Raw genomic sequence first — 72,089 nt, forward strand, 5'->3', positions numbered from 1 at the left:
GTACAGGCTATGCACAGGTCTATAGTGAATGTGAATTATAGTTGTGAATTATAATCTTATTGATGTCAAATTGATCTATAAAGTTTAACTTGTACAGTAAAAGCTCAAGGCACTATCTGTGGGATGATATGTTGCAATCTGTGTGATGACACCAGATGCATGAAGTAAGAGTGGAGAGAAAGAGATATGGATGGATAAACTTGCAAAAGTATATTTATTTATTTCTATGTAGCAACAAGCAGTCAGATGTGCGCGTGTACTCCACCACTATATGGTTCACCAGTGTCTATTAGTGCGGTGTCTTTATACTTACTCCTTACAGACTCATTCAAGCCATCTACTAGACACCCACACAACACCAGGAAATGTTAGTTAACATATTGTGAACAGAACTTCCTGTCCAACTAGTTTTGCGTATACTGTATGTCATAATAGGACTCTTAACTCTAATGGTAGGGTAGGTACTTGGCAGGATCCCAAGGACACACCTGTGATGACTCACAAGGACACAATTGTGATGACAAATACATAGGAGGACTGCAAGACAAATACATAATATGTATGATCACTATCGGGAAAAACAACAAGGGACTTCACATACATTTTGTCAAGTGCAGTGTAAATAGATAGAGTGCACAAAAGTTATCCTTACACATATGCACACACATGTACACGACAATGTGGATAGTGTCTTTAAGACCTAACAAGAAACCTTTCAAGCCTTATATTTGCATTTTCCAGGAGTGGCATGCTCAAACAGGTCCATAACCCTCCTCTTAAATTCTTCTTTTCTGCTACACACTCGCACATTTTTGTTCATGAACATGTTTCTTTAGTTTTTAAATGTATCTGCTTAAATTGGAGTTGTGACAACTCCCTGCCAGCCATAAATTTGAACTGATTATTGAGGCTTTATCCACTTAACACTGATAACCAACTCACGTCCTCTATCTACACTTTCCAACAGACCACTATTTCACAGCTAGTATCAATATGTATCCTGCTTTTAGCACGTGATTTGTCACTGCAAAATACATCTACAAATCTTCAGTGGTACAACAATGTTAATTTTGTTTGTGACCAGGTTGACCAAACGTTATGCATATCAGGTTACAAATAATCTTGTCTGATTTTAACTTAACTAGGAAGTTAAAAGAGACCACAAACTCAGTCAACAAAGAACTCTGACCAACATAATAATTTAGTTAGTAAAGACCATGAAGATGAAAGTTAGATATTTATTAGTAAAATAAATTGCATTATCTTAAAGTGGCTGTAAAGCAGAACTGAAAATAAGTTTTAAGTTCATCACACCACAGAAGAATGTGTTGTTAACAACCTGTACTGGTAGAAACAGGTTAAGTTTTCAGGTTTCTTGTGTTGTTTAAGTCCATTAAACTTTCCCTATCTCTGTTCACTTCCTTGGAGTAGCAGGTGCTGTAGTCTGACGCGTGCATAATGAAGACAATGAATCAGGTTATTCTTTCCTCTTGATGAGTGGATTTATTTATCAAATGATCAAAAATGAAACAAACGTAAAACTGCCTCTCTGTCTTGGCGTGGTGTGCCCTGTCCGCACGTTGGCCCGATGACTCGGTCAAAGATTGTTTCCGCACACACCTGCCACACCCCCGGCCTGGGTCACTGCACCGCCTTAAGTTGGTTCCCTCATTGGACAGGGAGTGTCCTGCAGAGGGACACTCATGCAGTGGTAAACACACTAAACATGACGTAATTAATAATAAGCTCCTTATATGCGCACTTAAATCTATACCATTGTTTGGAGCCCTTAGTATTCAGTCAAAATAAATGAATGGCTCCTACACTACCCATCCAAATTAGAATGGAAAAAAACACAGACAAGTATGTTAAATTAGACTTTGAAATTGTGAGATTTCTCTTCTTGATACTGGGGGGGCGTGTCGCCTGAAGGACCTGAAGCTCCGCACCCTCAAATTAAGCAACAACAGCAACAAATAGCTAAATACAGTTCAGATATTAGAGCAGATCAACCTGCAGTCTCTGAGTGTTTGTGTTAATTACTTTGGCTTTGGATCATACCAGCTGAGTAATAGAATGCAAATAATATAAACCGTCTGTGATCTGACATAGATAGGTAGCTGTGACGTAGATAGGTTGGGTTTTGCCCCGCCTACACAAAACTTGAGCTGAAAACAGGTGAGAAACCTTTCAACGGTCTCCACATTTCAGTGCGACAAAGTTTTCACGCTTTGCACATGCTTTCAGCAACTCATTTCAAACGTATATGAGCAAATCATGGAATTTATCTAACCAACTGTCAAACTTTCTCTCTCAGAATAACCTGCTTGACACCAACCAATCGGGCTTCAAGACTCCACAGAGACTGCCCTTCTTTCAGTCACCACTGCCCTCCAGTCTGCCAGAGCAGCTTCAAGGTCATCCGTCATCATTCTGCTGGACCTTTCTGCAGCGTTTGATATGGCCACCAGATCCTGCTCTCCATATTTTGTGACATGGGCATCACTGGCACTGTACTCCAGTGGATCTCATCCTACCTGTCGGGAAGATCCTACCAGGTCTCCTGGGGAGGCAAACTGTCAGACCCTCGCCAGCTCTCCACTGGTGTCCCACAGGTAGTGTTGTTTTTGGCGGCCTGTTTTAATTTTAGTTTTAGTGTAGTCTTTGTGTCAAGCTGTCATTTTAGCTTTTATTAGTTTTAGTCACGTTCATACTCTTTTTAGTCTCGTCAAGTTTCAGTCGACTAAAAGTCTGAGCATTTTAGTCTTATTTTAGTCAGACTTATCCATTACTATTTTCATCTAGTTTTAGTCAACAAAAAATGATGACATTTAGTCTAGTTTAAGTCAATGAAAATTGTATTTTAGTCTCTTTTTAGTCAAAACAGAAGTAGTCTAAGCAGTAGTCTCAAGAAGCATGTCAATGCCAAAACCATTTGTTTAATTTAGGCCTATTAGTCTTGAATAAGGTATTCAAAGTAATGTTGTTGATGCCAAATTCAGTTCACTGTGATTGCTATGTGAATGACAAAACTAGCTACAGTATTTGGCCAACAAGAGATGCTTAGTAGACATGCAGTCAGTCAGGTAGGAAGAACCCACTTTAGACTCTCATACAAACAAATACCCCTGCACACACACAGTAGCTACACACATTAGTCACACATGGTAACCCACTTTAAACTCTCTCACAAACACACATGCTACTCACACACGTTTGTCTCAGACTCGTCGGTTTCAGCTCCAGTGGCTAACTTTAAAGCTAGCGTCTAAAGCTAACGTTAAAATTAGAAACATTAAGCACAGCCTCATGAGTTAGCTAAAAATAATAACGCAACTAAACGAGATGAAATAACATTATAACATTTCATCTCGTTTTTATTTTGTAAACTAAATTTCGTCTCGTTTTTATAAGTCAACGATATTGCATTATACATTAAATTATAGTCATCGTCACATCACCAGCATTTACGTTGCGTCTCGTTTTCGTCACTTGATAAAGGGTTGTTGACGAGGATATTTAGTCATAATTTTCAAGCAACACTACCCACAGGGCTCCGTCCTTGGACCCCTCCTCTTCTCTCTGTACACCACCTCACTTGGACCAATCATCACCTCCCATGGCTTCTCCTACCACTGCTACACTGACGACACGCAGCTGTGCCTGATGTTACCCCCGACGATCCGGGGATCTCAGCTAGGATTGAGGCCTGCCTCACAGACATCTCCGCCTGGATGACCAAGCACCACCTCCAGCTGAACCTCGCCAAAACAGAACTTCTCATCATCCCGGCCAAACCCCCCATCTCCCATGATCTCTCAATCACCCCGGGATCTGCGACAGTGACCCCTTCATCCTCTGCCAGGAACTATGGATGACGAGCTCTCCCTCACGGCCCACATTGCTGCAGTCTCCCGGTTGTGTAGATTCACTCTCTACAACATCCGGAAGATCACGAGATACCTGTCTGAGCACTCCACCCAGCTGCTAGTCCAAGCACTTGTCCTCCCCAAGTTGGACTACTGCAACTCGTTGCTCCCAGCATGCGCAACCCGCCCTCTTCAGAGGATTCAGAATGCAACGGCCTGTCTGGTCTACAATCTACCCAGACGCTCCCATGTCCCATGACGCTCCTCATCTCCCTCCACTGGCTACCCATCACAGCCCGCATCAGATTCAAGGGCTGGGTGATATGGGTAAAAAATTATCGATATAGATATTTATATTTACATTCGATAACGATAATTAAATGATAGACCACAGATCTGTAGTAGCTAAATAAGTCTCCTCTTCAAATTTTCCCTACACCTCAGCATAAGGTTTAGGCAGAGCAGTGTGAGAGAAATGTTTGCGGCCAGGGAGCACGTACCTGGGGTCAAGTAACTTAAGCTTTTTAAAACCTTGCTTTTTATCAATAGCCTACTTATCAATACCTTGGCGCAAACTCACACTTTCTGCATGTTCCAACGAGTGATTTTGCTTCAGGTGGTAAAAAACGTTTCATATATATATTAGTATTATAATTGGACCAAAACGCTGTTCTTATATGGCCAGAGACGTTATAAGAAATCCGAAAAACCTAGCAAGCGATTGCCTTGGAGATGTTGACAACATGACGTCTGCACCAGATTCGTCATGTTTGATTTGGGATTTTCCTACGTGTTGTTATATTATATAAAAAAACGAATATGGACTTTCGACAGATCTACCAACACCTTTGTAAGCAGAGATTTGTTAAAACGTTTGTTAACCGAGACCGTTGGTCGAGGTTAAGAAGTCCACATTTGCAGTTTGTCGTATTACCAGACTTGGTAACCACCTGTTTGTTTACTACACCAATTTGCACCGAACATTGCTCTGCTCTTTGTCAGATTTCAAAAAGCCAAACAACTTCCAAATAACTAAACAAGACTAACCCTTTTTCTCAACAATTTCTTCATTGGAAATTGCTCCCTCGCCATGGCTATCGCTGCCACTGTTTTCGGCAATAGGACTAATTTTCCCGCGGTTGACATTAGCTACGTACTCCACTCGACGTGCTCAGAATATTTTAGTGAGCGTAGGCTACCATTTCTCCGCAACTTCCTGCTGCATCACAGAAATTAAATGGACTGCTGTTCCTAATTATTCTCTATCGACATTATCATAATTATTGAAAATGAATTAATGCTACGATATCTTTATCGAGGGAAGTCATTACTTCGATAGTTATTTTTATCGATTTATCGCCCAGCCCTACCTGGTACTGATCTTCCGAGCAGTAAACGGGACTGCACCCGACTACATCAAGTCTCTCCTGCAGCCTTACACCCCCACCCGCCACCTACAGTCTTCTTCAGACAACTGCCAGGTGGTCCCACAGCTCAAGACTGCCCGGTCCCAAAACAAGCTCTTCTCCTGCCTGGCCCCCCAGTGGTGGAATCAACTCCCCACCTCCATCAGAGACACTGTCTCTCCACCTTCAAGAAAAGGCTCAAGACCAGGGTTCTAAATTAACACCTGCCAAATGCGGGTTAAAATTCATTTTGGCGGGTGTCAATAAAAACTCACTAGCCAGTTTGGCCGGTGATACATGAGGCATTACATGAATGAAACATGAGGCTCTGTTCTCGGCATGGTTCTCGGTCATTTATCCCCCTGGCAGTACTTCCTGAGTTTTCTATGAACACTGTGCCGTAATGCTACGTGATGACGTTTTATACGCCCATTGGCTGCGCGCAGTTGAAGTGAAACCGGCGCGATAAACCGTGGAAACGAACGGAGCGTCCACCGGAAAACACAAGAAAGGAGTCAAACGAAGCATAGCGGATCATAGGAGGTAATAAGAGCTTGCTAGAGTAGTAAAGTAAAAAGTTAACTTAATGCGCCGGTGGTTAGGACAAAGTTCTGGGGGCGAGAAGAGGAACGGGGCAGGGGATGTAGATGACCCTGTCTATCCAGTGTAAAATTGTATATTTTGTATGTTAAATTTGGTATAAAGGACCTCTTATTTTTTAATACTAAGAATTGTATTTTGTTAAAACGAAAGACTTTTATTTTGATAATGTGACCTGTGACCAGGATGTTGAGAGGCGAAAAGGTTGCCCACCCAAAAAGCATTGTGAGTTAGTTCTCGATTAACAGTTTAAGGTTTTCTACTCTACTAAAAGAGATGACAAGCTCTTACGGTTTATAACACCTGTCGTCGAACCATCACTTAGTAGAGATAGCTACAGTAAGAGCTTACTCTTCATCGAGCCAACTGCCGCTGCCAAGACGTTCGAGTGAGGAAAACTGAGATTCTACGGTTCGAATTCACCCTGCAGTCTTCACATCGTCAAAGGACAGCGCTCCATCCCCTGCACGGACCAGACGGATGCAAGAGACTTCTCGACCTGACGCCAAGGGTTCTGCAGTCAACTGGGAGCACTACGACACACAAGCAGAATGTAGAGGGACTCAGTGGATGGTCAAGATAAGGCTAGAACCAACAGGTTGGAACGAACACAAGCGAACACAAGCTAACAGGTAGGAGTGGATGCTACATATACTGCTAAGCTAAGCGGCCACTGGAAATACTATTTCGGCGCTCAGCTAAACTGAGTAAACGTTTTTGTTGTTGAACTGAGCAAAGGCTAAAGGATTGTTTTTAGCGCTCAGTTAGATAATCAAAGAAACTGTTTTGGCTCTGAACTGAACAAAGACTAAGAAACCGTTTTGGCGCTCCGCTAAAGGAGACAGAGGAGAGACTTACTTCAACTGAACACTTTGCAAAAAAAGGGTTTGCATGCTTGCTTGTTCCGATTTCTCATGGATTCATATGTTGTCATACATCCTAATGGACTCATCCAATGCTACACCACAGTGATTCCCAAAGGTTAGCCTAACAGTTAACATGTCTGACATTGATGTTGGTATTTGATATTGATCCTATGAGTTTGAGTTTGAGACTGTGACACCATTTCATTTTTTATATTACTGAAGTAGCCTAACTAAATACTGAATATCCAACTGTTTTGATTGTTGTGCTAAATGAATGAAAATGTCCCACCTGTCAGATGATGAGTATTTAGTGGCCAATGGGTTAGAAGAATTGGAAGCTGAAAATCTAACAAAAATCAATGATTTAAAAGTCCCCTTAGAGAGTGAAACTGATGCAGGAGAAAGAAAAAAAATAGAGAGGGAAATTCAAAAAGGAGAGAAGGCACTAAATAGCCTTTCAGAGCAGCTACCAGATACTGAGAAAAATAACCAAAGCGTACGACACTCTCAACGCACTCGTATTCCAACTGAAAAAATGCTTGCTTATCAAAAGGAAGAGGCAAAGAAGAAGGAAAGCAAATTTCTTGCAGCGTATCATAGTTGGAAATCTGAAATCCGTAACACACGTGAACAACTCAAATCAAACATCACATCAACTCAGTTAGCCATTCTTGTTGATACACTAGAGGACTTAAAGAACAACGTGATAAAGCTGTACAATGAAGTAAGACAACTTGTCACACCTTCATCAGATATAAGGCGACGTGTAGACGCATGCGAGGCTGTGACAACAGACATTATCAAGATTGCTTATGAGAGGATAGCAGGCATTGATGAATTTGATGCTGAAAGGGAGAGACTGCCTCCGCATGCTACTTGATCATGAATATGCACCTTCCATCTTCGGATCAATTGTCTCCAAAGCGAGCCATGAACACAGTCAACACTCTTCTGTGTCCTGCTTAGCAACTAAACGTGTCGATGCAGCAGCAGAGGTTGCAGCTAAAGAAGCAGCATATGAAGTGCTGTTAAAAGAAAGAGAGTACAAAAATAAAATACAACAATTAGAAGAACAACACAAAATAGCTCGAGTCTCAAAGGGGAGAACTAGAAAGACTGCATGCAGAAAGGGACTTAAAGGCAGCTCAAGCTAAATTAAAGGTCTACACTCGAGAAACGGAAAGGGAAATAAACGCACTTCCCTTCGACCACACTGATGATTTCAAACCCAAAATACAACAAATCGCAGATTGGCGCAAACCTAGCATCGAAAGCACATTGTCAGACGGGGGTACAATCTCTCTCGCACAAGCCCTTCAGGATAGCATTGCTTTAAGCAGACTCCCAATACCAGAACCTTCAGTGTTCACTGGTGATCCTATCCAGTTTATAGAATGGAAAGCGTCATTTATGGCACTCATTCGTCTACTGACAAACTCTTTTACCTAAAGAAATATGTGAGTGGTCCAGCTCGTAAAACACTGGAAGGAGCCTTCTACAGAAATGATAAAGAAGCTTATAATGATGCCTGGAGCCGACTAAATAGCCGCTAAGGACAACCATTCATAACACAAAAGGCCTTCAGAGAGAAACTTGCTAACTGGCCAAGAATTAGTCCTAAGGATGCGATAGGTCTCATAGAATTTTCTGACTTTCTGAATGCCTGCCAGGATGCAATGTCACATGTAAAGGGCCTCCACATCTTAAATGACTGTCAAGAGAACCAAAAACTAGTACAGAAACTACCTGATTGGGCCATATCTCGGTGGAACCATCAGGTCACACAGGCATTAAGTCAAAACCAAGAATTCCCAACTTTTCTGGAATTCGCTACATTGGTAGCAACAGAAGCAGAAATCGTATGTAACCCGATAACCTCCTTCTACGCCCTTCACTCCTCAGACACAGTTATGGAGAAACGAAATATGAAAGAAAGCAATGGGGAAAAGGTCAGAGTATTCAACACGCAAACAAACAGCGAGGATCAAAGTGAAAGAGAGACAACCTGAAAGGCCGCCATGTGCATTCTGCCAAGATAATAACCACCAAATCTACAATTGTACCAAATTCACAGATACGGATTTTGAAGAGCGAAGGAAATTCGTTCAAGAAAGAAGACTTTTCTATGGCTGTCTGCAGCCAGGATATAGTGCGAGAGACTGTCGCCATCAACATACATGCAACATCTGCAAAGGCAAACACCCCACCAGTCTACATGACGGCAATTATGTAAAGCAGACAAAGGCTTCTCCATCAGTTGACCCACAAAGAGTGTCGAATGAAGCAAGGGCCACAGCTCTAAATGTAGCCACTGGTCAGGATACCAACACCTGTATGATTGTGCCCGTATGGGTATCCACAAAGAAAAACCCGAGCAATGAAAAATGTGTATATGCACTCATTGACTCAAAGTGATACCACGTTTATTGATGAAGCAGTGAGCCATGCCATTCAAGCTGACTCCTCTCCTGTGAAATTGAAGCTGACCACCATGTTAGACAAAGACACAGTTTTACCGACTAGAAAGGTAACAGGCTTGCAAGTGAGAAGCTATAGTTCAGCCAATCACATTGACCTCCCGTCTGCCTACACAAGAGATTGTATACTTTTACACCCATATCCCCACCTGTGAGACAGCCAAGCATTGGAGCCACCTTGTGACAATTGCAAAGGAAATTCCATCTCTCCAGGACTGCGAAATTGGTTTGCTGCCAGGGTTAGGGTTAGGCTACAACTGCTCAAGGGCAATGGCTCCCAGAAGGGTAATCTACGGCAGTGACGAGGAACCCTACGGCATACAGACAGATCTCGGATGGAGCATAGTAGGATATTCACCAGCACGCCTTGACATACCTCAATCCAACAGTATATGTCACCGCATAGCCGTTAAAGAGCTCCCTCCTATTACTCCAGCAGACGCCATTCACATCTTAGAACTTGACTTTAAAGACACCAGTGAAGACAGTAAAAGGGTGTCACAGGATGACATTCTGTTCCTTAACAAGATGGAAGAAAACATAAAGAAAAACAACCTTGGTCATTATGTGATGCCCTTGCCATTCAAAGAAAGACCCGCACTGCCTGACAACACGCAGCTTGCCATGACCAGACTCAACCACCTCAAACGAAGGCTATCCAAAGATCAGACTTTCCACAGGCATTATACTGACTTCATGAATGAGATCATAGACAGGGGAGATGCAGAGGAAGCTATGGAAGATGGCGATAAGGGAGGGACATGGTACTTACCTCATCATGGCGTATACCACCCGAAGAATCCAGGAAAGCTGCGTGTGGTCTTTGACTGTTCAGCAAGATACCATGGCATATGCCTAAATGATCATTTACTCCAAGGGCCATGTTTAATCAACAATTTGAATGGGATTCTCATCCGATTTCGACAGCACACAGTAGCACTGATGTGCGACATGGAAAAAATGTTCCAGCAATTCCACGTTGATAAACCTGACAGGAATTACCTACGCTTCCTTTGGTGGAAAAAGGGCGACTTAGACAGAACACCGGACGTGTTCCGTATGAAAGTTCATCTCTTTGGTGCGACGTCATCACCTGCATGTGCGAACTACGGATTGAAACACCTCGCTCAAGAGTACAGTAATGAATACCCTCTTGGTTCTCAATTTGTAATTAAGAATTTTTATGTTGATGATGGAGTTGTTAGTGTAGCTAACACACAAGATGCAATAAGACTAGCCTCAGAGGCAAGGATGCTATGCGCTAAAGGTGGCCTTCGGTTGCTTAAATTTGTTTTCAACAACGCAGTCGTTATGGAGAGTATCCCTACTTCTGAACATGCTGAAGTGAAGGATGTTGAATTCACATTTGATGATGTACCATTAGAAAGAACACTGGGCATCCAGTGGCACAGAAAATCTTGACTGCTTCAAGTTCAGAATCCAAGTCCAAGACCAGCCTGCCACGAGACGCAACATACTCTCCACAGTTGCTTCGGTGTATGATCCTCTTGGGTTCATTGCACCTTTGCTGCTAGAAGGGAAAAGGATCCTACAGGAAATGTGTAAACAAGGCACCAGCTGGGATGACCCCTTACCACCTGCACTCAAGCCACGGTGGGAGTGCTGGAAAAGGGATCTCACCAATCTGAAAGAACTGAGTATACCTCACTGTTATGCACCTCCTAGCTTCGGAGAAGTTGTCAAAGCCGAGTTACACCATTTCTCTGACGCAAGTACTGTGGGCTATGGCCAGTGCTCATATTTGAGACTTTCCAACCAAAAGGGCAACATCCACTGTTCTCTAGTAATGGCAAAATCAGGAGTGGCCCCCATGAAATTAACCACCATTCACAGATTAGAGCTAACAGCCGCTCTTACCGCCACTCTTGGTTACCTCTGTGAAGGCAAGTAGCATGCTTAAAGGTGAACTGGAATATGAACATACTGATGATTTTTTTTTTGACAGATTCCAAAGTCGTACTGGGATATGTGAATAATGAGGCTCGACGATTCCATGTGTTTGTTGCAAACAGAGTACAAAGAATACACCTGGGCTCAACACCTGACCAATGGAAATACGTCTCTATAGAAGAAAATCCAGCAGATCGTGCATCAAGGGCTGACTGTTAGCGAAATGCTTGACTCTAACTGGTTTACCGGACCCAAGTTTTTATGGAAAGAGAAAATTGATCTCTCCATGGAGGTCTCACCAGAGCTGTTAGTAGGAGACCCAGAAGTAAAAGTAGCTCGAGCTCTAAACACAGAAAGCACAGTTCAATCAGATCTAACATCCCGCCGTTTGCATCCCATGCTTCTCTTCATGCCCTTGCGCTGACAGAGACGTGGATCCGCCCAGAGAACACTGCAACTCCAGCTGCTCTCTCCGTCAACCACTCCTTCACTCACTCACCCCGCTCAACCAGGTAGGGTGGTGGGACAGGTTTACTTCTTTCCCCTCATATTAAATACACATCCACACCACTCTCCTTTACTGCCAAATCATTTGAACACCATTATGTGATGATAACTAATCCTATCAAAGCATGCTTAATTGTTCTTTATCGCCCACTAGGACCGCTTGCTGACTGTGGAGGAGCTGGACATGCTCCTCAGCGTCCTCCCGGATGATGGAACCCCCCTGATAGTCCTTGGGGACTTCAACATCCACCGCCAGGGAACGCAGGCTGTCGACTTCTTGTCCCTCCTGACCTCCTTTGACTTGATGCTGGTGAGCACACCGCCGACCCACAAAGCAGGCAAACAGCTAGACCTCATCCTGACACGTAACTGTGTCACTGACTTAACCTCTGTAACCCCACTGCACATTTCTGATCACTTCTTTATTAAATTCTCTGTCTCTCTCCCTCCAACCCCTCCTACCTCCCCTCCCCTCGTAACTTTCCGGCACAACCTCCGCTCCCTATCCCGCTCCCATTTCTCCTCTGTTGTAACATCCTCCCTCCCTCCCATTGACGAGTTCTCGTCCCACCCCACTAACACTGCCACTGACACCCTGTTAACCACTTTAACTGCATCACTTGACTCTCTCTGTCCCCTGTCAACCAGGCCTGCGCGATCTTCTCCCTCCTGCCCGTGGCTTACGGATGTTATTCGTGAAGAGCGGTCCACCCTTCGAGCAGCTGAGAGGAGATGGCGCAAGTCCAAAGACGGTCTGGACCTTGATAAGTATCACTCCCTCCTTAAATCATTCTCTTCTCACATAACTGGTGCTAAAACCCTCTACTTTCTTAACAAAATTAACTCTGCTTCAAACCCCCACAAACTTTTCTCTACCTTCTCCACCCTTCTTAACCCACCTCCCCCCCCCCTCCACCCTGACAGCAGACGACTTCTCCTCCTTCTTTGAGGAAAAAGTCTCCGACATTAGCAGTCGGTTCCCTAAACCCACCTTTCTTACCCACTCACCATTCATGACTGACCCAACTAAATGTCTAAACTCTTTCTCTCCCCTGTCCGAGTCAGTGCTCTCTGACCTTATTCTCTCTCATCGCCCCACCTCCTGCCCCCTTGATCCTGTCCCCTCCCTTCTCTTTCAAACCATCTCCCCCTCTATCATAACTTTTCTGCTCCATGTCCTAAACTCCTCTCTTACCTCTGGCACCTTCCCCTCTGCCTTCAAACAGGCCAAAGTTACCCCTCTACTCAAAAAACCCTCCCTTAACCCTGCTGTCCTCCAGAACTACAGACCGGTATCACTGCTACCCTTCTTTTCTAAAACAATTGAACATGCTGTATCTAACTAACTGTCTAACTTTCTCTCTCAGAACAACCTGCTTGACCCCAACCAATTGGGCTTCAAGACCGGCCACTCCACAGAGACTGCCCTCCTTTCAGTCACCACTGCCCTCCAGTCTGCCAGAGCGGCTTCGAGGTCATCCGTCATCGATCTGCTGGACCTTTCTGCAGCCTTTGACACGGTTAACCACCAGATCCTGCTCTACAGACTTTCGGAGATGGGCATCACTGGCACTGCACTCCAGTGGATCTCATCCTACCTCTCGGGAAGATCCTACCAGGTCTCCTGGGGAGGCAAACTGTCTGACCCTCACCAGCACTCCACCGGTGTCCCACAGGGTTCCGTCCTTGGACCCCTCCTCTTCTCTCTGTACACCACCTCACTTGGACCAATCATCACCTCCCATGGCTTCTCCTACCACTGCTACGCCGACGACACCCAGCTGTACCTGTCGTTCCCCCAGACCGATGCGGGGATCTCAGCTAGGATTGAAGCCTGCCTCGCAGACATCTCCGCCTGGATGACCGAGCACCACCTCCAGCTGAACCTCGCCAAAACAGAACTTCTCATCATCCCAGCTAAACCCTCCATCTCCCACATCTGTCAATCACCCTTGGATCTGCGACGGTGACCTCCTCATCCTCTGCCAGGAACCTTGGGGTTACCATGGATGACAAGCTCTCCCTCACGGCCCACATCGCCGCAGTCTCCCGGTCTTGTAGATTTACCCTCTACAACATCCGGAAGATCAGGAGATACCTGTCTGAGCACTCCACCCAGCTGCTAGTCCAAGCACTGGTCCTCTCCAAGTTGGACTACTGCAACTTGCTGCTCCCAGCATGTGCAACCCGCCCTCTTCAGAGGATTCAGAACGCAGCGGCCCGCCTGGTCTACAATCTACCCAGACGCTCCCATGTTACCCCGCTCCTCATCTCTCTCCACTGGCTACCCATCAACGCCCGTATCAGATTCAAGACCCTGGTACTGACCTTCCGAGCAGTGAACGGGACTGCACCCGTCTACATCAAGTCTCTCCTGCAACCTTACACCCCCACCCGTCACCTACAGTCTTCTTCAGACAACCGCCTGGTGGTCCCACCGCTCAAGACTGCCCGGTCTCAACACAAGCTCTTCTCCTGCCTGGCCCCCCAATGGTGGAACCAGCTCCCCACCTTTATCAGGGACACTGACTGTCTCCCCACCTTCAAGAAAAGGCTCAAGACGCACTTGTTCCGGGAGTACAACGGCACTTAAGAATGCTTGGCTGGACTTGTTAGTTAGTTTTCTCCAGGATCACAATGACTCTTATTAAGTGACTCGTTGCTCTTTTAGCTTAGATAAAACGAAGTTAAGTCTTGTACTCGCTGTGAAATATTTTACTGTTGATTGTTCTTCTACAGGCACAGTCCTGCACTTTTGTGGTTCATGTTGTTTTAATTTGTAACTTGTATAACTGCATGCTCTTATGGGTCTTCCCTTTTGGCACTTGTTTAGCTTTTTCACAATGTATGCTTCATGTTTTTGGCTACTTGCAATGTTTGGGACTATCTCGTTGTTATGATCAGTGACCTATGCTCTTTTGTAAAGCTCTCTCTTGGAAGTCGCTTTGGATAAAAGCGTCTGCTAAATGAATAAATGTAAATGTAACAGACCGTCTGTCAAACCTTCCTTCCTGGTCTCATGCCACCAAAGCCATTGCTCGCATCTCAAGGTGGATGAGGAAAGATAAATCAAACCACCTAGCAACTGTAACAGAAAAGAAGACAGCAGAATGTGTCATAGTTAAGGCTTTACAAAATGAAGTGTACAAAAAGGAGATAAACACAATAAAACAAGGGAAAGTCGTACCACAGAACAATGAATTGTATACTCTTGATCCCTTAATAGGAGAAGATGGTGTGCTCAAGGTGGGAGGGAGGCTCGGCAATTCATCGTCACCAGATGCCTTTAAACACCCTATGGTCATTCCAAAGGGACACCCCATAACAAAAAATGATCACAGCTGACTGTCAAGAGAAGGTTAAACACCAAGGCAAAGAATTCACAATGAACGAATTAATATGAAACGGATTTTGGATTCCAGGCATGAACAGGGTTGTGGCGTCTTACATTCAGCAGTGCGTCATCTGCAGGATGATCAGAAAGAGTAAACCCCTCCCCACCATTCAGTTATTGCGGCATGGACTGTTTTGGTCCATATCTTGTCAAACAAGGAAGGAACACTTATATAAGATATGGCCTGCTTTTCACATGCTTCTCCTCTCGCGCAGTGCACAGAGATGCTGACTGACTTGTCCACACACACCTTTATCAATGGATTGCGTTGTTTTATCTCCATACGTGGCACAGTCAAACAGATCAGATCAAGGAAGCAACTTTATCGGAACTCGAAACGAACTGAGTAAAGCATTAAAGGAAGTTGATTCAGAACGAATAGCCGCCTTTCTGTCAGACGAACAGTGCGACTTCATTATGAATGCACCACATTCGAGTCATGCTGGAGGCTTGTGGGAGCGACAAATCAGGACAATAAAGTCTGTTCTCAATACCACTCTCTCGCTCTCCCCAGGAAGGATAGATGACCCTTCCTTCTTTATGAAGCAATGGCAATGGTAAACAACAGGCCCCTCACTGTGACAAATTTAAGTGACCCGAACAGTCCAGAACCATCCATCCATCCATCCATCATCTACCGCTTGTCCGGGGATCGGGTCGCGGGGGCAGCGACCTAAGCAGGGAGGCCCAGACTTCCCTCTCCCCGGCCACTTCCACCAGCTCTTCCTGGGGGACCCCGAGGCGTTCCCAGGCCAGCCGAGAGACATAGTCCCTCCAGCGTGTCCTGGGTCTTCCCCGGGGCCTCTTCCCAGTGGGACGTGCCCGGAACACCTCACCAGGGAGGCGTCCAGGAGGCATCCTAATCAGATGCCCGAGCCACTTCAGCTGGCTCCTCTCGACGCGGAGGAGCAGCGGTTCTACTCTGAGCCCCTCCCGGATGACCGAGCTTCTCACCCTATCTCTAAGGGAGAGCCCAGACACCCTGCGGAGAAAGCTCATTTCGGCCGCTTCGTGATCAGTCCAGAACCCCTTACACCAAATCACTTGCTCACACTTAAGTGTACAGTAGCCCTTCCCCCACCAGGTCAGTTCACTAGAGAAGATCTGTACAGTTTCTAGCAGAGCAGTTTTGGAGTCGCTGGTGCAAAGAATATCTCCCAGAATGTTTACAAAATCTGGCTCTGTGCTTGATTAACATTCTGATCGTTATCAGTCTCAAATGTATCAATATAAATAATACTACGATCCCTTTCTGTAATCATGATACCCCAGAAAAAGTGGGCGGGGAGGGCACCAATACCAAATCTCACTCCAAGGTTTTTGCAAAAGTTGGCAGCCCTGTGCATGGGCTGGAGTCAATGTCAGTGCATGACGCAAATGGACGTTTTAGCCATTTACAATAAATCGTGTCCTTACTTAGTCACGTGTTGGTGATTTCACATACCCTTGCATCATACTTCTGTGCTTCATTTTCTGTGTTTTTCATGCCAACAATGTTGATAAAATGATCAAATGCATTCAGTGAAACTCAATTGTTCTTATTTTCACCGGAAAGAATGGAAATTGGGAAATTCTGATTGGCTGGTAACTTTAGAAAGTTACCAGCCAAATTGGCTGGTGATCAAAAAAGTTAATTTGGAACACTGCTCAAGACGCACTTGTTCCGGGAGTACAACGGTACTCCCGGAACAATGGTTTGCTGGACCCAATGTTAGTCTCCTCAAGAATCACAATGACTTTTGCTTGAAACCCGCAATGTTTTTGGGGCTATCTTGTTGTTATCATCAGTGACTTATGCACTTTGTAAAGCTCTCTTGGAAGTCGCTTTGGATAAAACCGTCTGCTAAATGAATACATGTAAATTTGCTTTACAGCACCTTTAAGCTTTTGCAAGTGAATGGATTAATAACTACTGTTATTGAATTTAAAACACAGATTTTATTAAAACAAAAATATCTTCTTACATGTCATTTTAAAGAATTTATCCAGAATGGCACCATGTATAGGCAGAATATTCGGCATTGTTGACAAGGAACAGCAAAAGTGGCATGAACACAATTCTCAAACTTGCTCAGATGTGCTTGTAAATTGTATGAGTATACCAAGACCCTGTTACATTCTTCTTTGCATACACTTTGACTGCATGATAAAAGCACAATCACAATCATTGGAATAATTGTACATGGACTGACAAACTGTCCCTCCCCTGTGGGATCATGCATCCTATGACCCTCAGCAGAAAAGGCTATGCCACTGTAAGCAGGTGATACAGCAAGCAGAAGTGGAGATGATGGGACCAATTTCCAGTGGGAGAAGAGGAGTAGACAGTGATGCCTGGTGGAGATGCAGGAGAGGTATCATTTTACTTGGAGACCTCTGCTGCTTTCTTTTCCTTTTCAATATCTGTTAGAGAAAGATTGAGAGAGAGAGAGATCAAGTCGAGTAGTAAGTAGTAAACACACAGCAACTTTCACAGTTAATGTATATGGTGAGATGCAGTCTCTGTTCACAGATACAAATGAAAACATTCACCGTAACAGTTCTACTGGCAGGTGTGATTTGAATGTCAAATCATTTTCTGCCAAGTATTCCTAAAAAAGTACCAGGCTGGGAAAGTACGCGTATTGGAAAGTAGCAGTGGATTTGCAATGGGAATAAAAGCAAGGCCTCCAAATAAATGAAGGGAAGGTTGTGTATTGCTCAGTCACAGTCATGTTTGTCTGCTCTGTTAGGTATAGAACCGTATGGACCAGACTGATAAGCATATCAAATCCTGACTAGTTTGACAAGAAAACCAGATGCAAGCTCAGGAGTCAGTATGGTTGATTACTCTCAGCATGGTCTAGTGTTCCCATTTAGAATTTCTGCTTAAATCATTAACCACTTAGAGTTTGATTACCCCATAAGGAGAGCCTATAATTGCAGTTAAAATCCATGTTCCCTACCCATCATCTTCAGTTATTATTAGGGGGGCAGGAAACAGAGTGTGATGCAGGCAGGATTGGAGCAGCTAGATGGTAGGAGTGGGAAGATCAATCCTGAAGTATCGATACTGATGTTGTATCAAAAGGATGAATCCTCATAAAATTATATAGATACCAGATGTTTATTTCAGTAATTACATTTATTTAGCATGAAATGTATCTTGTATGCACACGTTGCTCCTCCTTCCCCTGCTCAATTTTGCAGTATCGCCCACCCCTAGCAGATGGTGCTTCTCCTGTCTCAGTTAAAATCTGCCTGGTAAGACTTCAGCATAGCCAGTCAATTACCAAGAATCTTTCCTCTGCCCTGCCAGCAATAGTCTTGCTCCAGCAGTAGATCGACAGAGAACACAAGGAAATGCTGATTCAGTGAGTCTGTTCAGCCTTACAGTCCTGATATTTTTCTGGGGTTCCTAAATTAGAAATCAAATCAATTGGGAGCTTGAGAAGAAAAAGGAAGCAATTTACCAAAATGAAGTCATATACGCAAACTATATTTCCAGTGTACCGGTATAAAATTACAGCGAAGTCATGTCAATACCAGGGATATCAGGTATACATGTCAGTTAACTATTTAGACAAAACGTCTGTCTTCCATACCCCATTTTGTCTCTACATTGCAAATCAAGCTCAGTCTGACTCGGAGAGTGGGTGGGAGAGGGAAAAAAGGATGAAGGTAATTCGCCAGCCAACCTCCTCAAAAGCTTCCTCCTTGACTGGACTAATCTCTACTCCCTCCCTCATCTTGACAGTGAAGGGGTAGAGAACCGTCCAGTCCAGCAGGAACTGGACTGTGAATTGTGTGTGTATCATTATGAGAAAATGCTGTACATAGATGCATTTCTTAGTTTGTCATGATAAACAGAATTCACACAGGACAGAGGATTTGGTCACAACTCTATAAAGTCAATATAACTGCCATTCTGATACTGTCCAAAGAGATTGCGCTGCAAAGCAACTGGATAGTACATTTTGTCCAACTGTATTACTGATTTATACTTATTTACATTAGGGCTGTCCCCACTTAGTCGACTTGTCGATTTTCTGGTCAATATGCTCTTGGTCGACTTTTTTTTTTGTCAAGCTGCTATATGGCAGTGTGAGATCTGATTCCCGCTTGTGTCATCATTGCTGAATTAACGAAATGTTCAACAGAAATTGTAGATTATATTATTTAAAACAAATAAACCAACTCTAAAAAATATATAATTTAAAAGAAAAGGTGTTACTGTTTTCCCTTTCGTTAATCTGCGCCTTGTTTTGGTTTGGTATTTTGCACACGGCACAAGCACAATTGGCTGCAGAACTACAAACTCTGCCATAGCCTACTTTGTTGGTGTTATTAGTCAAAATGGCAAAGAAATCTGTGCAGGCATGAAAACGGGTCAGGGGTGAAAAAGGTGAGAAGGATATTACCCCTCTAAGGGGGTCCGGGTGCATGCTCCCCCATAAGAACATTTTAAATATTCCATATTTTAAAGCATCAATCTGATGCATTTTGAGATACTTTTTTGCCAACCTGGGGAGAGCTGGAGAAACGTAACTTAACCCATGAGTCAAAAATTATTATGGCCTCCTTACTAAGTATTATGCAAGCCATTTGATGCCAGCCTGTCACTGGGTCTAACATTTACAGTATATGAGGCACAATGTGGTAAGGGCACCACAAATGGCTTAATGCATAACCCCCACAAGAGATGGTGGACATGCTGTAACTTAACTTGTCTACTCTTCCATCATGATTGACAGCCAATACAAGTACCAGCATACTTTGAAGTCAAAATGCGTATCCGCTACACAAATTGCGTACAGGTTGGCAGGTCTGCTTATTGATAGAACGGCAGGGACGGACTGGGAGTAAAAATAGGCCTTGGACTTTGATCTAGACCGGGCCACCAGAACCGGTCCCGTATACGCCACCACAGCGAGCGCCCTGCTAATGCATGCAAATTCTGTGCCTGATGTGATGCTAGTTAGGGACTTCCATGGTTAATTATCTGGGCTGATTTGAGCAAAAAATAGTTTTTGGAGCTTGAAACAAACAAACATAGCAGTTTGTCAGATTTGTAAAACGTTGTCTCGTGAAGGTTATTACGTTTACGTTTCTTAGCCTGGTTTTCCATCTTTATATTGTCTCAAATTAGCTTTCGATCTGTCAGTGTCACTGTTGTGTGTAGGCGGCACATACGTTCATTTGGAATTTTCCACCGGAGCTTTAGCTAGCTGGCTAACGTTGCGTTCTCTCCTGCTGTGTTCAATGACTCAATTCATCAAGCTGTAGCCAACGTTAGCTAAATCTATGTCAACAGAGCTCCTGGGTAACTTAACTTGGATATACCAGAAAATATGAAAATGATTCACCGAGGCCAGGTGATTTCAGCTTCTGATGGTGGTTTGCACTGGTGATGCAAGGCCCTTCGCGTTAATATTTCCATGCACTCGCGCTCCCTTTCTGACAAGCACACCTGTTCGCAGTTCACTGAATATGAAGACCCACCCCCACCCACCCCAAAAAAATGTTCTCATCGAATCTACACGATTCACGTAGGTCACCTGTTTTGGTTTCAAAACGGCGAATTTCGCCAAAAGATGAGGGATTTTCATGTCTGTCTGTGGTATGGCAGCATTATCAAGTACATTGACAAAGTACCGGGTGACTCAATTTTCATAGTTCGACGTCAAATAGGATGTAGCCTACCACCTGAAAAACTTAAGTTGGTCTAGCCCTTGATAAGCGCGCTCTGATGATTTGCATGTTAAACAAACATTATTTTTAATTTGTAGTACATTGTAAGAGATACTAAATACCATCGACATTTGGTTACAACAGGACTGGTGATACGGGCCTTATTATTAGTAGGCTATTAGCGGCTGAATCTGCAATGTCCAGCAGCCATTGAGTCAGATCGCTGATTTTTTTTTTTTTTTTTTTTTCAAAGTTCAATTAGTCGATTTTCAGACGTTTTTGTCGAGTCTTGGTCGACCAAAGAAGATCTTAGTCGGGGACAGCCCTAATGAACATCCATATGGCAGCATGTTCTGCCAATGTGGTGAATGTTCATCTATAGCACCATGAGAACTCTGCTTTACACTTTCAAACAAGGGGACTCTCACAACTTTGAGACTCTCAAAACAAGGCACGCCCATATTTCTTTCTCACAAAAAGATACAGATAGAAAAAAATGGGTTGACCAAGGCCAAGTCCTTCTATTGTTGGCTGCCATGTCACACCACAAGGTGTGCTCCTGGAACAAATCAAAGCTTTATCTTTGAAATGTTTGCGTTCCTGGTATAACAGATACTCAGTCTCTGTAGACACAAAAGCATGGCTGGGGTTCAGCCAGACTAACCTTTAGATTAAACCACCTGTGTAGTGGTGATTTAAGAGATGTGTATAAAATAGGGACATATCACAGTTTATATCAATATGCATTTTATATTAGTGGCGGTGATGAAGTAATTTAAAGTGTAAAAAATAGTATAAAAACGAAGTCTGTGAAACTTTTTCAGGATTATTTTTGATTCAGGTAGATTTAATGGGTTTCCCCATGAGTTCTTCAGAGAGTTCTCCAAGAGAAAGAAACAAAAAAAAATAATCACGGTTTCCATCATTTTCAAAAGGTACATTGGAGTATGGATAAAAAAGGCTACTTTCCTGAACACATATTAAGCATACTTCTAATCTAGAATATCCACCGGTGTTGTGGTCTGTGTTGACAGATACAGAGTTTTAACCTAGTAGAAGAGCTTCTGGACTGATTGAGACACCTACCCTCCTTGGTAGGCAGAGTGTTTTTCTCTGCTGTGTTGGTCTTTTTTAGGCACTTCTTATCGAAGGTCTCCACACCCTGCTTCACTGGATTGTTGTCACTCATTGTGAATGATTGCTTGGAAAGAAGGGGAGAGGGAGAAGAGGTTAGGGAATGAAGTGTCAGGGTGTGAATTAGAGGAAAGTGAGTGTGTGTGAAAGAGAGATCATTTTAAAAAGTATTCTACTGATTTATTTGTATTTTTTTAGGGCTGTGAAAAATAACGCGTTATGATTAAATTACAGGATTAATTCGTTATTTTTGTCTGCAACTTCTGGATGAGAAGTTCGTGTTCCAAAAAAACTAAGATGGAACATCCAATAAAACCAAAGTGATATGCACACTCTGCGGCAAGGCTCCAGACTGCGACCAAATGGTCGCATTTTGCGACCAGTTTTTGAGACAGTGCGAGCATTGTTTACAAGCACTTGCGCATGTGCGACCTGCAAATTTTTAATTCATTGGGTGCACACGTTAGCAACAACGCATAGATACAACGTTCTAGTAAGACAGCGATATCAGTTTTCCTTCTGCATTAGTACTGTAGCTTAAAGTCTAGGAAAGTTGAGGCTATTTTTCGCTAGGTACCTATAAACCTAGCTAAAAGTCTTGGAAAGTTTAAGATATTTTTCGCTAGGTTCCTACGAACATGTCTTAGTCTGCCAGACAAGTGGGTGCCCCTTCGTTCTTTTGGTGAGCAGTTTCACGAGCCCTTCTTACCCAGCGTCATGGAGCCGAGCAGCTAAACACTTATTTAGCACTAGCGTTGCTACTGTATCCCTGCCTGTGTTTGAGCTGTTGCGCTGTTATACTCGGCAAGTATCGTGTTGTGGTGTCGGAGGACTGATCGAAAAGTGCATCATGCATTTAAGTCATTTAGCCAAGACTTGCATGTACAGTACGTAATGTCACATTAAATAATGTATTTAAACTCAAGCTTATATGGTGCGTCGCAGGGGCGATTCTAGGATCAGACCTTTAGGGGTGCTCAGCCCCCAATGAGAATGTGACATGAATACAGTGCCTTGCAAAAGTGCTAAATGTAAACCCCCTTGCTAATATAAATCCCTAATTTCACTGGATAACAATTAATACATGTATGTATTATTATGCAAAATATTGAATAAAAAAACTAAGGATGTCCCTTCATATACTACCAGCATCAAATGATAAAAAACAATATATTGTTTATAGAAAATTTTTATAGAAAATATTAAAAATATTTAAAAAAATATTAGGAGTGCTTGAGCACACGCAAAATCAAAGACGCACACTAATTACAAAAATTCGGAAAAAATAATATGTGATTAATCCACAGAAACCTGTGATTAATTTGATTTAAATTTTTAATCATTTCACAGCCCTATATTTTTTACAAGATGTGATGTACCAAGTGCATGACAAGTGTGAGCAGGTAAAGTCCAACCACACCCAACCTACAAACAGGCACTTAGGGCTATAATCCAGCCAGGAGAATGGTGGTTATGCAACCCAAGTCTTTTTTAAACGCACATATGGTACACTCCCACAACAAACAGCTCTGAGTAGTTTTAGTCTGTGAACCTGACTCTGTTCTGTAGTAATGACGGGTACTGCCAGAATTCCGTCTCAGCTTATTGTAATGGGCTCACTCTTATAATTGAAAGTTTAAATTAAATGGCATACAGACAGCCGGAGTGTGTGGATGATACAGACCAAGGTGGTGGAAACATGGGCCAAAGAGAGTAATTAGTCACTAATACTTTATCCTAGTCTTAAACTAATTTGAATAACCATTTTACTATGTCCTATTGGAAAGCCAAGGGGAAATGGGCACTACAGAACTACATACTGTATATAGGACTGCATATATGACCAATGTTATAGCATTATATGAACGTATGTTTTCAAGTTTAATGGAAATATTAATGGAAAATACATCAGTAGCTATGAATGTACCATACCGGATGTGTAAGAACTGGGGAACAGAAAGATACTTTGTGCAGACTGTGAATGTCATAACGGGGGCTGGGGATATAATAAACTGATAATAAATAATCAGAAAGCCACACCCTATGGAGCAACCGACGCTAAATGAGAAGCAGAAGGAGCATGGATGCTGCTCTGTCAGCTAGCTGCATAAATTGGCAAACGCACAGAGCGACGTGTCAGAGAATCTAGTCTGTTTGTTGTTGGCCTAGCAAGTGCTGGCCATCTTTAAAACGGCTACCATCTTTATAAATTATAGTAAGCAATGAAATGCCGCAAGTTGGATATCACTCAACACAATGCAGAGCTACCTAGACCGTAGCAATATCTGACTCCTAGCAATGGATGAAACACTCGGGGGTACAAATGACCAACGACAGTACGAAGTATTACCAATCTTTGTATCCTCGGAGTACCTCATTTACACTTTACTTCACCTGGATTGCCCACATACATTAACGTGTCTGAATTAAACTAGACTGTCAAATTAAACCGAGGGAGATAACAATGAAATACATTTACCTGATGCCAGGGTATACGTTGAAAATCTTCTTAGGTGAACTACGTTTGTGTAATCTGTGCGGAGCAATTGGTTTAAATAGAGAAAACACGCCCATCTCCGTATCAACATAGAAACCAATCCGCTTTCTTGCTCATCGGCCCAAGCTTCTACAGTAAGAATGTGATTGGCTCAAAGAAAGTTACTGCTTCATCTGAAATGGGCTTCTGTCAGTAGGCCTACCCCACCACCAATCTCTGTTGTTCAATTTTTCTGCATCGGTTGATTATTGGGACGCATGTGTAAATGCCCTGAAAAGGGGAGTAATTGAATAAACGATGCACGGACAAAACTTTCCCTCACATCATGAATTTCACAACTGCATCTCAAATCACAGGCCAATGCAGTCATGCTGCTAACATATAGCACACACCATTACAACAGTACTCCGTACATTACAGAAATATAGAAAATAACACAACGATAAGTAGCCTACCGCTCTTCCACGACGTTGCGGTTATCATTGCTAACGGCTAATGTAGCTAGCTCGCTCTTCGTCATGTAAGCCAGCTAACAAAATTATTTCACAAACATAACGTTCTGTGGTTACAACACTGATAACAACATATACACATTCACAACACTTAAACACTAATGCATCTTATAGGACTTATACCTTAAAGTATAGGACTAATTGAATAAACAATGCACGGACCAAACTTTCCCTCATCATTTAGCTTATTTCACAACTGAAGGGAGGGAGCAACGTGCACCAAAACCTAGATCAATCGTTTTACATTCCCCCTGCTGGAGCCCTATGGTAACTACAATGCTCCCGTATTTAGCACAATACTTTTCACATCTAAAACAAGAACAACCGACAACAACACCCGAACCATAAACTGTGATATACCATCAACGCACATTATTCCATCTGTCACACATGCGCTTTGGTAAGGAGTTGCATGGGCACTGCGTCCAGAGTGTGCGCATGATGTCATTTGCATTGGTGCGTCCTGTGTACGTGCAGCTCCATCTCGCGGAGGTAGCACAAATGATCCAAGAAGGTGAACGGTGACTTCATATTCCTGTTTGGTCACGGACTACAAATTAACACACACACTTGAAAAAAGGCAATCATTTATTATTTTTGTATTACTGTCCAATCAGTGGTTGCAGTATAATAACTTCAGACACAAAAACAACACACACAAACAAGACCCAGCAGAAAATTCAAGTATCTCCCTCATGAGACAGAAGAGAGGTATACTGTGGTAGGCATACACTTCCCAACATGCCTTTCTGATTTGTTTCATTCTATTTTGTACACCTCCATGAGCTCCTTAGCAGCAACAGACTTGTTCAGCTTCCTTGACAAAAACTAAATATCACTTTCATCTTTCCCTCATTTTCCTCAAAGGCAAACGTGATGGCAGTAGAGATTCATGTTCAAGTATTATAAGAAAAAGTTGTTTCGAGTTTAATTTGCTTGACTCAGGTAGCTCTGCATGTTACTGAAAAGCCCCCAAATCACCAACTGGCCTTAAAGGCAGGGTAGGTAATAATGTTGAAAAGCACTTTTTTCATATTTGTTGAAATAAACTTAACATCCTGACAGCAACTGAAATCTTAAGGTTTGACAGCAAAATTAAATCTAATGTCTGTGTGCAGCAGGACTGTAATAAACACGATAAATCATTAAGGTCGGACCTACACTAATGATTGGACTGCTACTCTAGTAGTCAGATTTGTTGGTTCCTTCAGGGTCAGCAGGGTACATATGAAGTTACCTTTACTACCCGGAGGAGAAGAGGTAGACCTGGATTGATAGTTTATGAAATTAATTTACAATTCAAAAGCATTTGTTTGATTTTCCCTTGAATGTGGGATTTTTAGTTGTAACCCACTGTTTTGTTATGTCAGACAGTCAAGCACTGATAAAAACATAAAATGATTCCAGAATGTATTTCAACCTAAGTTTGCAGTGGACATGATTTTAGCAAGCACGCTGGGCCAGCTGGTCATAGACCGCTGTGGTAATGCCCCAAGTAAAACAAGACCGCACAATAACCAGAGAGCCTCCTCGGTAGAGTAGAGTTACACTCCGTTGGCGAGACTCCCACAGAGTGTTCCATGTCTCCATTGCCCCTGCTACTGTCTCTTTTCCCACCCTTGCCTGCATGTTAGCTATCAACACAGAAAGAGGGTATAGGGGCAAACTGATGGCCATAGAGTTCACCATTCCAGACACAAAGGAGGAAGCTGAAGGAGAGAGGCCCTGATCTGCCATAGCTGCCCTCAGTGGGTCCTTCAGGCCGAAGTACATACTACTCCCTAGGGCGTTGCGTACCAGGGTAGGAAGGAAGGCACAGTAGAGCCCGATGCCCAGCCTTTCGTTGGCCAGCTTTGCCAGCACACTCCTTAGTGTGGGGAAGTACCGGTCGTTCTGACTATTCTGCAAAACGTTCTGCACACGCTCAAATGGTGTAAATACAATGGCTTCCACCCCACCTGCACCCAGCCCCGCCAGTGCCGAAAAGCCGGATAGAGGAATGAGGGAGGTAAAGGATGGGGAGGAGAGCTGATGGAGGATGGTGTCCTGGAGACCAAACAGCAAAGTACCATTCAGAGTCTTCATCACTAGAGGCGGTATTATACCTCTGTAGAGTTTCCTAGGTCCTTCCCTATAAAGTTGCTTCACAGCGTGGCGGACAAGGTTGTTGTGCAGCTGCTGCCTAAACACTGTCTTGTACACTGGGAAGGTGACCATGGTGGTGAGCGTGGAGAACAAGCCGGAGGTCCCTCCGTGCAAGTAGCTGCGAAGCCAGGCCATGGGGTCCCGTGGTACCACCTCGACCTCAGGATCCAGATACTGACAGCGCCCCATACTTCTAAGAAAAGAAGAGAACATGAAATACATTTTTATTGTTTTGTATGTTACTATATTTATTATGATCAAGTCAGTATAATACAATGTATAATTTAAATTAGGCTATATTTCTAAAGAAATGGCTTCACTGACAATTAATGACCTCAAAACGTTTACACTAACACAAATTGTTGATACAAACGAACTGAATATATAAATATATATATAAATAATAGAAAAAACGATTTCGCATACTGATTGAGATTCATTTTAAATGTTTACGACGAAGCTAAACGGATAAGAACAATTTTCAGTTTAATCGACAGCGTTATAGGCGCTTCAAGGAAATGCACAGGGCGTCATCCGTATTGGCATACTAACCCGTTCAGTTTCCAATTTACCAGTGGCCACAACGCGTGACTACAAAAGTAACCCGAATATATTGAGCTTGTTTTCAATTGTCAGCCCCTAAACCTAATTCAGCTATGCTCTCGTGGAATATTAAATGAATAATTTACACATAACCAAGTAGCCTACTGCGGTGCTTGATTCAAAGCCAGATATGCGTTATCGGTTGGTTCCACCCTTGCAGGAATAACCATTGGATAGATTGCCTGAAACCAGTCTCAAACGATTGGATAGCGTTAACCGTCGGTTAGTGTCGCAACCACTGAAATCTACCATACAAGGTAGGCCTCCCACGTCATTTAAGTTTCATGGGAAACAAACGTCTGTATATTTTGTAGTAGCATAGTATGCATACTTAATATTTATGAAAATTGCATTGATTAAAGGGGCAATTGACTGCAAAACCGATTTTACCTTGTCATAGTTGAATAACGACAGTTCGGTGGGTAAAATTTACATACCGTGAATATCAAAGTCCATTGACACCTCTTTCCTATTTAAATCTCAAAAAGAAAAATTTTGGCTGTAAAACGCTAGCTTTTCAACAAAGCTACCGGTCCTACGTAGGACCGGTGATCGCCCTCTTATTGGCTCTGGTCTGCATCTTTGTCACGCCCCAGAATTTACATCCAGACCAGCCCGAGGTAGCGTCTATCTCCGATACTAGTTTAGCTGCGCGCTGCTGTGTAGGCTACTTATAAGGAATTACAAAGAAGAACGTTTTGAATTATAACAAGGATATTGAAAATGGACCACGGTCCTAAATGCTGTATTCCAGGCTGTACAGGGAAGGCTGGTGCGTTCACACTGCAGACTTTTTTACCGCTCTGCACCGCCGGCCTTCCCACAGTGCACCATGCTTGGAGGCGTGTCAGACAAATTAATTCAGAGCTGTAGTTCTCTTAAATCACTGTTGTAGTTCGTATAATGTCATGGCAAATGTGCAGACAAAATACAACTTTTACACACATTAAGCACAAATCCGATACGCATTGTGGATCTGACATGATCTTATCTACAGCACACAATAGGTTATCTTTTTCCACACTTTTTTTAGGCCGAGTGAAAGATTAAATGCCACCCGCACTCTATGTACAGTAACGGGTCTTGTTTCGGCTGGAAAAAAAGATGCATCAGACATAAACGTTGACACATGTAACCTTTTATTATATTACTCGAAATCTCTGCAAATCAATCGCTAGATTATGACTTGCCACTACACATTCACTGTATGGATAGCGAGTGGCTCCCAGCCAGCATTTCAGCGTTGAATGTCAATCGTCTGCCGGGTGAGCTATCTAGACTATGCAGCTAGCACAGAAGAAAGTTACGTAATGTGAAAAACGGAATTAAAGTACAAAATACAGCACACCAGGGACGCCGACAACCTCAGCAACCCTGCGCCAGGCATGATTCTTTTTGTTTACATCTCTGTAATTGAACATAGACGTATCATACAATACTGGGTATGAAGACACACATACGATGAGTTGATCTTCCATCTTGAAATTGTCAAACCTAGAAATGTTTACCATGAGCAACAGTTGCTACGTTACAAGAAACAAGAAACCAACCCGATTGGCCATCGCTGGCGTCTTCACGCTCCTCATTTACATAAAGTTGAGAAAATCCAACTTTCGCCGCCCCGCTCGCCCCACAATGCCCTACGCAAGCGGCGACGCCCCGCTCGCCTTCCCACAATGCTCTACGCGGGCGTCAACGCCTGGTTTCATTGAAAAGGAATGGGAAGCCGCCGCCCCGCTCTGCCCGCCCCGCTGCAGTGTGAACGCACCGTAACACTCACAGTCTTCCCAAGGAGCCAAACATTCAACAGGCATGCTGTTGTCTATGAGAAGATCCCGGCGAAGTTCGACACTCAATCATTCATTTGCTCTGAACATTTCGCCCAAGACAGTTTTGACAACCTTGGACAATTTCAAGCAGGATTTGCTAGGAAGCTGAACCTGGAAAGAGGTTCTGTTCCGACCGTATGCTCATTGCAACTGCAAGCTATAAGGACAGTATGATGTTGTACTAACAGTTATTAGCAATGCTAACGTTTCCTGTATATAGCATACCAGGTAGAATGCTAAATACGTTTCTACACACATCAAATGACTCAAGCTAGACTAGCTGTAGTCGGCATTAGAAGGGAAGCTTCCGAAAAATAGCCAGAAAACGAACAGCAGTCTTGCTTATTGCTAACGCCTGTCTAGATAATCTATTTGAAAGAACTGGAGAAAGGCAGGTTCTAGATACAGGATACGTTAGCATTGCTAGTAACTGTTACTAGTAACACCTAGACTGTAGGCATGTAAACAAGTTTAGCTTGCTAGTTAACGCAAGAGCATAGGTAGAATGTGTGATAATTTAGCCTAGTTTATTGGCAATGGGGCTAACGTTGATTCATGTTCCTGACTGTGTTTCATTCAAATAAATAACCTGTGTAATGAAAATCTACAATTCACGATGCACGTTTGTCCAGATCTTTGTCATGTTATTTTACAGCAAGATATCTAGCGCTAGCCTAGCTATTTAACTGAAGCCGAGTAGAATCACAATATGGTTTGGTTGCTAAGCTGTAGCCTAACGTTCTACCCACCTAAGTCAATCCAGTTTGCTTCAACAACAGAAGTGGAAACAAGTAATGTTATCATTTCAAATGATATATAGTCAATCTGTTGAAAACAGATTGTGTAGACACAATAGATTTATTTGCTAGTTTTTATTTAAAGTCTCCAACTTCGGTGTTTCAGCGATTGCTGCTGTTGGCCGTGTTGTGTTTTTGCTCCCAGCTTCACTTGTTGATAACCAACCAATCAGCGCGCAGCTTATCTAAATATTAATGAGCATACCATAAAAGGAGAAAATCTATTGGTTTTTCCCGGGAACATTTCAGAGGATCTATCAGGGGGCATAGAACAGCACCCGGGCCATTTTCAACCCAACCAATCTTACATACCCTATTCGGAGACCTTAAGGAACAGTGTGAAATACCCCAAAAACCCAGTCAATTGCCCCTTTAAAAGGCATACAACACATTTCTTGCAGCTCACTTCAAAATACTAAGAGAAATGTAGAATGAAAGAGGGTTCCAAATCAAGCTTTATTTGCCAAGCAGCCTAAGTTTACACACACAAGAAATTTCCCTTCTAATTTTCCTTATAGTCCAGTAATGATGTAATTTGACCTCACACATTTTCCGAAAATATAGTGTTTTGAAATGATTAAAGTAGCTGATTAAAGTAGATTAAAGTAGCTGACTAGACCACATTTATTTAAACCACAATCATTATTTTTGAAAATAAAGAGTATAATTGGGGTTTCATGAAGCTGACTTTTAGATAAAAAATTTACCTATTTTAAACTCAATTGAGTTGAGGGCTGAACTACCTTGATGCCTGTGTAGCCTGTTTGGTGCCCTGGAGTATTCCACTCATAGTCATGAATGTTAGAGATCCATTGTCCAGATGTAATAAATACTTTTATATTGTTAAAACCCTTGTATCTGTGTTCTTTAAGGCTGACATACCTAGCAGTAATTTCCTGCTTCACGAACAAACCCACATTTATTACACTGGTGGCAGCGGTGGGATTCTGTGAAGATGTCAGAGCCTGAGAGTAACCCGCCTCAACCTATAGCAGGTCCAAGTCAGTTATATGTGGTCCCCCCTAACCCACGACCAATTTTGATGCCTGAAACCTTCACTGGTACAGGGAGAGAATGGTCAGATTGGGCTGCACAGTTTGAAATGGCGGCTGATGTCAATAACTGGAATGAGTCATTAAGTTTACAATTCATGAGCCTTTCTTTGTCGGGGCAAGCCCGGGAGATATATAGTGGATTACCTGCAACGGCTAAATCTAAATACGTCTTGTAGAAAGATGCGATGTGTAGGTGTTTGCTGGCAGAGCTACGGCGGCTAATGGTGGGGGAATGGCTGTTGTGGGGTGTTGGCAGACAGTATGTCAGCTCGATTCCCTTGCACTTGTTGCTAAGTTTTTGGTCTCTGATATTCCCTCTGAAGAGATCCTGCTAGACTTCTTTTCTAGACTGATTTTTTATCACAGTATGGTGCTGTAGTTGATTTTGGGCGGAAACGATGCAGAATTATAGGAAAGCAACTCCTCCCGGTTGATCTCCATCCATCTTTAGAACCCCAAACAGTTATTGACTACGCAGAAGGTCTGTTGGAACCTTCCGCTTCCATATCCAAACACAATATGGTAGCTCGGGTGGTCTGTAGAGTTCAGAATCAGAATGGGGTTTTATCCGCCATGAAAGTTTGCACAGACAAGGAATTTACTTTGGCAGGAAGGACAGTGCCGGTCCTAGCACATTTGGCGCCCTAGGCGAGATGTATCAACAGCGTAACCCCCCCCCACCGGAGCACAAATCGAGGTGCCGCCCCCCCCCATGGGGGCCGCAAATCGGGGTGCCGCCCCTCAACCGCAACACGGACATGTGACTTGGCGCCCTCTGTTGGTGGTGTGGGACGGTTAATTAATGGATGAACTTCGGAATTTGCCGCTCCCCTCTTGATGCCTAGGACCGGACCGGCCCTGAGGAAGGAGCCTACCAAGGCAGCCATTATTGGTGCCATCTTGAAAGTTTCAGCATGAGGAGAGAGTAGGAGAGAAAAAAGCAACCCCCAGACTATGCTCCAAGGGGAGTACAGTGTGGGAACAGGCAAAAACAGCACATACATTGTACAACATTACAGAACCACATGACTTGCAATGGGGAGGGGTATGGACAAGCAGCATCTGGACCTACAGCCATAATAGGCGCTGGTCTCAGACCTGCCAGCCACACCGGGGGAACAAGCAGGCAAAGGCGCTGGATGGGGGTAGGGGTGTGATAGCACATCTGTAGTAGATGAAAGTTAGTGTATGAGTGTGCCTGGATTGGCGCCTTTGCCTAGGCCACAATCAGTCAGATTCTCAATTTGCAGATAGTATTGCCATGGAGACATCTTTGGTCATGACCCAAGACAAAGACGCAATCCACAGGTGTCTGTGGGAGGGGGAAGGGAAGAGACTTCAAGAGAGTCTCACTGCATCACTCTCCAGGGGAGTTGTTGTTCCAGCAACAGCCTTGGCCAAGGCCTGAGCTGGATTATGGGGCCGAAAGCAGATAAGATTGGGGTTGTCGTTTGGTCGAGTAGGCGCCTTCAATTTTCACGTCTACTCATCGTTATGGCCTCCAAGTCTGTCCACTTTCCTTTGCAGAGCCACTAACTTCTCCATGATGTTATCTAAATTGCGTTCAATGCGTTGTAAAGTCACAGTCTGAGCACCACCGGCTCTGCCCACCGCATCCATCATGTCGGGCAGCCTTACGGGGCTTTTGACAGCTGCAGCCGTTTCAACCATTTTCCGATAAAACAGGGTAGCGCCCAATCCAATCAGCAGAAAACCTATAATCATGGTTCCGAAAGAAAGATGTCTCCAACGTCCTCCACGGAGTGCGCAACTAGGCACACAACACGCCACTTCTCCCACGCGTCGGGGCAGTTAGGTTCCCCCGAACCCAAGCGAGAGAAAAATGCGACCGCCTTCGTCGAGAGCCAAAGAAGAAAAACAGGGTATATTACCCATATGAGTGATTAACTTAACTAATGAGGGTCTAACTCATTCTAACTCTAAAGAGTGGCATTAAAGTAAGCACACTGTTTACTGACATTGAGGTGGAAGAGGCAGGAAAACAGTGTGTAGAGGGGGAATTTGGCAACCGTCGTGGGAAATTGATTATGGGACAGCTAGGCAAGCAACCTAGGCAGAGTTACACCAGGTCAGTGGTGTAAGATGGCTGACTACTAAGCAGTTTATAAAACTCCACTCTCAAACTAGTTGTAGCCGGAAAAGCAGATTGGCAACCTTAGTGTGGGAAGGGAATGTGTATTCAGAAAGAAATGGAAAAAGGCTGGTGTCATCCAAAAAGTAAGTGGGATACTCAATCAGGTTAACAGGTCGGCCCTAAAAAGGAAGATGAGTGTGGTCGCTGATGATGAACTCATATTATCATAGTATTTGTTGTGAACCGAAGTTTGATGGATCCCCAGATTCAGGCCAGAATGAGCAGTGATAGAGTGGGGGAAAAGTCCAGTTGTGTGGATTAAGGAGGGTGTTCAACATCAAGGACATTAACCCAGGACATCTGAGGGGGAGTTAAGGGGGAGATGTGCTTCAGCCGTGGAAAAGTTAATCAACAATCTTACCCGCCAAAACACTATGCATGCAGGCTGGGGTATGGAGAAACGTGTGGATATGATGCTGTCATTGTATTTCACAGGTCGGGGGAATTAACCTCATTGAGGCTATAAAACATAGATGTTGGGGCTTGAGTCTTTGCCTTTTGAACCTGCCGTGTATGTATGCTGCATCTGTGTTGCTGAATAAACCACCAAGCCACTTTGACTTTTGAAAGATATTCTGTCTCAGTCTATATTTGAGAATCCTTTTGAGGCAAGACACCACCCTGGACAGTTAAAACTCTCATGGACCGGACTCCTTTGACCCCCCCCATGAAATTGATACTGGGGATGCCAAGCCAATTAAAATGCACCCTGAAGGATACCCCTCCACTTACACCTCCACTTACAGCAAGAGGTAACAAACAATTTAAAGCAAATGCTTGCCAGCGAGGTTATTCGGCCTTCCGGCAGTCCATGGGCAACCCGGTTGTGCTTGTTAAAAAGAAGGGGGGTGGGCTGTGTTTCTGTGTTGATTACAGAAACAGGGTATATGCAGGAATCCTGAAGTTAATTTCAATAACTTTTTAAGACTTTTTGAAGACCTTCTCAAAATATTTTAAGATCTCATCGCCACTTCAAAAACCTGAAACTTAATAAACAGTTGTCGTTTGCAAATAAATCTATAGAGCACAACCATACAACAGAACTCAGATAAGCTCGGAAAAAACAAAGCTCAAAATAATAAATTAAAGAATAAAAGGCAAGGTTTATAGAAATATTTGAATGTTTGAGTTCAGTAAGCGGTGATTCACCACAGTATTAAGACACCAGATAACCTCTGTTCGCATCGTTGATGTGCCACCCATAGCCACCCTGATGTCGGTAGACGATGGGGTGTACAAATACATTTCAATTTCATTTGAAGAGCTTTATTGGGTTAGCCTCTTATTATAGACGTTTTGTAAAAGGTTTTGCAGATGTTGCCCCCCCCCCCCCTTTGCACCAGCTAGCAGAACAGGGGAGGCGTTCTAGAGTGAGGACTGCCAAAGAGCTTTTGATAGTCTAAAAACTAGTCTAATTACCGCCCCTGTGTTGGCTTACCCAGACCCCAGTAAACCCTTCATGCTGGACACGGATGCAAGTGATGCAGGGATTGGGGCAGTGTTGTCTCAGGAAGATGGGGGACTGGAGAGAGTTATAGCATACGCTAGCAGGGCCTTTACAAAACTGGAACGCAAATATGCTACTACCAAAAAAGAGTTCTTGAGTATGGTGACCTTCACAAAATACTTGCTGCATTATTTGTTCGGCAAAGAGTTTGTGCTGCGAACTGACCATGATTCCCTGTGGTGGCTCCACAATTTTAAGGGTTTGGAGGGACAGTTGGCTCGCTGGGTGGAACAGTTGGCAAGTTTTCAGTATAAGATTCTTCATCATCCAGGCAAATTACAAAGTAATGCAGATGCCCTCTGTTGTCGGTGTGTGGTGAAACTCACTCCTCAAGTATGTAATAGGCCACCCGCATTCACAAATTGCTAGCTTTTCGTTGGCGTAGTTGGTAGTGGTGGCGCTTGGGAAGTCAGAGGTGGTGAGTTCGATTCCCGGTGGGAGCGGACAGTTGCCTGTATATCTCTGACGGAACTTGCAAGCCCACGTCTGTTACACCTCTACAGACTTCCACCTTTTCTTGAAAACGAGAAGCAGTCTGATCCAAATCCCCCTTAGAAGATGATAGGCAGACCTACTACCAAGGTGTATGCGGTTCAAGAGCTGCCACCTTCTAGGAAACCTAGTAAAGAGAAAGAGATGGATGAGCTCTCCCAGGCGCAGATGGCCAACATGGGGTTATGGAGAATAGTTGAATATAAAGGGCAGGTTGTTGATGGCCCGATGCTGGAAGATCCTGACCTGTAAACATATGCCCCTGTTTGGGATCATCTCCAGGAGCCAAGTGCAGCAGCTGGGTGTACGCTACGTCCGACGTAAAACTGAAAGTTACGACTAACTTAAAGTTACGACGAGTGCACCAGTTAGACTTAAGCCCTTTAGGTGCTGCACCTGGGTGTACATTTTACGCCGTAAATTGGAAAATCGGACTAATATCCATGATAATTATAATGTACAGTTTGATTGCACATGCAGCGCATCTTGTTTATAGGCAACATAGGGAAAGGGCATTAAGGCGAGAAAAAGTCGTCAAATCCACTGTTAATTTTATTGGTGATCAATTTCCAAGCTGATTGTTTCTGTTTGTTTGTGTTAATATTATTAGGCCTACTTTCCCCCGTGAGCACGCTTCTATTCTGAGTAAACAACTCTAGAACTTTTCTAATTTCTCTATCAGTTAAATGTATTTTCCTTTTCTTTCTTAAAAAAAAATAATCCATGACTTGTTTTGAAGGGAGATAGGTTAGCTAAGGGCGCTTTGGATAGGCTCTTAAATGTGTTGCTTGGCAACAATCAACGCTTTCGCATTTTCACAAGGACGCGCATCTTAAAACCAGGCATAGCTACGCCCGTTTTCTGTCAAGCTTGGTGCACTCGGTGTAAATTCAAATCACAAATTCGGACGTAGCTTAGACCGACGTAGGAGTTAAGACCAACTTTTCTACGCCCAGCTGGTGCACTCGGCTCCAGGTGCAGGGATCTAGGGTACAGGTGCCTCAGTCAGGTACATTTACATTTATTCATTTAGCAGACGCTTTTATCCAAAGCGACTTCCAAGAGAGAGCTTTACAAAAGAGCATAGGTCACCGATCATAACAACAAGATTGTCCCAAACATTGCAAGTAGCCAAAACATGAAGCATACATTGTGAAAAAGCTAAACAAGTGCCAAAAGGGAAGACCCACAAGAGCATGCAGTTATACAAGTTACAAATTAAAACAACATGAACCACAAAAGTGCAGGACTGTACCTGTAGAAGAACAATCAACAGTAAAATATTTCACAGCGAGTACAAGACTTAGCTTCGTTATATCTAACCTAAAAGAGCAATGAGTCACTTAATAAGAGTCATTGTGATCCTGGAGGAAACTAACTAACAAGTCCAGCCAAGCATTCTTAAGTGCTGTTGTACTCCCGGAACAAGTGCGTCTTGAGCCTTTTCTTGAAGGTGGGGAGACAGTCAGTGTCCCTGATGGAGGTGGGGAGCTGGTTCCACCATTGGGGGCCAGGCAGGAGAAGAGCTTGTGTTGGGACCGGGCAGTCTTGAGCGGTGGGACCACCAGGCGGTTGTCTGAAGAAGCACACACACATATATATTATGAGTGCTATATAACTGACTTTTATTGTGTTCATTGTTGTGTGGTTTGAGTTGTAAATTATCATGTGATGCCTTCCTGCTGCATACAAATTGCCCTTCTGGAGCAAAGAATAAACTGATCTGAAATGACTTCTCATCCATTATGGGCTAAATATGCATTTCCATACGATTTTCATACGACTATGCGCCAGGGAGACCGCATAGGCTTAGGCGGCAGCCATGTTTTGGTCGCGTCATGTTCATAAGTTCACCATTTTACAGTTCGGTCAACACCAAAAATGTGTTTGTTACCAAACCTCGAGGAGGGAAGCCTTTAGGAGATGTAGGAATTGTGCTTGTAGCCAGATGCTCCGATTATTTTTGTGATTTGTGGAAAACTTGCAAGTGGAGTGAGACTGCGTCCCGAGGGTACATTGTTTTGACTTAGCCTCAATGACAGACTCGGCTCACTCATTCACTGGCAGTGTGTAAATGATATCGTAATTCACTAAATTCTAGTCCTAAAACGTCAGGGAGGACTGCTTTTTGTGTCTACTGAAGATAGCCAGTATATTTGTCATTTTCCTGAGAAAGAGACCTACGTTAGCCAGGCTAATTTCACTCGGTCAGCCTATTATAGGTTTCTGACAGTCATAATAATTGTTTACAGGCAAAGGTCGAGCTGGTCTTTGGTCAGATGTGTATATTGACCAGTTTAGAGCTAAATACTCTTGCCAGAGCCTGGAATCGAGCCAAATGTTTGGAGTGACTGCATGGCCGGGCCCCCTCAGTTCAACACATTTGGATTCAAGTTCAAGTGATGCCACTGCATTTCACAGTCAAAACTGTAGTTTATGTCAAGTGTAGATGTAAAAAGCTTCATTTTTTACAACTGACATGGATCCTTTCTTCACTTTTACAGGTCTGAAGGGTCATGCAGAGGCCTGCTCAACAGAGTTCAACAGAGGATGCTGAGAGAAAAACGGATCCCTTGCTGGACTACCCTCCTCTAGCTGGACAGAATCAGAATCAGGACAGCTTCTCTTCAGCCTTGACCCCCGGACAGCTTCATTTAGCTGGCCTGCCCTGACTGACTCCCTGCAGGCCCTGCTTGCCCCTGCCTGCAGGCCCTGCTTGCCCCTCCAGAGACACGCAGTCACCCCACAGACACAGTAGCTCTGCAGACTGCTTTTTTGAGGACATTGATGAAAAAGGACAAACCAGCATTTTTTACTTTGATGAAAGTCTAAATGTTTAATCCTTTCCATGTCACAGCATGCCAAGCTGCTGACTTTTAGTGTCTTAAGTAATGAAACCAGTTCAAGTGATAGACTTTTGAGTTGAATCCAATGATTAGTCATCTTAATAAAAACCACTCGAGAAGTACTGCTTCTTGGATGATTTGTGCTCCACATCAGTACTTCTCACACATTTGCCTTTGTTTCCATGGGATTCATGGAATTGCTAGTTTCTGCTCCACCATTGTGTAATAAAAATATAATTTAGGACAGCAATTACATTTTTGTGTTTTCCTTTCACATCACACACATTTAGTCAATGTTCTTAAACTCAACCGATTGTTGTCATTTTACCATACTGTTCATATTGAACAGACATCAGTGTTTGGGAAGATTACTGTATATTTCCACTTTTGATTTGTATTTCCATCGTACATTTGGTCTTTAATTTCAATTGGAATTGTTATTAAAAGGTCTTAAAAAGTCTTAAATTTAACTTGTTTACACCTGTAGACACCCTGTGAAGCCCCCACCCCCCACTCCACAGTTGGTGACAGAGAGGTGCAGACATTAAGTTAAACATAGTTATGCCTTAAGAGTAAAAAATAGAGACTAAATGTGGATGTAAATGGATGTTGACACTCAGTTCTCTGAGTTGGTGCATGTCAGTTTAGGCAAAGGTTGTCTTTTAAACCTTTAAATAATTCAGATTTGATTGGAACTCTCTCTTTTATACATTTATAGTTGGTTTTGACATTTCACAGCCATTTAATTCATTAAGCAAGTTGTTTAACTCAAACAACCATAACACAGTACATATGGTATTCAAAGCTGCAGTCAGATTTTGAGAAATTGTTAGCTTGGATGTTATCTTGCCATATACATGGGGTCTTGATGATGATGCGCACGCAGCTTCAAGGCAGAAAGACGCGTTCCATTTCAGGAGACTCCGAGACCTTAGCGCGTCACTAGCATCTTGTCATATCACGCAGTCGGAGCACAGCTAGATCATCAGCGTCAGCGTTCTTGGGTACCCAGCATGCAGTGTGGCATGTCAAAAAATGCCAAAACTTGTGGAAAATAGTTTGGTTACAACAGCTATGCAAGGGTTTTCAGTTGTTGCGTTCGTTCAGATAGATGTTTTTAAATATTTTTGTTTGTTAGTTAAAATAATCTTGTTGGTCACTCTGAGAGTGCATGTTGTATGGTTTAATGGGAAGTGAGAGTCGGCTATTGTACATCAATGTCCGCAAGGAGTTGATCATGGGCTGTGCCATAAACCTTTTGCCAATGAGGCTATTCTTGATCGTAAGTTGACTGTGGTTCTGAAAAGTGGTCTTCAAGCCATCTTTGAGAAATTCTGGAAACAGTGTTGTGAGCAATGTGTTTTGACTGTGAGAGGTAATTTTTGGTCGTTGTAATGTGGTTTGCACGGTTAAGATTAGCAATACTTAGTTTATAATAAAGTATAGTAGTTCTTGGGGCACCACCTCTGATTTGTGGAAGGGACAGAGGAAACCTTGTTTAATAAAATAGCACTTAAGTAGTGAATTCTATGAAAGTAGAGCCTATCATATAACGTGAGAGATGAGCAAGTATTATACACAATGATTTATTTAAGAGAATGTAATTATAGTGAACACATACCAGGTAAGTTATGGGTTAGTTGGGCTAAAGCAGTACAGTAGGCCTAGATTCTAATGCGAGCGCACTACACAATGGTTGCGTAGAGCGCGTGAAGGGGGAGGGGGAGAAATTGAGGAAGAGGTAGAGAGGAAGAGGCTTCTATAGTAACAATGGACGATCAATGGAAACTGACCTAACGATGATTACATTAAATCATTTGTAAAATACAATCAAACATCAACAATTCAAACACAACATGCCAATATGTCACAAGTAAGAAATATTGCAAATCGCAGTTACTTTTGTCGGTTTGAAGAACGGAGTCAATGGTTCGTTATGTCCAACGAATATAAAACGGAATCTCTCGTCAAAGTTTCGGGCGCAAAGTGAATGTGCAGGTTATGAGGAAATAGACTAGAGTGTGCACCTCCAGTTGATCCTACGAACGAGCTGGGGTGATTGTACGTTTGGGGGTCAAATACCCCAAAGAACCAGGGGGGTCATCCCTGTGAAGGTGACTTCTCTCATTGGTCAGTTACTTCCACCTGGGCGTTGTCCTGGGACCTACCCAGAGGTGTGAGGTGGCTGATAGTTTTGAGTTCCATTGTCTCAAATGTCCCTGGAATGCTCAAACTTCAGAATATAACAATACAACGTTCATAACTGGTTTTGTTAGTATGATACAATTATTTTGATACCAAGATTGACTGATTTAACTATACCTGAAGGGAAGTTATAATCAAACATCAATTAACAACGTTCTAGGTAAATGAGACAAAAACATTATAACACATTGACTACTGTCCTTGAATTAGTGTCCATGAGCCATGTAGTCCTTCAGAAAATGTTTGTAAGTCCACACAAGAAAGTTCCTTCAAGTAATTCCCTTTGTTCTGACAATGTGAGACCATGGTCTCTGTTCCTGACCCTATGCTGGTTCAGGAATTTGAAGTTCCTACTCTGGGAGATAAGGACAAAGGGGGACAGACCCTTTCCTCGTCGGGGGTAGGGGAAGGTGTGGATGGTACCATGCTTTGTCTGTGGACTCTCTGCTACAGTCGTCATCTAAACCTCATGCGTCTGCTCCAGCATTTCTGCTTTGACGTGACTTGCGCTGGGATGGAGGTAAACGGCATGGATTGGGATAGTGTGCGGGCAGGTGTATTTTTATATAGGGTGAAATGGAATGAGAAATGTAATACAAAATGTCTGAAAGGGGTGTATTTATGTAAATGTCCACATTGCCTCAATATCTTTGTGTCAATAAATCAAGTATCATTTTGACTGATGGTTTTCAAACCTTATTGGGTTCAAGATGACATCACTCTGAAGTACCATAAAAAAATTCACCTTGGTATGTCTATATATGATTGAATTCAATTGAATTGCTCCACAGCGCGCGCTCCAAATTGTCACAGGCTCATCCAGCTCCTTGACACTAGGGCGACCACCTGTCACGCTTTGCGTTGTGTTGCACAGCATTTTCACCCCTTGTTCCGCAGCTGAATCTAACAACTCTTACCATAGAAGAAACAGCGTACTTTTTTATACAGTAACTGAACATGACAATATTCAACACTGAGAATAGGTCAATGTACTGGGACAGTGACCTGCAAAGTATAAGGTTTCAGGTTTGAATCAAGCCGCACTCTTTTAGCCTGTCTTAAATTTGAAAATCTGTTGAGTTAAACAGGATGACATCATTATGAAATAGCATGCGCAATTTCACTTAATTCCACTTTGAAATGTGAACCGCTTCTTAACCTTTGTCCCAAAGCTGACCGAAGCTAATTGTCTGCCCTTTCTACTTATACATTCTCAACAGTTGGTGTGTAGCAGAGAGGCTTGTGGCCCATGTGCGCCCATAGGTGGCGCTATAAAACACGCCCAAAGTCTACGTGACTTCCCCAGCGCCCCATTACTCCAAAATGCCTGAAAATTTGTATACATGCCTTATTTCTCATGGGGAAAAAAGGACCCATTATTGTCAGACTTATAAATTTTCTTTTACTGTCCAAATTTGGTACAACCTTCAGAACCCTTCTCCTCATGAACCATAGATCCAATCAACTTGAAATTTGTTCTAGATGTATAGAATACATGTTTTTATAAAGGGTCAAATTGAATAAGAAATGCAATACAAAATGGCTGAAAGGGGTGTATTTATGTAAATGTCCACATTGCCTCAATATCTTTGTGTCAATAAATCTAATATAATTTTGACTCATGGTTTTTCAAACCTAATAGGGTTCAAGATGACATCACTCTCAAGTACCATAAAAAAATTCACCTTGGTATGTCTATATATGATTGAATTCAATTGAATTGCTCCACAGCGCGCTCCAAATTGTCACAGGCTCATCCAGCTCCTTGACACTAGGGCGACCACCTGTCACGCTTTGCGTTGTGTTGCACAGCATTTTCACCCCTTGTTCCGCACGTTGCATACTGAAAATGCTGTGCGATACAGCGCAAAGAGGGACAGGTGGTCATACTACTTGACACACGCGTGAGCTTGGTGAGACGCACACACATTCTTTCTGGAAATGGTGTGCTGACCAAGCCCCCACCCTTGGTCTTTAGCTCCTGTTTCATTTCGCTTCCAATATGGGATTATCACGCTTCCGGGTTTCATGGGCGGGATTTGTCAACTTTGTGCATGTCCACTTCCGGCGCAGTTAAACAATGGCTGAAACGAAGGCTAGATGTCACTGCTCTGTTCCACTTTGTAAATCGAACAAACAACGCCAACCCTACTTAAGTTTCCATGGATTCCCGACTGAATTGAGTCTAAGGAAGAAATGGATTAAAGCGGTTCGCCGGGATGAGGGGCCAAACTTTAAAATAAAACAAGGTAGCACGTTTGTTTGTAGCCGGCACTTTAGTGAATCAGACTACACTAACGCTACAGGTAGTGCTAGCAGGCTAGCGTTAGCTGACGTGGCTAACTTTACCAACCGAGGTCGCATCAAGCGTCTGCAAATCGGTTCTGTGCCCTCCCGTTTCCAGTGGAACAACTGGGGACTGCCAAGAAGGGAGTCTGCTTATAAAAGAGCATCAACTCGCTTAGGCCATGACGTTTGTCCAGCCCTTCCTCTGGAGCAGCCCCTACCATGTGAGGAAGAGGCGATGGAGGAGGTCGCAGCTTCGGTGGTGATGACAGAACATGATTACGGTTCTGCTCTTAAACCAGGTATGTCAGTGTTTGCCGGTGTTCTGAAATGTTGGACTACCTCCTCATGATGACCTACCAGCTTCATCACAAGTACAAACATTGCATTTTATATCTTACTTGATTAAACGTAAAGGTGAATATTGAGCTATAAAAAGCTATTTCATGTAGCTTTAGAGGTCCAAAAAACTTCCAATATGCAAGTCACAGACAAAATCTGGGTCAGATGTTTTAATTTTTTCTCTCCTCTCATACAGGTGCACTGGATGCTGCTGCTGCACACATACAGCAACTGGAAGACAAAATCAAGGAGCTGACAACAGAGCTGTCACAGCAGAAAGTGGGTGAAGTGCATTTTCACCGATTTTGTGTCTCAGACAAGGACATCCTTTATTACACAAGATTCACGTCAAGATATGTTTTTTGTCACTTCTGGGAGGCAATTCAACCATCTGCCTCCATGGTGGTTTATTGGTCGAAAGCTCAGAAAAAGGGACAAACATTTGAACCCATTTCTCCCAGTCCAACGCGTAGGCTGCAACTGGTTGATGAGTTTTTTCTTTTCTGCTGCAGAGTTGCTGCAGGCCTGCAAGAGAAGGTGCTGGCTGACATGTTTCAGGTCAGTGTGTCCACTGTCTCCCGTGTTGTTATAACGTGGGCCAACTACCTTTACCTGCTCCTTGGCTCCCTTCCCATCTGGATGAGTAAACAGCAAGTCAAGAACACCATGCCAAGCAAATTTGTGCAGTACAGTCCAGATGTTCGTGTAATCATCGACTGCACCGAGGTGCGATGCCAGAATCCATCATCCCTCACTCTCCAGTCTGAGGTTTTCTCATCGTACAAAAACACGACAACCTTGAAGGGATTAATTGGGATTGCCCCATGTAGTGCTGTGACTTTTGTGTCAAGTCTCTTCACCGGCTCCATCTCTGACCGAGAGCTGACTGAACAAAGTGGACTGCTGGACTTACTGGAGCCAGGAGATGGCTGCATGGCAGACAAGGGTTTCACCATCGAGAAGCTGCTAGCTGACCGTGGGGCAATGCTGATTATACCACCCTTCAAGATGACAGGTAGGCATGAAAGGAATGAACATTTCAAATTAAAACTGTGACCAAAATGATAATCATTAAGGTGTGCAGACAAATGTTTAAAAAAGTACTGAGGCACTCACTGAAATAATAGAAATGAACTTATTTCATCTCTAACCACAGCGCAGTTCACCAAAGAGGATGCTCTAAAAACACAAGCAATCGCCCGACTTCGAATCCTCGTGGAAAGAGCAATACGCAGAGTCAAGGAATATCGCATCTGGGAACACACTCTCCCTCTAACCTTGTCTGGGACAGTCAACCAGCTGTGGACCGTCTGCTGTGTGATGACCAACTTCCAGGGACCACTTGATTTAAAAGGCTACATCCCTGTTGAATAGTGTTTCCCCCGATCACATGCATTCAACTGTATACTGAATACATTGTATATATTGAATGAGATGTATATAATGAATGAGAAGTCATTCATCTATAATCAATTGTAAAGGTCAGTCCATCCTGAAAGTATTCAAATAATGTAAATATGTAAATAATGTACTCAGAAAAAGGGAATTAATAAAATCTTTTATTCATTCATTTCCTTTATTCATTCAGTTCATTTCACTTTCTGCTGAAGATACACATTCATATATGTACCAAAGAAGTACAGGTCCACCTTCTTTTTCATCTCTTTTATCATTTCATCATCCCTCCAGACCCTTTCGACTGTTAAGTCTCCCTCAGTATCTGTTATAAAATCGCACCAACTCAATCCAGTTACTGCCAGTTGGCCTTGAACCTGCCAGTGGTATTTATGATTCTGCTTCAGTTTTGCCTGACCATTCACAATTTTTACATGTCCTGCCTCAGAAATGCTGGAGATGTCTGGGCACTTAACTTCAGCAAGCCCAAAACACGGAATGGCACTAGGGTCATATACCCTCGCATCGGGGCTAGCCCCGATGTGAGGAGCATCGGGATGGATAACAAATCCACAGCGTGAGACATTTACATTGAAATGTTTTGAATATTGTTCCAGCACCTGTGGCTCGCGTTCAAGGCCCCTTTTCATGGCGGGAGTCTGGTGTACTCCCTTAAGTATCCGCCCTGCCAGGGTCTGACCAGAAGACGGCCCTTTCACATGGCTAACCTCATAGAACCTACTAGCTGTCACTCTAGGCTTGCGTAAAGCTTGCCATAATGGGCACTCAGACTGCTCACGTGTCTGCTCCTCTCTCTCAGCTGCCATCTCGTGTGTCACAGTTAAGCTGTCCAAATGGAGAAACTGTTGGGAGTTTGGGTCAACGTTTGGAAAAGTAGTGGGAAATGTTGACCCCTCTAAAGGCAGTTTAGGGAATGTTGGTGCACCTGGGTGTTGGACATAATTTCCGCGTTTGACCACAGGAGGACACTGGTAGGACAGGGGTGAACCTCGCGGCACAGGTCCGAACCTGGAGTCGACCATGGAGAGTTGAGACAAGCCATGCAGCACTGAGGATATTAGTGGTTGCGGCCTGAGGTTTTTCAGTCCTTCCCCAAGAGACAAGACTTGCGGGTCTGGGAGGGATCCTGAAATGTAAAATTAAAAACAGTAAGTGTTAAATTATCCACACATCTCTTGTCTTTCTGGAGAATTGCTCACTGCTGTTACACTACTGTGTGTTATATTTGCTACATAATTATGTGTATAAAAGTGGCAAGATACAATTATGTATTATACGGCAGCCAACAGTATGATATTAGTTACAGTAACATTACCTGTGTATGCTTGATAGAGTGTTGATTTGCATACACTCCTGGCAGATGGCTTTGGTCTCCTAACAACCAAGTCCTGAACCGGCTCTGCATGGATCCCCTGGGAATGATATTAACAAGTAGCCATGATTGTAATAGTATCTTGCTTGTAATGGTGTAAACACTATGCTCGCGGTAGCCACACAGAGTGGCACCGCTTCCAATTCACTCCCATGTTAACCAATGTAGCCAGACGTACAGCTGCGCTGCACCGCTTTGAATAGACTTCCAGTCTATTTTTCAGCTGCCCCGTGTGCCACGCTTCGCTCCGCGAACAGTGTGTCCCAGGCGTAACGTTTGGGATACACTGCTCGTGGAGTTAAGGGTGGCACTTGGGGAAGCTCACGCCACGGCTGAAAAATAGACTGGAATTCTATTCAATGCGGTGCAGCTCCGCGCGGCTACAATGTTACCTTTGTCCTTGGTCGATGCCATGTTTGCAGAGAGCTTGTGCAGGCCACAGGTGGTGGTACAGCTCTCACCTGCAGAACAAGAGATAGAAAAGCAAACCGGGATGTGCTTGTTAACAATCAAAGGTAGACCTCTAGAACCAGTGTCACTCCAATCAACCTGCCCATGTTAACATCCCAGACCACAGCCCTCACCTGCAACATGCTGTAATGGGCACTCTGGAACAACAAGGCCACTAGATGGTTGCACAGAACCTTGCCTGCTGTACAGCTGCATGAGGTTTCTTGAAGTTCGGCTGCATCAGCTTGGAAAACAATCTACATTAAAGACAACACTAATAATCAACTAATAATGTTAGTTGCTAAAGTTAAACTAAAATGAAAATCTTGTTGCAAATGATACAGAAATGTAAGAAAGAGCATTACAATTAACCAAAAATCCTAGGAAATCTGCAACCGCAGTCTAGGAAATCTGCAACCGCAGTAGAGTAGTTAACCCCTTACACCATTAACTTGCTGTATTCAACAAAAAGGATATTAAAGAATTTAAATGCAAAGTTACATTATCATGATATATATTGATATTTGCATACCGTACGTATGTCACAAATCACATGGCTGTTGACTGACTTGATGTAAACAGGCAACAGTGGAAGGGGTTACATTTCTTGCCATTATGCCTTAGCTTCTTAAAATAACCTTCAAATAATGGGGCTGTTCTCGCTTCTTCATCGACCTGTAACACCTAGACCTGACAGCCACCGCCCTGTCAATGATGTTGGACACTGGTGGACAAAATAATTAATGCATATACTGTGGATTTTTCATTCTAGCAAAAGGGACACTCCTATGCTGACGTTAGCTAGCTGACACTGACAGAGGCTAACGTTCTTCCTATCAGAATACAAATTAAAAGGGTGAATTGACTCAGCCTCATTTAAAGGTGAATAATCTTACTTTACTTGGATTTAACGTAGGTTAAACACATTATAACCATACGAACATCTGAGCTGACGCCAAACTGACGTTAGCATAAGCTAACCTACCTAGCTAATGTTATGTTAGCTAGCTAGCTAGTAGCCACTCACCTTCGTAGTAGTAGATGAAGTTCTCGAAAAAGAAACTGTATCCCTTGTCCACTTTGGAGCGGGCTGTGATGGAGTGTTGTTCAGTTAGTCGATGTACGTCAGAAAAAGTTATTTTGGGTAAATTTACCAGGGATGCAGTATAAGTTAACTTATAATCGTCCATCATAGGTTCGCCAGAGTGATGAGTGATCCACCGGAAGTGGCAGTGCACAAAGATCACTGAATGCGGAAGTACTACGTATCAGCGTGATAATGGCCTATCGCAGCTCGCCGTTACGAATATAAATTCTTTTTCGGCGGCCATTGTTGTTTTCAACTGGAATTGCATGATAGCCGGTTTGGAGGCAGCCACGTTCGGTAAGTCCTATTTCTACATATTTTAACCTAGAATCAATGATTGGGTTCGTGAAAGTACACTACTCTTGAATTATGGTGAAGGTTTGAGCACTTTGAGACCTTTAGATCGTGAGTTTGAAGTGATGGAAAACCGAAAAGTAGCTAGCTTTTTCCCTCTGTGTAATTACTGAATCATGTAGCATCTCGGCGAATTCATCAAAAAGGTAGAGGAGGGCAGCTTTTAGGAGAACAAGCGATTCCCCACAGACCTGTCGGCTCAGAATTTTGATTTGGCTCGTGAAAGTCTTTGTAATAAGCCTATGCGCCAGGGAGACCGCATACGCTTAGGCGGCATCCATGTTTTGGTCGCGTCATGTTCATAAGTTCACCATTTTACAGTTCGGTCATCCATTAGCCAGATAGAAAAGACATCGACATGGACGCTAAGATGGGTCCATGCCCTAAAGGCTCTTACATAATTTATATTAATCCTCCATGAGTTTTGTCCACTTCTGCCTGACATAAACTTGATAATATTCTCAAATTTATAACACATAAATCTAAACAACGTTATGTATTTTCCTTTGTCCACAGGTTTTTGGATCCTGATTGTACATATCCCCTACCAAAGACCAGTCGGTGGTGTAAACAGTCTGAAGATGTTCTACCTGGGGCCTGTACTACGAAGCAAGATCAACATGCTCTGGATTAGTTTCAGTTACCCGGCTACGCGAAGCCTAACAATCGCAATCACGATAAGCGGTACTACGACGGCGGTTATCAATTCTCTAACTCAACCCAGATCTTTCCAATCTAGAGACGTGTGGGTTCACATAAATGGGCGGTGTTTGAACCGTATGTCCAATCGCAAACATTGACGAAACAAGAGCCGCATATTTCACGCAGGAGGAGCAGACAATAATCTTACACTTTGTCTACTCCTCCTGCGTGAAATATTGGAATACAAGCATATCAGGAATTCAGACATGATATAGGCAACATTCAACGAAGTCGCTGCTGCCAAGAAAATAGCAGACGCTGTAAATGCGTAAGCTACATGACTTACTGAAGATGTGATCATAATTACACGTGTGCATTCCACAACGTTAAACTTTTGTTGCTGTGTTATTTTAGTTGCACCCTGCAGTGGCAACCCTGCAGTGGCAAACGATTGTGGGAGCAAATACAAAATAAAACCATAATTCAAAACGGTAAGCCAATACTTGTACATATTTTAAGGCAAACAAGTACAAGGCTGAATTGCCTGAACTAGTCCCTTTTTTAGGATATCTCAGGGTCACCCCATGATGGAAGCAGTGGAAGGGGGCATTTCTTCAGACACTGGTGGCAGCAGGTTGGAAGCCCAGGCATATGTACGTTTCAAGTAATCAAGTAATGTGACCATGTTCATTCAACAATTATTTATGAATATTGTAGGAGTGAAATGTATTACTGTTCTCTGCAGTGACTGTCGTCCCACTGTGCGGTACAGACGTAACAGTGAAACTAATAGTCATAGTCATACGCCAGTATGTATGCCATATGTGGTTGCTGAATATTGATCCAATATACCATTTACTTTCTCAAGTGGAGGACCAATATGATCTCTGTCTGCCTGCTCATTTTGGGGGTACACTTTGAGTTGTGTTTACCACTTGCAACACAGATGGCGAGAGTGTGTGAATGTGTGGCTGTAATTGAAGTGACTGTGGTGACTTACTAATGGTGGTGGTCTCAACATAAGACACAAGTCCTTAAAGTGCTCATTTCAAATATGACTCAATTGATTAAATTGCTATGGTGTTAAACTCAGCAGGAATAGGAACGTCTTCCTCCCCCTGAGCCTAGGGCCTCCACTTCAAAGACACAAGCTATAAGCAATGAACCTTGTAATAGTCAAATGGACACCTTCAACTTTGACCAAGTGTGCCTTGGAAAGGGACAATGTTCTTTTGTTTCAGGTTGGAGCAGACAATGTGAGGGGCCCTGTATTAAAAAAAACCTGGAGCTCGATTATAAGAGGCTTTTAATTTAAAAAACAAGGCTGGAGACTGAAAAACTGGAATATGAGAAGAGATAGTAATTGACTAAATAAATGACACTAAACTTGGTTATACTGACATATTTTTCTGTGTTCCTAGGGAAGGGAGAGCACATGCACATGAGGATGTATTTGTTAAACTTTGTTCTACGTTTTGGTCTTTTTAATACCTTTTTGTGGCTTTCTTGTTGTGCCTGTTGAATCTTTCCTGGGGGTTTTCACCACTTATATCTTTCAATGTCCTATTTATTATTTTTGAAAAATACTATAAAAGTGAACAAAACATCAAAATTCAATGAAATTAGTGAAATTATCATTTATGTATCACTATGGAAGAGCTTTGTATAGATACCCATTGTTCTTTTTGGTTTGAAAGGTTTTGATTGGGAAGAAAAACACATTTCTGATATGGAAATGATTAGAAAATGGCTCAAAGCAACCCAAGGACAACAGAATGGGTTAAGGGGAGACACCCAGTGAATAGGGATAATATATCAACATGAAACCTCCCCAGTTGAAAACTAATAGTAGGCTAGGTCAAATATTGTTTTCATTACTAGTTTCCTGTAAATGTATGTTTAAAAGAGCAAATGTTTTTAAGTTGTAAAATATGATATCATTTGCACACATTTCCAGAACGGAAATCAGAACATTGAGTGAAAAACCTTGTTTCATTTTGTCAACCAGGGGCGGTTTTAGGCACGGGCAGACCGGACATTTTTTCATGTCACGTAGGGGGCGCACGAGTATAAAAAAAAGAAATATCTGCGCGATTTTGGATTATCGATCATTTAAGTTAGTGGGGAATTGACATATTGGCGCCCCCTTCAGGCAGCTGCAGGCACCCCTGCTTGCCGTGCAGCAGTTTCGTTTTCGTTTGTTGCAGCCAGGTTTTAGCGGTGCTCTTTCTGGGGGCGCTGTCGGGGGGCGGCCGACGGGGTAGGGGGCGGCACACGATTTCTTCCCCCGGGGGGGGGGGGGGGGGGGTGCAAGTGATAAACTCGACCTGGGCGCACAATGTGCCAGAACCGCCACTGTTGTCAACATATAAGAGTCCAAAGTTTTTACAAAGGGCACTTTGGAAATCTGTTTTTCATCACTACATTAATCAGAATAGGGTGGCAACAGTCATTCAAGAAATTCAGTTGCAAATTGCGCAGCAGACCATGTTCTTGCTCAGGTTCTCCGCATCATCCACACTATAAAACTGGCTACCCACAGCGAAATAATGAAACGCTATGCATTCAGTCTGTGGGACTGAGTGCACAGCTTCAATGCGTAGCATTGGCAACATACGGCTCAAGAAGCTGGCAATATACGTAATTCCCTCTGCTAAGAATCTATATCTTTCAGAGAGATACTCATGAGGGAATGCGAAAGGGTTTTGTCGGTCTCTAAATGTTCTGGCTCTTCTGAACGCACCTCTCACTATCCGTGCACCAAGCTGCACAGGATCTACTATGAACGGTGACGACATTATTGTCAAGAATGAGTTAATGGGCGGGGTTTTTATACCGGTTGATCTCTGATCTCCAACTTATCCTGCTCCCGACCAGGTTAGCCGTTCAGCATGTTACCATGGCCCTCTACCCCGATAACAAGTAATCCACCGTCGTAGTACAGAAAACCCTGGGTTGAACCTGAAGTTACCTCGCTAACACCAAATCTTGATTCGTAGTACAGGCCCCTAGTGACTTTCCAGACAATCAAGGATCATCAAGGGACAATATAGATGAGCAATTTCAGAACTCTGATGAGGAAAATTACATTGAGGGAATGGCCATTAGACATGAATCGACATAGTAACAGTGAGATGGTACTAAATGAATGTGATGAAAATGGCTTTCCTAATTTAGAATTGGAGTGTTTTGGGGCACCTCTTTACCCTGGGTCAGACATAACTGTTGCACAGTGCACAGTACTAATCTTATCCCATTCCCTTTGGCACAGTTTAACAGCATGTGTTATGGAAGACTATTTAACAGTGAGTGCTATTTTGCCAGTTTACAACTTGTTGCCACAGTCTCTCCACCTTTTCCGGAACATTTTAAAAAATCCATCTGACTCAGTAAACATACACTTTTTTGTAAAATGTGGCATATCTTCCAACAGAAGTAACACAGTGTCCTGAGTGTAATGAGGAGTGTAAGGAAAAAGGAAATTTTAAGGTGGGCAATTTTTTTATAAGTCTTTCACTGTCAGACCAGATTAGGGATTAGGGACATTTTACAAAAGGAAAATTGTGCTCTTCCAACTGAAGATAAGCTCAGTGATGCACAGGTACACTGCCAGCCAATGCTCGTTTAAAAAAATAAACTGGCAGGTGTTTGATTTGGGCAGGGAAAACCTGCAATGTCCATCTACCTCAAGCAGTTTGTAGACAACATAGATAATATCAATACACATGGGGGGAAATGGGCGCATCCAAAAACGAAAACAACAAAAGTTTCAAAAGTCTTCCCCATACTTTGCACATGTGATGCAGTGGCCCGATGTATGGTTAGCCTGGCTGCCAGCCCAACTAAGCCCCGCCCACAAAAACATTTGGTCAGGAAGTTGGGTCTGGGATCGCTAGTTTTGGGAAAAAGTATGTCCGAACAGGAGCTGTTCGGACCAATCAAATTGTCAGAGCGGGCTTTATACGATGATGGACAGATGATCAACAGTAACGTAATCAACCATGTCACCAAAGAGCGCTTGGGTTGAATTTGTTCTTGTGGCGTGAGGTTTTGGTCTTGATGGACCGCAGCCTTCTGCTTAAGGGGAGTAGCTGAAACAGGGAGTTTCCAGGGTTGGAGGGGTCGGCCACAATCTTCCTCGCTCGCCTCAGGAACCTCGAGGTGTGCAGATCCTGGGGAAGGTGTGCAGATCCTGAGGGAAGGCAGATTGCAGCCGATCACCTTCTCAGCAGTGCGGATGATACGCTGCAGTCTGCTCTTGTCCTTGGCAGTGGCAGCAGCGCAGTGAGGATGGACTCAATGATGGCTGTGTAGAAGTGCACCATCATTGTCTAAGACAATGTCTTACTCTAGGGGAGTCAGATGGCTGAGCGGTGAGGGAGTCGGGCTGCCGGATCGATTCCCCGCTGTACCAAATGACGTTGTGTCCTTAGGCAAGGCACTTCACCCTACTTGCCTCGGGGGGAATGTCCCTGTACTTACTGTAAGTCGCTCTGGATAAGAGCGTCTGCTAAATAACTAAATGTAAATGTAAATGTCTTTGGCAGGTTGAATTTCTTCAGCTGCCGTAGGAAGTACATCCTCTGTTGTGCTTTTTTGGTGAGGGAGCTGATGTTCAGTTCCCACTTGAGGTCCTGGGAGAGGATGGTACCCAGAAAGACCTCCACTGTCTTAAGAGCATTGAGCTCTAAGTTGTTCTGGCTGCACCAGGTCACCAGGTTGTGAAAGCAAGTCATTTAAAATCCTATAAGATTCATGGCTTTATGCTGGGGACACACCACAGGATAATCGGGCCGATTTCGGCCCTTCCAACAATCCTAGGTAACATATGTCCCAATTATCTTGATTGTTCCGCAGATTTTATCAGATGTTCCCTTGGTGTGAGGTTTGCCCATATAGAACCACAGACGGTGCGACGGTGCGACACTGGTGGCTGCCGTTGCCAGATTGAAATCTCTATCTGTCTGCAATACCGCTCTCGGCCTCTACGCATCTTCGGCGCTCTCACACTTGCCAGGCATAGACAGAGGAAAAAGCTCACGCGGCGATTGACTTGTTGGGCAGCCCTGGATACAGGACTGTCAACGGTGTGTTTTTCGCTTGGAAGTCTCTAGAAATCTGGCACCTTATTGAACGAACGTGCCGTTCACAGTATCGTTCATCAGGCAGTAATACAGTAAGTTCAGTTCACGTTCACCAAAATTATGAACGAGTTAATGAACTTTCGTTCAATGAACGCATTCAGGCACAACACTGGTCGTCAGCATACTTAACACGGAGCCGTGGCGGATTTAGTGATTTTGGGGCCCCAGGCGAAGACAGGCATGGGGCCCCCATAACTCCTATTCTCACTCTTTTCAGTCTATATAATAATGACTAATTAATAATAACTATCGAGGATACAATTTCTGGGAAAATTGTAGGGAGTGCTTGCAAGGGTCGGTTGCAGATGGGTCCGTTTATTAACTGTCATTTTTACAAGTGATATTTCTGTATATTTGATATAAAAATGCGTACTTAGCCTACTATTTATGAAGATTGCATAGATTTAAAAGCATACATATGTTGCTGCTCATTTACAGATAAAATTAATTTAAAATACTAAAAGTGAAGTGTAGAATGTAACGGTTGTATTTCCGTTTCCCCTACAAGAGGGAATATTGATAAGCTATACAGTAGCAGCCTCAGTTGAAAAGTTGTATCAAACGAGTAGTGATGGGAAGTTCGGATCATTTTACTGATTCGGTTCTTTGAATCTCGTTCAGTAAAATGAACACTTTTTTTCGAGTCATTCGTTCATTTCAACGGGGGGGGGGGGGGGCTATACGTCCACTGCAAACACTTATCATATTCTCATGTAGGTTAGTGCATGACATGTGCACCAGCAGATACTATTTCAAAAGAAATTCCTGCATTCAAATAATGTATCATGACAGTTTGTTTGATTTGGTCATTTATTATCACACTAGCATTTAATTATCAAGGCAAACAATTACACTGCACTAAACTGTAAGTGTAAATGTAAAGTGAAAATAACAAAACCTGTCAGTATGATGACTGGAGCGAATATCATTCACGTCTTACTAAAACAGCGGCCACGCGAAAGGGAATGAGGAAATTGTTTCCTCTACTAAAAAATACAATGCGGGTCACGTGAAAAATGATCCAAAGACTCGTAGAAAGACCAAGTCTGGAAATGAACGAATCGTTAGTTTCCTCTAGCTACCAGTACAGAGGCTACGCAGGTCACGTGAAAAATTATCCAAAGACTCATAACTGAACGAATCATTTCTGTTTACTTGGACGAGCCTATGCAACAGTCCCGATGCGCGGCCACGAGATAATGAATGAATCACTGTTTGAGAGGATTTGTAAGGATTTGTTCAAAATGAACGAATCGTTCACGAACAACACATCACTACAAACGACGATATTGGGCAATCCGGTGTGAAACGGTGCTCACGTCTATGACTCAAACAGTAGAAAAAACGTTAATAAACTTGACATTTATTTAGGGGGAAATGGCTAAATCAAAAAAAAGTTTGCTGGAAGCGATCATTGTCAGTAACAATGCCAAATTTGGTCTCAGTCTAGAGCCCTGCTAGGAGAAGCTGACCCCAGTAAATTGTGCTACGAGCAAGCTAGCCTAACTGCTGTTGCTAGCCAAACTTCACTGAGCAGTAGCTACTTGTGCTAGCTGACGCATTATTTTATTGGCATAGAGCTGGTCCACTGTTCCACGGCCAGGACGAAAACCACATTGCTCCTCCTGAATCCGAGGTTCGACAATCCGACGGACCCTCCTCTCCAGGACCCCTGAACAGACTTTCCCAGGGAGGCTGAGGAGTGTGATCCCCCTAAAGTTGGAGCACACCCTCCGGTCCCCCTTTTTAAAGAGGGGAACCACCACCCCGGTCTGCCAGTCCAGAGGCACTGTCCCCGATGTCCACGTGATATTGCAGAGTCGTGTCAACCAAGACAGCCCTACAACATCCAGAGCCTTAAGGAACTCTGTGCGGACCTCATCCACCCCAGGGGCCCTGCCACCACGGAGCTTTTCAACCACCTCCGCGACCTCAGGCCTGGTAGGCCCTCACATTACGTTTGGGCCTGCCAGGCCTGACCGGCGTCCTCCCCCACCATCGAAGTCAATTCACCACCAGGTGGTGATTAGTTTACAGCTCCGCCCCTCTCCTCACCCGAGTGTCCAAGACATGTGGCCCCAAGTCCGACGACACGACTATAAAGTCGATCATCGAACTGAGGCCTCGGGTGTCCTGGTGCCAGGTGCACATATGGACACCCTTATGCTTGAACATGGTGTTCATTATGGACAAGCCGTGTCTAGCACAGAAGTCCAACAACAAAACACCACTCGGGTTCAGATCGGAGGGGCCGTTCCTCCCAATCACGCCCCTCCAGGTCTCACTCTCATTGCCCACATGGGCATTGAAGTCCCCCCAGGAGGACGAGGGAATCCCCGGGAGGAGCACTTTCCAGCACCCCCCCAGAGACTCCAAAAAGGGTGGGTACTCTGAGCTGCTGTTTGGTGCATAAGCACAAACAACAGTGAGGACCCGTCCCCCCACCCAAAGGAGGAGGGAGGCTACCCTCTCGTCCACCAGGGTGAACCCCAATGTTCAGGCGCCGAACCGAGGGGAAACAAGTATTCCCACCCCAGCTCGACCCCTTTCACCAAGGGCAACTCCAGAGTGGAAGAGAGTCCAGCCCCTCTCAAGGAGACTGGTTCCGGAGCCTAAACTGTGCGTCGAGGCCAACTATATCTAGCTGGAATCTCTCTACCTCACGCACAAGCTCAGGCTCCTTTCCCCCCAGGGAGGTGACGTTCCACCTCCCTACAGCTAGCCCCTCTGCAGCCGAGGATCGGACCGCCAAGGCCCCCGCCTTCGACCGCCGCCCGTCTCACGCTAGGAGGCAAAAACCCGGGCATGGGAGGAGTTTGGCGAGGCCATGGAGAATGACTTCCAAACGGCTTCAAAAAGGTTCTGGACCACCATCCGGCGACTCAGGAGGGGGAAGCAGTGCTATGTCAACACTGTATACGGTGGGGACGGTGCACTGCTGACCTCGACGTGGGACGTCCTGGATCGGTGGAAGGAATACTTCGAAGACCTCCTTAATTCCACCAACACGCTTTCCGACGTGGAGGCAGAGTCTGGGGACATCGGGAGGGGCCTTCTATCTCTGGGGCTGAGGAGTTTTTTGCATTAAATTTACTCCTCTACTGTGTCATACTCACCAACTGATATGACGTGCTTTGCTGCGCAGTTGCTGCAATCGATGGAATAGCCCACAGTAGTATCGGTTGGGAGGGGACTCTACGTTGATACAAATAGAATACACGCTCTGTTTCTTTGTTGATACTTTTGGGGAAGGATATGACTTATCGATTTTTATTATTATTATAGTTATTATTAATCATATAGTATTTTTATGGAGTCTTTCAAGGGGCCCTTGGCAGCTGGGGGCCCCATGCGGTTGCCTACTTTGCCTACTGGGTAAGTCCGCCCCTGACAAGGAGGTTGGAACTGTGTGTTGCCGCACAGTCATGCGTGATGTGATGTTTTTCAAGAGTTCCTTAGGTTATGTAAAATTGCAGTAGCAATTCCTGTCAGCAGTGATGCATGTGAGCACAGCTTCTCCTGCCTGAAGCTGATCAAGACACATCTCAGAACTACCATGTCTGAAGATAGGTTGAGCGATCTTGAGATTTTGAGCATTGAATGTAGAAGAGCAAATAGCCTGGATTTTGTGGATACCTTAAAAAAACAGCTGCTATAATCTAGGGAAGGTCTAATAGTACAAATTATTTTTTAAGTGTGCATATAAAATGTTTTTTTGTTGTAACTCTGTAAAATAAAATCTTTAGCCTAAGTAACTTGTATATTGACTGACAGACTGAATGTTTATGAAGATGCAGTTTCACATCGTTGATGAACGCCTGGAAGAATGAAGGAACATTGGTTCATCCGTATGGCATGACTAGTACTCATAATGCCCCCCCGTAGTCGTACTAAAGGCGGTCTTCCATTTGTCCCCCTCACAAATGCGAATGAGATTGTAGGTGCTGCGTAAATCCAGTTTTGTGAAATACTTGGCTCTGTGCAACATCTCAACGGTAGAGTGAATGATCGGCAGAGGGTAGCTGTACTTGGTGGTGATGTTATTTAGCTCCCGGTAATCAATGCAGGGTCGGAGTCCTCCGTCCTTCTTCTGACAAAGAAAAAACTGGACACTGCAGGCGAGGTGGACGTTCAAATGAATCCCTAAACCAAAGCCTCCTTGATATACGTCTCCATAGCTTCCGTCTTCGCATAGGACAGGGGGTATACGTGACCTTGAGGAAGTGGAGCTCCTGTCTGCATGTCGATGGCACAGTCCCAGGGTCGATGCGGAGGAAGTTTTGTGGCACTGGTTTTTGAGAAGGCCTTTTGTAGATCAAAGTACTCAGGGGGAACAGACACAGAACAGACGTTATCTGGACTCTCCACCGACGTAGCCCCCATATCTACTTTCAGACACCTCTCTTGGCAAGCCGGTGGGGGTTGTGTAGGATGAGCCAGGGCATGCCTAAAACTGGGGTGCGCAGGTGCCTCAGTGACAAAACAACTGAGGTCCTCCATGTGTTGGTTGTTAATTGACACTGATAATGGGGTTGTTTTGTGTGTAATCTTACCCTTACCAACAGGTCGACTGTCTACAGACGGAACAGGAATGCTAACACTCAACGGTACGGTAGGTATATGCAAATTACAAATTACTTGCTGATCCATAAAGTTCCCTGCAGCACCAGAATCCACTAATGCGGGTAAGGAACGACTTGCAGGATAGTCAACCAGTAATGCTTCCACAGATAACAATCAAATGCTTAAGAGGCCTCCAGGGGAGTGTTCTCGTACCTTGGTGACGGTCTGGAGGGTTTGTCTTGGCCCCGGTCCCCCTCCTCGGGCCTGGGTGCACTGAGCCACTATATGTCCTTCCTCCCCGCAATAGAGGCAGAGCCCTTGACGAATACGAAGCCTTCTCTCTGCGGGAGTAAGACGCGTTGAGCCCATCTCCATAGGTTCCTCTTCCTGAGGTGCCCTCCGTGGGGGGGACTGTGTTCAACGAGAAGACCCCCTTTCTTACTCGCAGCAGCCCATCCAGACGTACTGACATATTGACAAGCTGATCTAAGGACGCTTCCTCGTCCCTACACGCCAGCTCCATCTTGATGTCCTCTCCGGTACAAGGTAATGAGAACCGCATTGTTCCACCCACAGGTATAGGCCAGGGTGCGGAATTCCAATGCATAATCCGACGCAGCACGGTTTCCCTGTCATAGTTTCAACAACCGCTCGCCGCACTTCTCTCCAGTGGCCGGATGGTCAAAAATAGATTGAAACTATTCGATTAACTCTTCGTGGACGTCAACTCTGTGCCTGCCCTCTCCCACACAACCGTAGCCCATTCAAGCGCTCTCCCGGTAAGAACGGAGATAACAGCGGCAAGCTTGGCTCTCTCGGATAGCTCAGAACTGAAGTGATGAGCGAAATACAAGTCACATTGCAACAGGAAACTGTGGCACTTGTCCGGGTGACCGTCGTATCGTTCTGGCAGGGAGAGGTTTAGACTGGGAGTAGGATATGCCCCTGAATCCTGTGTCGAGGCGTAGGAAACGGGCTTCGTGTCAGTAGGAGCTGGCAGGCCGGTGGTCTCCAAACGTCAGAGTGCTTGAAGTACCTCATCCATAGCTGTGCCGAGGTGGGCGAGTTGATGATGGTCCTGTTGTAGAACCCGGTTGTGTTCAACCACTGCATGGATAAGGTCATCCTCTGCTGTCTCCATGATTTGATGGTTCTTTTAATAACCCTCCAGGGATTTGCAACAACGGAGGCACATACTCCGAATATAAATGAAAATCTCTGACATTAGATACGTCAGGACAGTGTAAGGCAGTGGTTCCCAACCCTGGTCCTCGGGATGTTTCCCTGATCCAACACACCTTATTCAAATGAATGGTCGTTAACAGGCTTCTGCAGAGCTGGATAACAATCCATTCATTTGAATTAGGTGTGTTGGAGCAGTAACAAGTTTGGCATGGACTCGGTTATTCTCACAAACTTTTACAGATGCACTATAGACAGCATTCTGACTGGCTGCATCACAGTGTGGTATGGGAGCTGCACAGACAGGGTCTGCAAGGCCCTACGTAGTGTGGTCAGGTCTGCTGAATTCATAAGTGGCAGTTGGCTCCCAGCCCTTCAAGACACCTACCAAACACGATGCCTCAGGAAAGCAGGCAGGATCCCAAGAGACTGTTACCACCCATCCTTCAGTCTCTTTATCTTGTTGCCTTTTGGCAGACGCTACCATAGCATTCGGTCTCGCACAAGCAGACTGGACAATGGTTTCTATCCAAGGGTCATCAAGCTTCTGAATGGACATTAATATGGACATTGACACACTGGTCACTTTACATTGTTACATTCATACATTTCTCTCTAGTCACTTTCAGCTTAATATAACTGTACCCCACTTGTCTTAGGTTAGTATAGGTCTTGTCTTAGACTAGTATAGGTCTTGTTTTAGGTTAGTATAGGTTTATAAGGTTATATCAGCATACACTTAATGTCTGACCAGAACATAAATCTAACTAATAAAAGACATTGAATCTGGAAAAAAAAGGGATTGTATTTTCAGTGTCTACTAATATTTGTTTTTTCTCCTTATGCTGTGTTCGGCAGTAATCTAGGCCAGGATGGCAGTTGTGTGTTTAAACAAAATCAGTTGTTAACAGATATATCCTATTGCTGCTTCTTACAGTTTGCAGCTTTACATTACTGAAATAATTGTTTTATTTGTATATGTGAGACAAACTACATACAGACTAATTTCACAATAAAATGTTTGTTCATATTCATTGAACAAATGAAAATAACTCTTTCAGAATATTTTCAATTGAACTGCATCGAATCGCATTGAATCACACTAAATCTTTTTTTTATCAACATGCATCTTTTCTTGTATTGTATCATGCCCATGTATCGAGATGCGAGTCGGCTCGTCTTTTTCATGGGAGATTCACACCCCTACCCGACATCATTTCACAATTTTGACTGGAAAATGTATTTCTCAATTCAGTTAACATATTGCCCAGAACCTGGTAAAATATCCCTGTTCGGAAACTCTCTTTGTAGTTCATAGTTCCTTGACCCACCGTGGACATGACATGTGTGCCTATAGTTTGGAGCTTAGTTTCCTCGGTAACACTTTACAATAAAAGTGCATTAATGAGTGTTCATTAATACTTTAACTAATGCATGAATCATCATCAGTTAATACATAACTCCTACTTAATTATGCACTGATCATGAACACATAATTTGTTAATAGGGAGTCACATATGATTTACTATTAATTAAAGATGCACACAGTATGTCAGAGCTAGCCTGGCTCTGGCCTCCTACGTACTTCCACTCAATTTTCATTTTGCTTCTGTACACCGTGGTAAAGTTGGTTGGAAGTTTGATATTCAACAGACATTCGGACCAGTGGCGGTTCTGGCACATTGTGCGCCCAGGTCGAGTTTATCACTTGCACCCCCCCCCCCCACCCCCCCCCCCGGGGAAGAAATCGTGTGCCGCCCCCTACCCCGTCGGCCGCTCCCCGACAACGCCCCCAGAACGAGCACCGCTACAACCTGGCTGCAACAAACGAAAACGAAACTGCTGCACGGCATGCAGGGGTGCCTGCAGCTGCCTGAAGGGGGCGCCAATATGTCAATTCCCCACTAACTTAAATGATCGATAATCCAAAATCGCGCAGATATTTCTTTTTTTTTATACTCGTGCGCCCCCTACGTGGGGGGCAGACCGGGCCGGGCTGCCCGGTCTGCCCGTGCCTAAAACCGCCCCTGATTCGGACGCCCGTATGTTTAGGGACCATCAACAAATTACACATTTAAAATGTCAAAAGTCAATAGCGTTTCAACAACATGAACTAGAAACATAACAATTATGTTAAACTGTTCAAAATGTATGCATACACATTGCACAGCCTTTATTTTGTTTATTTTCATATCAGGTTGTAACAATGTTTTTTAATTCAAAATACATCTTCTAACTTCAATAGCTTTTTGGTCATGTAACCTATCATCCTCAAATCTATTTCAGAGTGTTTATTGACTATGCATACATGTTGCACAGCCTTTAGTTTTTTCATTTTCACCTCAAACTATTTTCAGTGAATTGTTTAGTATTTCAAACTTCAATAGCTTTTTGGTTATGTGACTTATCATCCTCAAATTAGTTTCAGAGTGTTCACTGACTATGCATACATATTGCACAGCCTTTAGTTTTTTCATTTTCACCTCAAACTATTTTCAGTGAATTTTTTAGTATTTCAAACTTCAATAGCTTTTTGGTCATGTGACCTATCGTCCTCAAATTAGTTTCAGAGTGTTAATTGACTCTGTATTTCATGTTGCACATTCATTATTTTGTATGGGTGTACTCAGGGAGACTAAAACACCAATTCTCTGCTAACAACACTGCTTCTGTCTGGAGAGGGCTCGGGCAGATCACCAACTACAAGCCCAGAGCCCCCCACACCGTTAACGACTCCCAACTGGCCAACGACCTGAAAGAGTTCCACTACAGATTTGAAAGACAACTGGACTGCCCTGAACTGCACCTCCCCACCAAAGAGGCCTCCCCCCCACCACCACCACAGTGACGACTCTCTCCATTTAGGAGGGAGAAGTTAGCAGACTTTTCAAGCGGCAGAACCGCTTGCTCCAGTACAAGCTCTCCCAGCTGAACGTACTTGACTCCACCTGCAGGTGGATTACAGACTTCCTGTCAGACAGGGAGCAGTGTGTTAAGCTGGGAACACACGTCTCTGACTCCCGGTCCATCAGCACCGGATATCTTCAGGGCTACATCCTTTCCCCTCTGCTCTTCTCCCTGTACAACAACGGCTGCACCTCCAGTCATCCGTCCGTCAACTCCTGAAGTTTGCGGACAACACCGCCCTTATTGGGCTCTTCCCTGACGGGGACAATTCTGATTACAGCTGGAAAGCTTACATTCTGGTGACATGGTGCAGCCAGAACACCTTAGAGCTCAATGGTCTTAAGACAGTGAATAAGGACTTCAGGAAGAAAACAGCCCCACTCACCCCCATCACCCTGTGCAACTCCCCCAGGACCTCAAGTAGGAACTCAACATCAACTCCCTCACCAAGAAAGCACAACAGAGGATGTACTCCTTACGGCAGTTGAAGAAATTCAACCTGCCAAAGACAATGATGGTGCACTTCTACACAGCCATCATTGAGTCATCCTCACCTCCACCATCACCGTGTGGTACGCTGCTGCCACTACCAAGGAGAAGAGAAGACTGCAGCGTATCATTCATCTGTGCTGCTGAGAAGGTGGTTGGCTGCAATCTGCCTACCCTGGAGGACCTGCACCCTGGAGGACGTACACGCTGAGGCGAGTGAGGAAGATTGTGGCTGACTCTTCCCACCCTGGACACTCTGTTCCAGCTACTCCCCTCAGGCAGAAGGCTGCGGTCCATCAGGACCAAAACCTCACGCCACAACAACAGTTTCTTTCCATCCTCTTCTGGCCCCTTCAACAAGGCCAAGGACTCCCACTGACATTTAACTATTATCTATTATTAGTCCATCCGACACCTGTTGCATTATGCGCAAGCCAACTTATTTGCACTATTGCCCATACATATTCTTATTATTATATGATTCTTTTTATATTAATTTATTTATATTTTACCATTTAGAATTTTAATTGTTAATTTTTTTAGATTGTTATTTCCTAGGATTAGTTAGACTTCTGTAGTTTTATACTTTTTGATTGAAGATCCGTAAAAGGCCTGTTTAACTGCTAACAAAGTACATTTGCACATGTCCATTTAGAGGCTGAGACTTTCTCTCATCCAATCCCAATTTGTGTTAATGACAGTGACATATCCAAACCCTTCGACTCCTAGGAATTGGAGTAAGGCGTAAAACCCAAAGGCCAACGGTAAAGTCAAATAGGCCTGGACTGGTAATTTGTCACACCGGGCAAATGCCTGGCTGGCTGAAGCACCTTTTGGGCCGTGTAAAATAAAAACGTGATAAGAAGAATAACAATTTGCCCATTGACCGGCCCATGAACCAGGGACGGCATTGGTTCTTTTTATATGCTGACACTGGGATAGCCTTTTCATTTCTCTTACAAGTCCCCACCCCTCCCCCTTATTAATATGTTTCTTGTGAGTCAGATGCCATGGCCCAGAGACATACATCTGTGGAGCTAGTGCACATGCTATGACGACAACGACGATGATCATAAACAAAAAAAATCAAAGTTGAAAAAGGACCTACGAGGACGGCTTTGGACACAGTCATTGTAATCAAGAGTTTCAGAGAAGCATAAGCTACTAAAGAAACTGCTTTTATTGTAATGGGAGATTGTTGGTTTTAAGACACAATAATTAAATATTGTATCTCTGTACACTGGAGATAATGTGATAATGTGACAAATTATCCATACTTTGTACATACTTAAAAAGTTTACTATTTACTTAGGCCTACTTTACATTTCATTACATAATTTCAAATGATACTTTGACTTTCAGTAAAACATCTTTGACAATGACTTGTACTACTACTTGAGTATGGAGATTTTGTGTGGGCCTACTCCACTGCCCCCTCTCATCACCAGGGAGTCAGTCAAGAGTGAGTGAATACAATGGTCCACTTGCACCAGCACAATTGTACACAGCACTAACTCGGTACAAATCCTGCTGTTAAAGCAGATCACTAGATCCAGCTCTTTGGAGTCTGCTGTACTAAACTATGAACTTCTATCCCGTGGGTCAACTGGACACCAATGACATCAACACTGCACAAGACTGGACTCCTGGCTTCACCTTGCTTTCTCAGTCAGTGTTGTCCAGTTGGAACAAGTACTCACTAAAATGGCGTAACCATTTGCTCTTGTTTTCATCATATCTCTGATGATTTGTCTTATCATTTAGCCTTTTCTATAGAATATCATTACTTTTTGTATTTGATGTGTATTCTCGTAGTTTAGTAGAAAAAAAGCTCCATAGTATTAGATGCTGTGCAGCCTTATCCAAAAAATACAGTATCCTGTAATGATTACAAGAATCTTTTGCCTTTTAAAATAGTAATTAGTATTGATAATATTATCATTTATTTAGTTATTCAACATGTTATATCTTGGTAATAAAGGGGTGGATTTCATAGTCCTATTAACAATCACATTCTACACATACTTGACTACGAAACAAAAGTTCTGTACGTCTTCAGTCAATTCTCAAGAAATAGCACTGGAACTCAACAGGGTTGATGCAAAGTGTTTTATTGGTTCTCAGGTAACAAAGATTCCCAATAGAACGTGACCGTGATCCCGGGATCGGACTGAAGGTTTCTCTGGACAATTTAACTTATATAGTCTTCTCCCCATTGTATGTCAATATGGTACGATATTTGTTGGTTACATAGACATTAGGTAATCTTACAAAGCGGGTCCCTTGTGTCAGGATATTCAAAACCGTACTTTCCTACATAGATACTTCTTCCAATTTAGGCCCTTCAGATCTTGAATAGCCAGCTGCACTAGGCTCCTGGGCGTAAGGCCACAAATACATCTCATAAGTCAGTGATGGACTTCCTGGTTCTTTGTAGAAACCCCCTCATGTTCTTCTCCTCCACTCTACCCCTCTTTATCCAAATCTTAATATATTGGGCTTTAAGTCTTATACTATTGTTTAGGGATAACAATAATCAGTCAACCGCTTTGCATCTGGTTTGCAATACTATAGCATGTACTACAAGGGTGATTACAAATGTCATTGAATCCATAATCATTACCCATCTTCATAATTACAAAAGTATGGTGTTTTTTTCCACAACAACACAACATGACAACCTCCGTTTTAGACAGTAGGCTACATATATATAGCTTACATTTAACACCAAATATTTATTGACAACACAAAAAACATTAAAAACATACAAATACACTGCTGAGTGTGTTGTCCACACGAGTAAGGTGTAAGGAATTCTATGTCACGGCCACAGCCGTGCCCCCCTATTGCTTTTGGTTTTGCCCTGTCCTAGTGTTTCCCTGTCATTGTCTTCACCTGTCTGGTTCTCGTTAGTATCATTGTCTTGTAATAGAAAATTACTATTCTTTAAGATGTCTATAATATTCTTTGGCCTAGAACAATTATTGCTGAGGTTTTAATTTCTGTAAAAATGGTATAACCTTTTAGCCCAGACAAGTATTGCTTAAGTTTCCGTTTGCTGACAAACGTCTAACAATTTGACTGTTTGACCCTGGTTGTTTTGCCCATACTCCAGGGGTTTTTGCTGACAAGTTCTGCTTCTGTTGTCTCAAGCTCTGTTTTTTAATATTGAGCATCTGTATCCAGTTCTGCAACCTATTTCCCTTTTCAGTTTCTGTTATTGAAGAGTTCCTCTTTTGATAGACATGAACTATTCAACTGATGATGTAACTGTCTGGAATTACTGTATAAAAGAGTGTTCAGATCATGACACCTTTAGAGAGCCCTTCTACTCCAGATATCATTTATGATACTGTTTTGGAATTGCTCCTCCTTGATGTCAAGAATAAACAGATAAAGACAAATTCTTCTGACTTCAGACATTCAATCATAGAAAATTCCACCACAAACTTGACGTCACAAACAAGATTCCACGAGTGATCGTCGGGAGCGACGCGGACGGGGACTGATCATCCCAAACAAAGGTGTTTGGTCTCCAAAACCTCAACATTTTCAAAGAGAGGGGAGGACCGGCCGTCGCGCCCCCGATTGTCACCGCTGGAATTTTGACTTGTTGTGACATCTTCAAAATCATCAAAAGTTAAACGGTGAGAAATATTCATAACTTTTTTAATTTGGAATTTGGTATAGAACAGTCAGGCTTGACACCGTAGGCGTTTTCCTCACTTCCTTTACTGGTTGTGGAAAAAATACGAACCAGACTCTTCCTGGGGAAGAATTCCTTTATTCTTGTTGTGGAAAGAACAAACCAGACCTTACAGAGACGTCTGTATTGAAAGATCAGTGCACTGCCCATCAAAGTAACGATGGGAAAGAAAAGTAGTAAACAGGTAGGACCTGTTGAGGGTCCTATAGTGGACCAGATGAGGAAGAGATATGGTGAAGAGATTCTGGACTGTTTGCATGTCTGGTCAAAAAAGTTTGGTTTTCCTGTAAACGGATCCTTTAGTACAAACCACCTGAGTCAATTAAGAAAGAAATTGAACAAGAAAGTGATTTAAGAGGAAAAAAGAAAGTGAATATGAAAGATTTAGAAATGGTTGAAAAACACAAGAAAAGTTTTGAGGTGTGGAACAAAGAGTCTGACCGTAGAGAGAGATCCAGACTTCAGAAGGTATTGAAAAGTGAACCAGAAAAATGTCAGGATGAAGAGATAGGGAAATGTCCACCATACATGCCGGCGCACACGCACTCGCACATGTCTTCTGCTTTGTACCCACAGTTGAGTGCCATGAGGCTGCGCTCGGAGCTGGATTTCCTGCCCTCCTGCCCTCCTTCAGCTCCACGACCAGACCACACAAAAAACCAACGACAACCCCCACTGCTGAGAGAGGCCCTTCTTCAGCCACAGAAAGAGGAACTCTCTTCTCCAACTAACCGCACCCGATCGGGCCAGGAAGTCAACTTCTGTCCAGGCAGCTGACTCCACCATGCCTGCCAACCGCCGTGCAGAAAACACACCACTGCCTCCGGACTCAGACGATGAACTAAGTGCCTTTCCAGTACAGAACTACCCCATGGTGGAGGTCGCGGGACATGACAGCCCCACCATGGTTTTTCGCCCGTGGACTGTGTCAGACGTTAGGGAAGCTAGTTTACACCTCCCAGACGTTACTACCTCGGGAGAAGCCTTTGCTGAGGCATTGATTGTGTTCTGTGGGGAGTTCAGACCCACTTTAACTGAACTCAGGCGCCTGTTAGGGACAAAAATGAAGGCAACAGACTTTGCAAAGATCTCCATCATCCTTGTGGGTGATGACATCAGGTGTGCTCACATTGAATATGGACATGCGAACAATGCACAGTATGCGATAAAAGTCACTGACATCGCTACTGTCATAAAGACAGATTTTCCAACTCGACTGAACATGTCAGCAATAGCAGCATGTAAACAGAGACCTGATGAAGGTACAGACGACTACCTGCACCGCCTCACAGAAGTTTTCACCACCCACAGCGGCATTGCTCGACCCAACAACACCGACCAGATGACACCCTGGGAAACCCATCTCTGTTCTGCTTTTATGAATGGACTGTTACCAGAGATCGCTGCTGCCGTCAAACTCTCCTGTGTCTGTTATGAGGATGCCAGCTTGGATGAACTATGACGACACAGCCGACATAACCAAGCTCAGCTGATGGCCAAGAAACAACAGAGGACCATCAAAGCTGAGAAGGAACTTCATCAAGCCACACTGACTCTTCTTCAGACCGCATCCCAGCAACATGGAGGCAAAGACGACTTCAACAAGAAGGGCAGGAAGGGAGACCAAGGGCGCGGTAAAGGAGACTACAAGGGTCGGCATTTCAAAAACCCTGATTCCTGTTTCAAGTGTGGGGAAAAAGGACACTGGACTGTCACGGGGGCTGGCTAGTGATGAAGAAAGTGTTTTGTCCGTCTCTTCATAAACGGAGTGACTAAGTTCAGTTGAGTTCTGGATTTTAATAAGTATTTATCAATCTGCAGATTGGGAGAGAACCAGACCTCGGACAATAAAATGACAACACAACACCAGGCTTAGGTCTCAATCAAGTCTCTCTCCGCTCTGAAGGACAGAGGACCATCTTTTATAGTGCACAAGAATGTAAACATAGATAGTGACAGTCAGGCAGTAATGACGTTACAACAGTCTCAGAGAAAGAGATTAACAGCTCCCAACACATGACCACTCAAACTACAGAGTTCATAGTTGGAGCTCTCCTTGTAGTCATGACAAGGACCATTTAGCCAGTACTTTCTCCTGATCTCAAACATCTATTAACCCTGACACATAGACACAATCTACTCTTATTAATAGCAAGCTTACATGAGAAAATACTAACTAGTATCCAATGACTAGTTCTCTTGATTAGTGAATAATGTAAGCACACAGGAAATATAAATTTCTTCCACACTAGCAGGTAGACCCAAATGCAGGACTCAGACTCAGGAAAATTAACAATTTATTTTTACTAGAAAAACGTCCAGTAGTTAAAAACAAAAGACAGGGCTGCGATAGCGGAGAATCCGGGGGGATGCTGGAACCGAGACGAGCCTGGAGCAAGCAGGGGTATGAACCGGGTCTAGAAAAAGGCAGGAAAAAACTGGTTATTTAACAGAATGCGATGAAATACTGACTAAGGTAATTCAGACGGCCGACTGACGTGGATGATAGTGACGACGTTGAACTGGCGAAGAGTGGATGGGAAACTGGGGTTGAAATACAGGTGGGACCGACAGACAAAGAAGACAGAATGAAAAGGGCAGGTCCAACCCAGGGACATGACACTGGACAAAGGACTGTCCTAATAAGAGGGGGGAGAAGAATGAGTTCTCCCACCAGAAGAACGGCTTTCATTCATCCGATTGACTAAGAGGGCAGGAGACGGGAGCTGAGCGCAGACCACTGGCCTCAACGCAGCATGAAAAAGGTACCTTGCACACGCCTGCACATTGCAAGGAAGAATATCTTGCTACACATTCCATTAGCGATAAAGATTTGCTTGCTTGCTGCAATGAAGAAATGCTTGCTGATAATGCTGAGGGACAGCTAGTATCCAGATGTATTTCAATTTTATCAGAAAAATGTTAACCCCAACCCACTTACTTGTCTTAATCATCTGAAGCATACAAGAGTTTTCCTCAGTTTACCATGATGATAGCAGGTCGCTCTATTACATTTTTAGTAAATTCAGGTGCTACAAATTCAGTCATTAAAAGTACTCCAGTAAAGTTCCCCAGTTCGCCCAAGCTTAGTGGTCATTTTGTTTATTCAATGGGCGCCTCAGGGGGGTATTCCAAGTAGCGGGTTTAGTGAAAACTTTGAGTTGTTTAACCCTGAAAAGAGGCATACTCAGAGTTCCACGTTCCAGAAAGAGAGGTAACGAAACCTTTTGGTAAGTTTCCATGGTAACTTACTCCTTGAAACTAACCTGCTCGCTAGCAGGTTTTCCATGCCTTACTCTGGTTTCTACCAATCCCCTCCCACTTTCTTAGCCTGATAGCGTTGGCAGACACGGCATATCATTTCCTGGTTCAGCCGAGCGATCTCGAACAACATTTAATTAGCTTAGTTATACGCCAGGAGACAATTTTAAGATTGCGGTTTGATGTACTTTAATTCCCTGATGAATACCTAAGTTAACGTTACCGTTTCCTGTCAAGATCTGTAATTTATTTTAGCAACATTATCAGCCCCTGGGTCTTCATCGATAGTGTTTCTCGCCGTGGATTTGCACTCAGAATTGACCAAATGCCTTTTGGCACTGAAATAAATACAAATAATTGAAATTGTATTTGGTCTTCTTTATTGCCTACAAATAGAAATCTAACAATGAGTAGCTTATTTCTATCGGCTATCGTTCCTACAATTTACATGATTCATATAATTCCTACAATTTACATGATGTAGGCTACCGTCCTGTAACTGTTGTTTCAGCAAATCTATTTCAACATTGTTGGGGGTCAATATATTGGCAACCGAAACGAATTCCCCTATGGTTTGAAGGAAGATGGGAAACTGAACAGTGTATTAACATTAACCAAATAATGCCAATACCAATGGAATTACAGTTATTTGACTCTTTGGGTTAAATCAGAGCAGGAATGGTCAAATTAAGGTTAAATAATATAATCATTTTTTCATATTGCAAATGAATGCAATAAATGAAGTTAACTCTTATGCCTACTCTACCATAATTATTGTAAACCAGAGATAGAAAGCATGAGGTGAGGAAGAAGGAGTAGGCCTAGGACAAGCCAGAGCTGAGGAGAAGGTCTCAGGAGATCAAGAATCCACAGAACAATGCTTCACAATTCCGCTTATTACCCAAGAACAAGTACAATCACACCAGAATCTTGACCCTTACTTATCAACATGTCTAGCAATGCTACAGTAAGTTACAAAGATGTGAGAGCCATCAAGTTGAGACTCCATCCAGTAACTCCATATTTTACCATAAGAGAGCTGGGGGCAGGTGGATAGCCTTACAAGGTCAGCCTTTATTCTTCTGCCCTATGTACAACATCTCTTGGTCAAAATAGAAATTCTGAAAGTTCAACAATTAATATTAATGTAGGTTATTGTTCCTACAATTAACATCACCTATGACCATGCATCCTCTCGTAACTGGTGTTCCAGTAAATCTTTTTCGAGATGAGCCTTTATTCTTCTACCCTAAGTGGGCCTACACCATCTCTTGGTCAGTTTTTGGAACTTTCTTCACGAGGTGCAGTTTGTACAACTAATTTACTTGTAACATTAGATTACATTAGCTACATTTCACTGTTCCACATGAAAATTCACCTGCCATTAAATGAACATCTCACTGTACACAGCATGCCCTGTTGTCAGAATGTGCAAATCGTTTTTATATTCAATATTCTCATAATGTCAGTGTAACTGACCAATACAAAAAAAGTGTGTAAATAAAAGTACATGGAGAGAGAACTACCAGTAGGTCCTAGCTACCATACATAGTAATTCTCTGCATCCATTTCTGCGGCAGCAGTCATTAATGTCTCTTCGTCATCTTAATCATCATCATCATCCTGTGATAAAAAGCATTCTGTTGAGGGAAACTGCTACTACAAGTTGAAATAGCCACCAATTGATATTTAAACTTTGTATCATGTCGAATATGATTAAAACCATGGTGACGTCGAGGCTACAATCAAAAGCGTAGCCTATAAGCAACATATGCATTACCTGTTCGTAGTATGTTTTTATATGTAATATAACATTGAACATGCTATTTTATTAAGTCCACCACTTTTTCTCCTGTAATATTAACGGACAGTGGGGTTAAATGTTCAATGTACGGACTGGCTATTGCATTCAAATAGTAATGCATTGACTCGGCAGCAATTGTCTCCCACGCCAATTGTAGCTAAAGGCTATACAGCCGTGTTGCTTTTTTCCGGAATATGTGCTCAGATTGATGCATGAACACGAAATAAAACTTATATCTAAAGTGTGGTGAAATATGACGTTTTTTGTCGTCGGTTGCCATGGTGAATCCTAGTATCGGAGCTCCATAGATGTTGGCTTTTGGTAGTATTCATGCACGCGCTGAACTCAGAGTTGCCGTACTCAGAGTTGAGTTAACAAATTCAAATCAGCTTTTCTGGAACCGAATTTTCAGAGTTTCCCATGTTAGAGGAACTCAACTCAGAGTTCAGGGTTAATCTCAGAGTTTGTTAAACCCGCTACCTGGAATACCCCCCTGGTCAGGTTGTTAAAGAAAAAAAAAAAAGAAAAAAAAAAAGAAAACCCTTACCCTGCAACATTCCAAACGGAGACCCCTTGAAGCATTCTTTTTTTGTTATTGAATCTATGT

The 72,089-nt window shown here is 43.5% G+C and overlaps 4 protein-coding genes across 6 annotated transcripts; 1 reads left to right on the forward strand and 3 right to left on the reverse strand.

The window, feature by feature from the left end:
• Positions 1-16,945: 16,945 nt before the first annotated feature.
• Positions 16,946-25,183, reverse strand: tmsb1 (thymosin beta 1). Of its 3 annotated transcripts, XM_084697371.1 has the most exons (4): positions 24,967-24,985; positions 24,314-24,367; positions 21,787-21,901; positions 16,946-17,433 (listed from the first exon to the last, which is right to left on the reverse strand). In XM_084697371.1, the coding sequence occupies exons 3-4, from the start codon at positions 21,887-21,889 to the stop codon at positions 17,393-17,395; spliced, it is 144 nt and encodes a 47-aa protein (XP_084553497.1). In that variant the 5' UTR covers positions 21,890-21,901; positions 24,314-24,367; positions 24,967-24,985; the 3' UTR covers positions 16,946-17,392. The 3 variants fall into 3 exon arrangements, with proteins under 3 accessions (XP_084553497.1, XP_084553495.1, XP_084553496.1); XM_084697369.1 differs by lacking the exon at positions 24,314-24,367 and having other exon boundaries at positions 24,967-25,183; XM_084697370.1 differs by lacking the exon at positions 24,967-24,985 and having other exon boundaries at positions 24,314-24,454.
• Positions 25,184-25,435: 252 nt separating this feature from the next.
• On the reverse strand, positions 25,436-27,643 carry LOC146302876 (solute carrier family 25 member 53-like). The gene is made up of 2 exons (XM_084699195.1): positions 27,541-27,643; positions 25,436-27,181 (listed from the first exon to the last, which is right to left on the reverse strand). Exon 2 carries the CDS (start codon positions 27,175-27,177, stop codon positions 26,287-26,289), a length of 891 nt encoding a protein of 296 aa, XP_084555321.1. The 5' UTR covers positions 27,178-27,181; positions 27,541-27,643; the 3' UTR covers positions 25,436-26,286.
• A 13,138-nt stretch (positions 27,644-40,781) lies between these two features.
• On the forward strand, positions 40,782-44,675 carry LOC146302877 (uncharacterized). Its single transcript, XM_084698577.1, has 4 exons — positions 40,782-40,887; positions 42,961-43,065; positions 43,302-44,120; positions 44,262-44,675. Exons 1-4 carry the CDS (start codon positions 40,782-40,784, stop codon positions 44,477-44,479), a joined length of 1,248 nt encoding a protein of 415 aa, XP_084554703.1. The 3' UTR covers positions 44,480-44,675.
• Positions 44,650-47,630, reverse strand: LOC146302878 (uncharacterized). The gene is made up of 6 exons (XM_084697373.1): positions 47,371-47,630; positions 46,982-47,067; positions 46,478-46,600; positions 46,286-46,354; positions 45,837-45,933; positions 44,650-45,647 (listed from the first exon to the last, which is right to left on the reverse strand). The coding sequence occupies exons 1-6, from the start codon at positions 47,534-47,536 to the stop codon at positions 44,695-44,697; spliced, it is 1,494 nt and encodes a 497-aa protein (XP_084553499.1). The 5' UTR covers positions 47,537-47,630; the 3' UTR covers positions 44,650-44,694.
• Positions 47,631-72,089: the final 24,459 nt, after the last annotated feature.

The sequence above is a fragment of the Hypomesus nipponensis genome, chromosome 1 (genome assembly GCF_054491055.1).
Source record: "Hypomesus nipponensis isolate SF chromosome 1, ASM5449105v1, whole genome shotgun sequence".
NCBI classification, from domain to species: Eukaryota; Metazoa; Chordata; class Actinopteri; order Osmeriformes; family Osmeridae; genus Hypomesus; species Hypomesus nipponensis.

Coding starts and splice junctions, on each gene's coding strand:
- tmsb1 (XM_084697369.1), bottom strand. CDS start 25,023: ATGATGAGGGAAAGTTTGGTCCGTGCATTGTTTATTCAATTAGTCCTA. Junction 21,902..24,966: donor AATTAGTCCTATACTTTAAG/GTATAAGTCCTA, acceptor CTTCTTTCCAAG/CAATCATTCACAATGAGTGA. Junction 17,434..21,786: donor CACTCTGCCTACCAAGGAGG/GTAGGTGTCTCA, acceptor TTTCTCTAACAG/ATATTGAAAAGGAAAAGAAA.
- LOC146302876 (XM_084699195.1), bottom strand. CDS start 27,177: ATGGGGCGCTGTCAGTATCTGGATCCTGAGGTCGAGGTGGTACCACGG.
- LOC146302877 (XM_084698577.1), top strand. CDS start 40,782: ATGGTCTCTGTTCCTGACCCTATGCTGGTTCAGGAATTTGAAGTTCCT. Junction 43,066..43,301: donor CGGTTCTGCTCTTAAACCAG/GTATGTCAGTGT, acceptor CCTCTCATACAG/GTGCACTGGATGCTGCTGCT. Junction 44,121..44,261: donor ACCACCCTTCAAGATGACAG/GTAGGCATGAAA, acceptor CTCTAACCACAG/CGCAGTTCACCAAAGAGGAT.
- LOC146302878 (XM_084697373.1), bottom strand. CDS start 47,536: ATGATGGACGATTATAAGTTAACTTATACTGCATCCCTGGTAAATTTA. Junction 47,068..47,370: donor CTTCATCTACTACTACGAAG/GTGAGTGGCTAC, acceptor TTTGTCCACCAG/TGTCCAACATCATTGACAGG. Junction 45,648..45,836: donor ACTCTATCAAGCATACACAG/GTAATGTTACTG, acceptor TTTACATTTCAG/GATCCCTCCCAGACCCGCAA.